The sequence below is a fragment of the Sorex araneus genome, chromosome 6 (genome assembly GCF_027595985.1).
Source record: "Sorex araneus isolate mSorAra2 chromosome 6, mSorAra2.pri, whole genome shotgun sequence".
NCBI classification, from domain to species: domain Eukaryota; kingdom Metazoa; phylum Chordata; class Mammalia; order Eulipotyphla; family Soricidae; genus Sorex; species Sorex araneus.
This window is the reverse complement of record NC_073307.1, coordinates 151,467,534-151,539,622: the sequence shown is the minus strand read 5'-3', so window position 1 is coordinate 151,539,622 and position 72,089 is coordinate 151,467,534. Positions and strand designations below refer to the sequence as shown.

Below are 72,089 nucleotides of genomic sequence, written 5' to 3'. Positions count from 1 at the left end.
GCACGATACTCTCAGTAGCTTGCCAGGCTCACCGAGGGGGGCAGAGGAATTGAACACGGGTCAGCCGCGTGAAAGGAGAACATCCTACCGCTATGCTATCGCTCCAGCCCTGTGATATTGTAAACTTCCTAAATTTACATCAATTAAATACTTAAAAATAATTCTTAGAATTAAATGTGTCCACTCAAATATAGACATTTCATTCACCTTCCCCATCTTGAATAGACCAACCAGAAATTAACCAGTAGATCAATTTCAAAATTAAATCCTGACTTATATTTCCTCTCCTTTTTTTCTTATAATAAAGCACTTGTTACCTGTTATGTTCTAAGGTCCCATTTCTTTCACACACCTCTTTTACTTTGAATAGAGAAACTAAATCGAAATTTGTAGTCAGTTACCTCAAATTTCTGAAATCATATTCCAAAACCTTAAAACATGGATCTATGGGAATTCAAGGACAATAATTCTACAAGTATGAAAAATCAAACTTGTATTAAGGACTACTGTGAATAGGATAATAACTAAATTGTTTCACTCATATGTGAAAACATGATGGATTTCCTCTTCAGATTTATATTCCTTGGGTGTATCTTATGGTAGTGGATGACTCTTGATCTCAGAGATCCCTTCAATACACAAATATCAGAGTAATTTTGGCATTGCTTTATTTTACTGTAATGTAAACTCAAAAAAGTAAAAGGGCTTATGAATTGAGTTCTATGAATCAAGAGAACATCTCAACCTATGAAATATGATTAAGTCCGTGCTTTATTTTTCATTTGAATAGTCCTTCTTATTCTAATATGTGTTTACTGTATTTTGATGGACTGCTTAAGGTAAGATAAAAAGTTTGAATATTATATAAAAACCTCAACATATTTTTATTCACTAAATTGTGAGGATTAACAAAATGTTTGCCAGCAATAGACATTTCTTTAGCTTTGTGTTACTCAGAACTTGGAGTTTTTCAAAAAATGGCAGATTTTTCCATGCTGCACAATAACAATGAACATTTGCTTATATATTCCTAAAATACCAATAAATGTTTTTAAAACATGTTTAATATTTAGTTAAAGTATTTAATTCTCTAGAATTTTGTGTATATTTTTTCAGTCTTATTCATTATATCTGGGTACAGAATTAATAGTGTGTAGATTTCATATTTGAACTCTACATGTTCATATGATGAATAAGGATGTACAAGATCAAACTGATTTTTTTATGGAATTAATAAGAGTGTCCACTGAGTTGCCTTACTGTAGAAAAACTCACTTATAGTTCATGTATTACAGAACATAAATGTGTAAGGTTTTGGTGCTCTACATGAAAATAGTAGCTATTAGCAGTTTACTCTAAAACTTTAGTGTCTTCTATCAACCGTTTGTAGTGCATGACACACCAGAACTGTTGCCATCAGTCAAGTACAAAGGCAGTCAAGTACAAAGGTTGATTATAGTCATTTCAAAATTTATAACTAGAATAATTACATTGCATTTTTCTAGAGACATGATTTGCTCATTGAAATTGTTCAATTATACAACTTGAAGTGTTTGGGGCATTGCTATGTTTCATTGCAATTTAAACTCAAAGAACAAGAAAAGAAAATGGAAGTGCTTGGTTCCTCTAACTATTAGAGTTTGCTCAGTGAGGATACCTGTATCTAAGAGCACATCATCTGTCAAACTACAGTGTTTACAATTTGCCATGATGAAAAGGCTATCAGACCCACTGTAACTGTATATGGAAAACAGAATGTTTACGGTGTTAGGCGAATTCTAGAATGTCGGAGCCCAGAGGAGCCAGAGATGGTCTGATCCACTCTAAACAAACTCATAAAAGTACAGGAACCCGAACAGGGTTGAGGAGGAATAGAAAAGGAGAATAAATAAGAGTGAGGAGACTTGTCACTTCAAGGTGTGGGCTATGTGACATAGTAGGTCCTTACCCCCCACTACCTCCAGTGTTTGTTGACATGTTGACATGAGCAGTAGTTCTGCGAAGAGCTGAGACACCAACCCTTCATTTCCCTTCCAGCTGTTTGTCTCGGCACCACACTCTCCTCATGGCATTTTTCATGTCTGTGTTTCTCAGTGTGTAGATGAGGGGGTTGAACATGGGAGCGATCATGGTGTAAAAGAGGGCAAAGACCTTGTCATTGCTGATAGAATCCGCCATGGGGACATAGGTGAAGATGAGGGGCAAAAAAAACATGAAGACCACAGTGATGTGCGATCCGCAGGTGGAGAGGGCTTTGCGGCAGCTCTGGGAGGAGTGTGACCTCAAGCTGGACAGGATGATGATGTAAGAAATGACTAAGGAGACAAAGGTCAGGATGGACAACACTCCTGTGGTGGTGATGAACACAATCACCAGCACGCTGGTATCCGTGCAGGCCAGCTTCAACAAGGGAAATATGTCGCAGAAATAGTGGTCTATCTGATTGGGACCGCAGAAGGGAAGTTCAATAATAATCAGGACTTGCATAATTGAGTGGACAAATGCTCCAATGATGGAAACCATTAAAAGGACATAGCACATGTGTCTGCTCATGAGGTACATGTAATGGAGTGGCTTGCAGATGGCCGCATAACGGTCATAGGCCATGGCCACCAAGATAAAGATTTCAGAGGCACCGAAGAAATGGGCATAAAACATCTGGGCCATGCAGCTGTTGTAGGAGATGGTCTTCTTCTGGGCCAGTAGGTCTGTGATCAGTTTGGGAGCTACCGTGGAGGTGAAGCAGACGTCCATGAAGGACAAGTAACTGAGGAAAAAGTACATGGGCTGTTCACTGAGGCGACTTCCTCTGATGGTGAGGAGGATGAGCAGGTTTCCAGAGAGAATTGCAAAGTAGCAAAGCGAGAACAGCACAAAGCAGGTGACCTCCACATCCTGGTCACTAAAAAGTCCCAGGAGGATAAATTCAGTGACATTTGCATGTTCCATTGTTTCTGTGTGTTTGATCATTGAGATGGGGCTATTAATATTCTGAATCACTCAGCTTTCCAAAGCATTGATCTATTTAAAGTCATTCACTTACTCAATACCTATGTCTTTATTGTTTATGAAAATTAAAATAATAATTGGTGCTAAATATGCGGCAAGAATTCAATGTACTGGGCACATAAATGAAGTATCCTAACTTAAGCTTGTATGTAGTTGCAGTAATTATAGCACGACTATTGCAATTGTGATAAACACCACTGATGAACACTTACCATGAACAAAGGTTAGATGATAGATATTTTTGAAATGCAATGTACTTTTTTGGCCATTTTAAATACCATTTTCAAGCTACTGTGTTTATGGCTTGTGTGTACATGGCAGCATTAAGCTTTCTTCAAGAGCATTAAATTACAATACTCAATCCTTCTCAGCAAATCTGTGCTAAGTTCTCAAAATTGTCTAGTGTCATTAGATTTCAGTCAGCATATAGCTGTAAATATTGAATCTATGAGTCACAATTTCACCAAGTGTCTTTCATCCTTTCCACTAACCTTAAATTTCAGAAAGTGTTGTTCCGTTGCATGATCCCTTTCGTTAACAACTTCTTAGAATTTACCTTATTTTAGGGTTCACTGACTACTCTGGACTTCTCTGCATATTTTGGTTTTGGTCACAGTCTTTTGCATTTCTTTCAGAACAGTACCCTTGGAGAGACCAATTGTCTTCAGAAAATCTTATTATCCAATCTGCTTTACCATATATCTCTTTAAATAGAAACACTTCCAGACTTTTCCAGGCTCATTGTACATTCAGAGGGCCAATGTTGGTATCTAAGTTTAAAAAAATAAGTATTTTTGGGGTGCAAAATACTATACCACAGACACATGTGCTGCCTCTCCGTTGCTGAATGCCCATGATCCCTGAGGTCATCTAATTGCCTTTGGCACCAGCAGCTTCCTGAAGAAATGCCTCCAGACTGTGAACTAAGCCACAGCTCCATGCCTCCCAAAGAGAGGAAAGGTTTTTCTCTCTTGGCTTTTCCTTTCCAGGGGTCCCAGCGTGGCAACATCCATCTTATAAGGCCCACTAAAGAGAGGTACAAGCTTGCAATGATGCAATTTTTGGCAGAAGTTTCCCTGGAATTAGTTACTATATAAAATACATAAATCCAAAACCGCATATCTCTTCATTGTCAGCAAGGTAAAACAAATTATCAAATGCTGCCTTTTCAGCAGGTTTAATTTTTGGGGTAAAATTCCAAATAATAATAGTGAGTTTTTTGTTGAAATACTGAATGTAATCAAAGTCAAGAGAAAGTAAAGTGAAAATTATCAGCTACACGGGTGGGGAGGGGGATGGGGGGAGGCATACTGGGGTTCTTGGTGGTGGAACATGGGCACCAGTGAAGGGATGGTTGTTTGAGCATTGTATCACTGAGACCTAAGCCTGAAATCTTTGTACTTTACACATGGTGATTCAATAAAAAAATAAAAAAGAATACTATACCACATCTTGTAATTTCCACTATATGATGTATAACAATATTAGTAAGCACAAAAAGCACATTTTCATAAAAAAATATGTTATGTGTACATGAAAGTTGTCAGCCTATTGGAAAGGTTTTTACTGAAATTTATCACTGATCTGTACTCTATGTAAGCCTAAGATTATTTTACAAATATACCCACTTTTCATGCAAAAAATATGCTTACTAATATTTTAGTGAGTTCTTGAATTTATAATGTTCAAAATTTCTATACCCAGAGTAACAAGCAGTGATTTCTGTCTTGAAAGATTCTGAAAGTATCACTCTTACAAGCAAAATTCCAATTTCGTTGAAGGTGTGATGTGATATTTTTAATTTTAAAACTTAAAGGTTATTTTAGCTGTGAGTTTTTCATCCTTGAAATATAATTCCCATTTTGAAAATAAAATTCAAAGAAATATAAAAGACCAAAACAATTAAAAACATACAGCATATTTATATTTAGAAAAGATTAATATAAAAACCATAAATTCTTACCAAACTTATCCTCACATTGGATAATGAAAGAAGACTTTTAATAAAATTTGAAGAGGTTTTTCTAAGCTTAATGTTCAGCATATTCAAGCTAAGTTTTAAATAAGAATTGGAAAGAATAAGCATACATTCTCAATTTGAAATTTGTTATAAATATATGTCAATGAAAGGAATGAGTAAAAACCAATTACTGAAAAGGAAAATTAATGGAAATACAATATATAGGAATGTATTCTTTTGAAGTTGATAGGAAAGTTGAACATCAAATTACCTAACTGTTGGTGGACTACATCGATCTTTGGTAAAAACAAAAAAAAAAATAAATACATAATAAAGTTATAATTCTTTACTGAAAGATACATATAAAATGAAATTAGAAAAATCATGTTATAACTTTCATCACTGTATCACCGTATAACTTTCATATAAAAATAAATAAAACTACAGAAAACCATGTAATTTCTGTTGTACTCTGTTTTATTTTGCTTTGTTTTGTTTGGGGGCCATATGCAGCAGTGCTCAGTGCTCACTTCTGACTCTGTGCTCATGGATTACTCCTGGCAGTGTTCAGGGGACCAAGTGGGTACCAAGGATTGAATCCAGATCAGCCACTTGCAAGGCAAACACCCTGTCCATGGTACTATCTCTCAGTCACTCTCTGGGTTTCATTTTCACAACAGCATTAAAAACTTTAGTGTACTTTTGTTATGCTGTTGGATTTAATTTACTTCAAGATGATCTGATCACTTCAATAACCAATTCAGCTGAGGATTCGTTTATAGATTTCTCTCTTTCAGGGCTTCTTGGTTTTGCTGATTAGCATTGATGCTTATTAAATTTTAGTAGAAATAAATAATAAACCCGTAACAGATGTTGGGAAAAACTTTGAGAGTGAAATTATAGTGAAAGGCCAACAGACTGTGATATGCATGGATTTAATAGCATGGCACAATCTCTCAACTTTCTGATGGTTAAAAATAACCATCTCTGCCTCAACAAGTTCATTTGGAAAATATACTTTGGACAGAACCATAAAAGGAATATTGACAGGGCTGGAGCGATAGCACAGTGGATAGGGCGTTTGCCTTGCACGCAGCCAACCCGGGTTCCATTCCCAGCATCCCATATGGTCTCCTGAGCACCACCGGGATGATTTCTGAGTGCAGAGCCAGGAGTAGCCCCTGAGCATCGCTGGGTGTGACCCAAAAAGCAAAAAAAAAAAAAAAAAAAAGGAATATCAAGGGCTGTAAGTGTTACCTAGCCTTAAGAAAAGCTAACAAAATTATGGGGGACAATATTCCAGGATTATAAACCAGGAGCAAAAACATTAAAACTATTGTAAACCATGCATCTCAATAATAATGCAATATTAAAAAGAAAAATAATTTGAAAAGATGCCACACATACTTACCTTGCTCCCCACACCCAACACACACACACACACACACACACAAACACACACACACACCTGAATCCTACATCTTAGATCATTTTGGTTTCCTGAGTCCCACAGGAAAAATTTTTTAGGAAACAAAGCAAACTAGTTTTCAGTTCCTCAAACTGCAAGGCTTTCTATTTACTCTTAATATAGTGACAAAGGCTTGTTTTCATGAATTCTTACATTTGCTTAGAATTATTACTGCTATAATAATGTTATTGGGGGGAGAGGTATTCATGACAGTACTCTGAGATTACCCTGAGGTGTATGTGTGTGTTACTATTCCTGGAAGTATGTATTCTATGCAATTCTCAGGACTGAATTTAGCCCTCTTGCATGCCAACCATATGGTACAGTCTATTGTTCTTTCTCCAGATCCAAATAATTAACTTTAAATCAAGTCATATAATAATCATAAAGCATTTGATACATCAAAATTATCAATTACTGTTTATATACTCGTACTATTTTTATTGTGTTTTTCACTTGCTAAATCTCAATAATTTTTTTCTTCAAAACTTTTATAGCTTTTTCATGTTATTTCCCTCTGATGATGAGTAGAATACTCCTCAATTTTTTCTTAGCTCCCATCCAGAAATCTAATAGCATCTCCATTACCTATTTTTCACTGAAACAGAATTAAAGCTGTTGGAAAACTGTAAACTATCAAAATGCTAAATTGTAAAATGAATTAGAATACTATGAAGTATATAAAATAAATATATCAGATGCCCATTTATTTGTGGATAAATACCCTTGAGGACAATTCTCACAGAAAATAAGATAAATAGAAATAATTCTGTGCATCTGCAGAAAGATCATTTTATATAGAGTTTACTCAAGAACACAAAAGTTAAAAAGGAATAATGATTTAAAGAAAAGGAAAGAACTCACATATTTAGCACCAATTCATTGCAACCAATATATGAGGGAATCCTCTTGTTTTCTTGAATTCATGACAATAATAAAGATTATATTTTGAATAAAAATAATTATTTGATCTACTCAAGAAAAACTGAAAAAAAGTCCAGTGGTTTCTGTCTCTCATGTTATATTTTTAGGCTTATATTACAAACTAACTTGACATGAACTTAACTCGGAAATGAAAATGATATCCCAGAACTTCAAGAAAGATTTTCAATACACCTCAAGTCTTTTCTGTATCCTTCCCTTTCATGTTATAATAAGTAGAAGAGTAGAGTTGCTTAAAAGCATGGGGCTAGGAGAACCTGCAGACTGTTTAAATGAGCTGAGAAAAGTATTTAAAGGTGCTGGAAGAACTTGGATGCAAGCCTAATGATAATCCCTAAGGTAATTCTTGGGCAAAACTAAAGTAAGATGATTTCAATTCAAAACTGCTTTGACTTTTCAGGTATGCTTTTAAATGTGTGTTTGTATTCTTTTTAATTGTTTTAAATAAATAAGTCCTTAGCATAGGTTTTATGATTTATGACCTTGATGCCTTCTATGCAAGAAAAAATTCTAATATGTTCATTGTTTATATTGAATTTCTTCCTCTGCTTCCATTACCATGTTGAAGTTTTATTCTTATCAGTTATTCAGCTTTGTCTTAGAATACTTAAGGTAAAATTAAATGTTCTGATTTATACAAAGTTTTTGCTTTCTCTTGATAGTGTCTTTCCTACTTATTGGAACAAAGGGGAATAAACAGAGAAAGATTGCCTAGCATATAATTTTCTCAATATCCTAACCCTTGTTTTACCAAAGCACCTGCTTTAAGCTCAATGAGAAATGATTATACAACCCCCTTGGTCAAAAGAACAGAAAACCCAAATATACGCCCTCCCATTCCTCCCCCGCACTTGAGTGGCCAATGATCTTCACTTTATTCTCTCTTTACTTTGGATACATTCAATATTTCAACAGAGAACTGACAGTTATTATTTGGAATTTTCCCCCAACAATCAAACCTGCAAAAAAGAAACCATTAGAGAGTTTGTATTCCACTGCTGATAATGAATATTATAGGATCTTGCGCGGTCTTAATAACGGCCTCAATTCTTTTCTTGATGCCTCGAGGCTTTGGATTTCTGTTGTTTTAACTCAGTTTACAGTCTGGATGCATTTTTATAAGTCTTGGGTGCCATAATGTGTTAGTAGAACTTCCATACAGTAGCCTTTAAGGAGCAAAGGGGCCGTGTCGTGTTGGCTGCTCTGGATCTCATCTGGGCCAAGGGCATGCCGGTAACACCCCCATCCCATGATCTCTTGCGTGTGTGCACGTCACTACAAGGTCGCTCGTACCTCTGGGTAGTGAGTCCTAGAAACTGGAGGACGCCACGTGGGTGCTGCTGCTGTCATTGCTGCCATCTTCCTCGTAGAAAGAAAGCGTTGAAAGAGAAAATTTTTCCCCCTCCCCGGGTGGCAGGGGGTCTTAGCTCAGTTCACAGTCTGGATGCATTTCTATAAGTCTCTGGGTGCCAAAATGGGTTAGTAGAGCTCCCAGATCATAGTCTTTAAGGAGCAGAGGGTGCACATGTATTTCAAATGTCAGGTGTTCTCTGGTCTCCATAGACTGGTAAGTGGTGAAATCAGTTTACTCTTATCTTGTGTTAAATATTTTTTTAATTTTTTCTTCACTGTCACTGTCACTGTCATCCTGTTGCTCATCGATTTGTTCGAGCAGGCACCAGTAATGTGTCTCATTGTGAGACTTATTGTTACTGTTTTTGGCACATCCAATACACACAGGTAGCTTGCCAGCTCTGCCGTGCGGGCTTTATACTCTCAGTAGCTTGCCGGGCTCTCCGAGAGGGGCGGAGGAATCAAACAAGGGTTGGCCGCATGAAAGGTGAAAGCCCAACCGCTGTGCTATTGCTCCAGCTGATAACATACTTCAAATATTATCCACCTTGAAACGTTATCTTCAAGATATTTTATTTAGAATTCTCTAAAATAAGTCAGGTTTAAATTGTTTCTAACAACTGTAAAGTTGCATAGACTTTTGTAATTTTATACATAGGATGAAACAAAATATATTTGCTCTAGTATTCATATATTTATAAGATATGATTTGGAGTTATTTTTTGCAAGTCTTTCTGGTAGTATACTGTTAAGAAAACAGTATGTTAATAATGATGTAGGTCTATAAAAATGCCCTGTTAGAATGAGTATCAATTTTAGACTTCTGTTCTACATTGACACTTGCAAAATCTACTCCCACAATTAAGAGCTATTCTTGTACATATTATTGAAGTTTCATAAATCCCTTTGGTATATAATGTCTTTTCTTTAATGTGTTTTTTCTATTAGGAATCACCGTGAGGGCACAGTCACAGATTTACATATTTTCGTGCTCGTGTTTCAGTAATACAATGCTCACGTACCCATCCCTCCACCATTGCCCATTCTCCACCACCGATGATCCCAGTATGCCTCTCAGACTCCCACTTCGTCAGGCTTCCGAAGTCCTGCAGCCCCCCTGACCCGCTCCCTCGACCATGCCACAAAGATATTGGGAGCGTGTCCTGTATCTCAGTGGGTGTGGTCTCAAAGGGGCGTAGCCTCCTCTCGAGCGGCCGCAGTTATTATTTTTTACCTTAGCATAATAGGTATTGTCTATTTCTTTGAAAATCACTTTAACCATCTCAATCACTTATACAAAATAGCTCATTAACTTAGTGTAACTTTATAAAATCTATCAGTGAATAAGGGAAGCATAACAAAACCTTCCTAAAGAGAGCAGAGCTTTAAGCTTTCATTAGAGACCCCACATCAATCACGAATAGCGACTGAGTATAAGGAAGATCTCTAGAATAGGAACAAGGCTGCCATCAGCAACAACACAAACAGACCTCCTCCTTTCTCAAAAAAGAGGGATACATAATTACAAAGTTCCAACTCTACACTTCTGTAACAATATGAAGAAGCAACGAAAATCCCCTCCACGAAAGAGTGAGGGAGAAGAAAAGATTCCAGAAACACCAACAGGGGCTACTCACATCTACGACCTCTCACATAAACAATTCAGAGAGGAAATCTGGAGGAGAGTCGACGTACTCCAAGCAACCACGGAACAGACATCCAATAAATTAAGGGAGGATATGAATGAAGCACTGGAATGGTCTACAAAAAAAATGCAGGAAGAAATGAGAGCAGAAATTTCAAAGCTACGAATGGAAGTCACACAAATAAAGGAATTGGTAGATGAATTAAAAATCACACTAGATGCCCTCAACAGTAGAATGACTACAGCCAAAGACAGAATCAGCAAGCTCGAAGATGAGCTGCACAAAGCTTGCAGGCAACAACAAATAATGGCAAAAGACCTCAAAATGGCCCTCAAGCAAATCAGAGTCCTAGGGGATGACCTCAAGAGGAACAATATAAGAATCATTGGAGTACCAGAAGCACAGGGAAGTAACCCCAATGAAAAAAATACAGTCAAAGACATCATTGCTAAGAAATTCCAAGAGGTGGAGGAGGCAGGTATACAGATCCAAGGAGTCTGAAGAGTACCAGCAAAAAGAGACCCCCCAAAAAAAAGACTCCAAGGCATATCATAGTCAGAATGATGGATGCTATGGATAGAGACAAAATTCTGCAGGCAGCAAGGTCAAAGAAGGAAATCACATACAAAGGAGCACCTCTCAGATTTACAACAGACCTGTCAGAGGAAACCCTCTGAGCCCGAAGACAATGGTGGGACATAGTGAAAAAACTCAACGAAATGAATGCCTCACCAAGAATACTTTATCTGGCTAAACTCTCACTCAAACTAGAAGGAACCATACACTATTTCTTGGATAAACAACAGCTCAGGAACTTCATAGAATCAAAACCAAACTTGAAAGAAGGTCTAAAGTGGCTACTGTAAGACAAGGAGGAGCCCCATAAGAACAACAAACCCCAGAGAAAGATGACAAAAAAGCCAGCACAATAATTTCTTTCAATGTCAACGGCCTAAACGCACCTATCAAGAGATACAGAATGGCAAAATGGATCCGGAAATTAAACCCAACATTCTGCTGCCTGCAAGAAACACACCTGAACAAACAGAATAAACATAGACTAAAAGTCAAAGGATGGAAAACAATCCTGCAAGCAAACAACTCTCTTAAAAAAGCTGGAGTGGCCATCCTGGTATACGACAACAAAGATTTCAAGTTGAAAAAGACTAAAAGGGACAGTGAAGGTCATTTTATATTTATCAAGGGATATGTAAAACAGGAGAATATCACACTCTTAAACATATATGTTCCTAATGAACGACCGGCTAAATATTTAAAACAACTCCTCACAGACTTCAAAGAGGACATCACTAACAGCACAATAGTAGTGGGAGACTTCAATACCGCCTTATCACCTCTGGATAGATTGACAAGAACAAAACTCAGCAAGGAAAAACTCACTCTGAAAGAAGAAATTGTAGAGAAAGACCTAATAGACCTATGCAGGGCTTTACACCCCCTCCAAAAAAATAATACATATTTTTTTCCAGTGCACATGGAACATTTTCTAAAATAGACCATGTACTGGGCCCCAGAACGTACCTCAATACAATCAGAAAAATACAAATTGTATCAACCATCTTTAAAGACCACGATGCGCTGAAGATAGAAGCTAACCACTCACTGACACAGAGAACCAAATCAAACACCTGGAAATTAAACAACTCTACGTTGAACAATGAGTGGGTCAGGAAGGAAATCAAGGAAGAAATCAAATGATACTTAGAAACAGATGAGAATGCAGACATGAGCTGCCAAAACCTATGGGACGTGGCTAAAGCCGTGTTAAGGGGAAAATGTATAGCTCTCCAAGCATTCCTCAGGAAGGAAGAAAAGGCCCACATAGATAGCTTGACTTCATGGCTCAAGACCTTAAAAAAGGACCAGAAAATGAAACCCAAACAGGACCAAAGGAAAGAAATAATAAAAATTAGAGCAGAAATTAATTACATCAAAACCAAAAAAAAATCCGAAAGATCAATGAAACAAAGAGCTGGTTCTTCGAGTAAATAAATAAGAACGATAAACCGCTAGCAAGACTCACAAAGAAAGAGAGAGAGAGAACCCTAACAAATGGAATCAGAAATGAAAAGGGGGGCATCATAACAGAAACCAGTGAGATTCAAAAGATCATTAGAGACTACTTTGAAGGTCTATACGCCACAAAACAAGAGAACCTAAAAGAAATGGATGAATTCCTTGATTCCTACAATCTCCCAAGACTGAACAAAGAAGACTTGGAATACCTGAATAGACCCATTAATGTTAAGGAAATTAAAACTGTAATAAAAAATCTTCCCCAAAACAAAAGCCAAGGCCCAGATGTTTTCACTGGTGAATTCTTCCAAACATTTAAAGAAGACCTGTTGCCAGTTCTCCTCAAGCTTTCCCAGGAAATTGAAGAAATAGGAACTCTCCCAAACAGTTTCTATGAAGCATACATCTCCCTAATACCAAAAGCAAACAAAGATACCACTAAGAAAGAAAATTATAGACCAATATCCCTGATGAACACCGATGTGAAGATCCTCAACAAAATATTAGCAAATAGGATCCAACAACTCATCAAAAAGATCATACATCATGACCAAGTGGGATTCTTCCCGGGGATGCAAGGATGGTTTTACATTTGGAAATCAATCAACATAATCCATCATATCAACAAAAGTAAAGATAAAGGTGCACCCCCAGTTCCCACGCGGCCACCGGGACATCGGACCCTTGCCGCCGCCACTTCCCACGTCCCACCGCCCCAGCTTTCCCGTCCGTCTGGATCCCTCCAACCCGGCCGTTTCCCAGGTGACCCACATCCCAGGAGCCCCTGCAAGGAAGAAACAGGGGCGTGGCCTGCATCTTAGGGGCGTGGCCTGAAAGGGGCGTGGCCTCCTGCCAGAGCGGCAGCCACTAACACGGCCGCAGTTATTATTTCCTACCTTAGCACATTAGGTATAGTCTTTTTGCTTTGAAAATCGCTTTAACATATCTCAATCACTTATGCGAACTAGCCTATCAGCTCTAAGTTTAGAAAAATTATCAGTGAATAAGAGAAGCTTAGCAAAGCCTTTGTAAAGAGAACTCAGCCTAAAATCTTCATTAAAGCCCCCACATCAAACAGAAAGAAAAGGCTGAGTGTAAGGAAGAACTCTAGGATAGGAATAAAGCTGCCATCAGCAATAGCACAGAGCCCCTCCTTCTCTCAGCAAGAGGTAGTAGGAATAAACACCTACAAAGTTCCAATCCTATGCTTCCATAACAATATGAAGAAGCAGCAAAAATCCCCTCCAGGAAGAGAGGGAGAAGAAAAGATACTAGAAACCACAAAAGAGGCTCCCAACATCTACGACCTCTCAGATAAACAATTCAGAGAGGAAATCTGGAGGAGAGTTGACCTACTCCAAGCAGCCATGGAACAGACGTCCAATAAATTAAGGGAGGAGATGAATGAATCACTGGAACGATCTACCAAAGAAATGCAGAAAGAAATGAGAGCAGAAATTTCAAACCTACGAACGGAAGTCACACAAATAAAGGAAACGGTAGATGAATTAAAAATCACAGTAGATGCCCTCAACAGTAGAATGACTACAGCCGAAGACAGAATCAGTGATCTGGAAGATGAGCTGCAGAAAGCTTACAGACAACAACAAATAATGGCGAAAGACCTCAAAATGGCTATAGAGCGAATCAGAGCCCTGGGGGATGACTGCAAGAGGAACAACATAAGAATAATTGGAGTACCAGAACCACAGGGAAGTAACCCCAATGAAAAAAACATAGTCAAAGACATCATTACTAAGAAATTCCCAGAGCTGGAGAAGGCAGGCGTCCAGATACAAGAAGTCCGAAGAGTGCCAGCAAAAAGAGACCCAAATAAAAAGACTCCAGGCATATCATAGTCAGAATGGCGGATACTGTAGATAGAGACACAATTCTACAAGCAGCTAGGTCAAAGAGGGAAATCACATACAAAGGAGTACCCCTCAGATTTACAGCAGACCTGTCAGAGGAAACTCTCCGAGCCCGAAGACAATGGTGGGACATAGTGAAAAAACTCAACGAAATGAATGCCTCACCAAGAATACTTTATCCTGCTAAACTCTCACTCAAACTCAAAGGAACCATACACTATTTCTCAGATAAACAACAGCTCAGGAACTTCATAGACTCAAAACCAAACTTGAAAGAAGGTCTAAAGGGGCTACTGTAAGCTAAGGAGGAACCCCATAAGAACAACTAACCCCACAGAAAGATGACACAAAACCCCATCACAATAATCTCAATGTCAATGGCCTAAATGCACCTATCAAGAGACACAGAGTGGCATAATGGATCCAGAAATTAAACCCAACATTCTGCTGTTTACAAGAAACACCTGAACAAACAGAGTAAACACAGACTCAAAGTCAAAGGATGGAAAACAATCATGCAAGCAAACAACTCCCTTAAAAAAGCTGGAGTGGCCATCCTAGTATCCGACAATATAGATTTCAGGTTGAAAAAGATTAGAAGGGACAGCGAAGGCCACTTTCTATTCATCAAGGGATATGTACAACAGGACGAAATCACACTCTTAAACATATACGCACCCAATGAACGACCGGCTAAATACTTAAAACAACTCCTTACAGACCTCAAAGAGGACATCACTAACAGCACAATAGTAGTTGGAGACTTCAATATCCCCCTATCACCTCTGGATAGATCAACAAGAACAAAACTCAGCAAGGAAACACTGACTCTGAAAGAAGAAATGGAAGAGAGAGGCCTAATAGACCTATACAGGGCTTTATACCCCCAAAAGAAAGAATACACATTCTTTTCCAGTGCACACGGAACATTTTCCAAAATAGACCATGTACTGGGCCCCAGAACATACCTCAATAGAATCAGAAAAATAGAAATTGTATCAACCATCTTTTCAGACCACGAAGCGCTGAAGATAGAAGCCAACCACACACCGACACGGAGAACCAAATCAAACATCTGGAAACTAAACAACTCAATGCTGAACAATGAGTGGGTCAGAAAGGAAATCAAAGAAGAAATCAAGAAAAAGTTAGAAACAAATGAAAATGAGGACACGAGTTATCAAAACCTATGGGACGCAGCTAAAGCCGTGTTAAGAGGAAAATTTATAGCTCTCCAAGCATTCCTCAGGAGGGAAGAAAGGGCCCACATAGAGAATTTGACTTCACAGCTGAAGACCTTAGAAAAGGACCAGAAAAAGGAACCCAAACCAGACCGAAGGAAAGAAATAATAAAAATTAAAGCCGAAATTAATGACATCGAAACCAAAAAGACAATCCGAAAGATCAATGAAACAAAGAGCTGGTTCTTCGAGAAAATAAATAAGATTGATAAACCGCTAGCAAGACTAACAAAGAAAGAGAGAGAGAGAACCCTAATAAATCGAATCAGAAATGAAAAGGGGGACATCATAACAGAAACCAGTGAGATTCAAAAGATCATTAGAGACTACTTTGAAGGACTATACGCCACAAAACAAGAGAACCTAAAAGAAATGGATTAATTCCTTGACTCCTACAATCTCCCAAGTCTGAACAAAGAAGACTTGGAATACTTGAAAAGACCCATTAATATTAAGGAAATTGAAACTGTAATAAAAAATCTCCCCAAAAGCAAAAGCCCAGGCCCAGATGGATTCACTGGTGAATTCTTTCAAACATTCCAAGAAGACCTGTTGCCAATTTTCCTCAAGCTTTTCCAGGAAATTGAAAAAACAGGAACTCTCCCAAACAGTTTCTATGAAGCACACATCACCCTAATACCAAAAGCAAACAAAGACACCACTAGGAAAGAAAATTATAGACCAACATCCCTGATGAACACCGATGTGAAGATCCTCAACAAAATACTAGCAAATAGGATCCAACAACTCATCAAGAAGATCATACACCATGACCAAGTGGGATTCATCCCGGGGATGGAGGGATGTTTTAACATCCGGAAATCAATCAACATAATTCATCATATCAACAAAAGTAAAGATAAAAACCATATGATCATATCAATAGATGCAGAGAAAGCATTCGACAAGATTCAACATCCGTTTATGATGAAAACTCTCACCAAAATGGGTTTTGGAGGAACTTTCCTCAAGATAGTCGAAGCCATCTACCACAAGCCTACGGCAAGCATTATCATCAATGGAGAAAAACTAAGGGCCTTTCCTCTTAGATCAGGCACAAGACAAGGATGCCCACTCTCACCACTCCTCTTCAATATAGTACTGGAAGTACTTGTGATAGCTATTAGACAGGAAAAAGAGATTAAGGCCATACAGATAGGAAAGGAAGAAATCAAACTCTCACTATTTGCAGATGATATGATACTATATCTAGAGAAGCCTAAAGCCTCTACTAAGAAACTCTTAGAAACAATAGACTTATACAGAAAAGTTGCAGGCTACAATATCAATACCAAAAATTCCTGGCTTTCCTATATACAAACAATGAGGCAGAGGAAAGGAACATGAAAAAAAGCTATCCCATTCATAATTGTGCCCCAGAAAATCAAGTACCTCGGAATCAGCTTAACCAAGGAAGTAAAAGACCTCTACAGAGAAATCTATTAAATGCTACTCCATGAAATAAAAGAGGACATGAGGAAATGGAAACATATACCCTGCTCGTGGATAGGGAGAATCAATACTGTCAAAATGGCAATACTTCCCAAAGCATTGTACAGATTCAACGTGATCCCTATAAGTATACCCATGACATTCTTCAAAGAAATGGATCAAGCAATCCTAAAATTCATATGGAACAACAAACGCCCACAGATAGCTAAAACAATTCTTGGGAAAAAGATGATGGGAGGCATCACCCTCCCCAACCTCAAACTTTACTACAAAGCAATAACATTTAAAACACCATGGTACTAGAACAAAGGCAGAGCCATAGACCAATGGAACAGGGTGGAATATCCCTACACACAACCCCAAATGTATGATAATCTAATCTTTGATAAGGGAGCAAGAGATGTGAAGTGGAACAAGGAAAGTCTCTTCAACAAATGGTGCTGGAACAACTGGACAACCACATGCAAAAAAATGGGCTTAGACCTTGACCTGACACCATGCACAAAAGTCAGATCAAAATGGATCAAAGACCTCAACATTTGACCACAAACCATAAGGTACATTGAGACAAGATCGGCAAAACCCTCCACGATATTGAAGATAAAGGTATCTTCAAAGGTGACACAGAACTAAGCAATCTAGTAAAAACAGAGATCAACAAATGGGACTACATTAAACTAAAAAGCTTTTGCACCGCAAAAGATACAGTGACCAGAATCCAAAGACTATCCACAGAATGAGAAAGGATATTTACACAATACCCATCAGATAAGGGGTTGATATCAATGGTATATAAAGCACTGGTTGAACTCTACAAGAAGAAAACATCCAACCCCATCAAAAAATGGGGCGAAAAAATGAACAGAAACTTTACCAAGGAAGAAATACGAATGGCCAAAAGGCACATGAAAAAGTGCTCTACATCACTAATCATCAGAGAGATGCAGATCAAAACAACCATGAGATACCACCTCACACCACAGAGACTAGCACACATCCAAAAGAACAAAAGCAACCGCTGTTGGAGAGGATCTGGGGAGAAAGGGACCCTTCTACACTGCTGGTGGGAATGCCGACTGGTTCAGCCCTTCTGGAAAACAATATGGACGATTCTCAAAAAATTAGAGGTTGAGCTCCCATTTGACCCAGCAATACCACTGCTGGGAATATATCCCAGAGAGGCAAAAAAGTATAATCGAAACAACATCTGCACATGTATGTTCATCGCAGCACTGTTTCCAATAGCCAGAATCTGGAAAAAACCAGAATGCCCTAGAACGGATGACTGGTTGAGGAAACTTTGGTACATCTATACAATGGAATACTATGCAGCTGTTAGAAAAAAAGGAGGTCATGAATTTTTTATTTAAGTGGATGGGCATGAAAAGTTTCATGCTGAGTGAAATGAGTCAGAAAGAGAGAGACAGACATAGAAAGATTGCACTCATCTAGGGTATATAGAATAACAGAGTGGGAGACTAACACCCAAGAATTGTAGAAATAAGTACTAGGAGGTTGACTCCATGGCTTGAAGCCTGGCCTCACATTCTGGGGAAAGGGCAACTCAGAGAAGGGATCACCAACTATACTGTAGTCTAAGGCCATGTGGGGGAAGGGAGTTGCGGGCTGAATGAGGGCTAGAGACTGAGCACAGTGGCCACTCAGCACCTTTATTGCAAACCACAACAGCTAATTAGAGAGAGAGACCAGAAGGGAATGCCCTGCCACAGTGGCAGTGTGGGGTGGGGGGAGATGGGATTGGGGAGGGTGGGAGGGATGCTGGGTTTACTGGTGGTGGAGAATGGGCACTGGTGAAAGGATGGTTTCTCGAACTTTGTATGAGGGAAGCATAAGCACAAAAGTGTATAAATCTGTAAATGTGCCCTCATGGTGATTCACTAATTAAAAATAAAAAATAAATAAATTAATTAAAAAATAAAATTTGCAAAAATAAAAAAAAAGTAAAGGTAAAAACCATATGATCATATCAATAGATGCAGAGAAAGCATTTGACAAGATCCAACATCCTTTCATGATGAAAACCCTCGCCAAAACGGGATTTGGAGGAACTTTCCTCAAGATATTCAAAGCCATCTATCACAAGCCTACGGCAAGCATTATCATCAATGGAGAAAAACTAAGAGCCTTTCCTCTGAGATCAGGCACAAGACAAGGATGCCCACTCTCACCACTCCTCTTCAATATAGTACTGGAAGTACTTGTGATAGCTATTAGACAAGAAAAAGAGATTAAGGCCATCCAGATAGGAAAGGAAGAAATCAAACTCTCACTATTTGCAGATGATATGATACTATATCTAGAGAAGCCTAAAGCCTCTACTAAGAAACTCTTAGAAACAATAGACTTATACAGAGAAGTTGCAGGCTACAAAATCAATACCAAAAATTCCTGGCTTTCCTATATACAAACAATGAGGCAGAGGAAAGGAACATGAAAAAAAGCTATCCCATTCATAATTGTGCCCCAGAAAATCAAGTACCTCGGAATCAGCTTAACCAAGGAAGTAAAAGACCTCTACAAAGAAATCTATTAAATGCTACTCCATGAAATAAAAGAGGACATGAGGAAATGGAAACATATACCCTGCTCGTGGATAGGGAGAATCAATACTGTCAAAATGGCAATACTTCCCAAAGCATTATACAAATTCAATGTGATCCCTATAAGGATACCCACAACATTCTCAAAGAAATGGATCAAGCAATCCTAAAATTAATATGGTACAACAAACACCCATGGATAGCTAAAACAATTCTTGGGGAAAAGATGATGGGAGGCATCACCCTCCCCAACCTCAAACTTTACTACAAAGCGGTAACAATTAAAACAGCATGGTACTAGAACAAAGGCAGAGCCCCAGATCAATGGAACAGGGTGGAATATCCCTACACACAACCCCAAATGTTTGATCATCTAATCTTTGATAAGGGAGCAAGAGATGTGAAATGGAACAAGGAAAGCCTCTTTAACAAATGGTGCTGGAACAACTGGACAACCACATGCAAAAGAATGGGCTTAGACCTCGACCTGACACCATGCACAAAAATCAGATCAAAATGGATTTAAGAGCTCAACATCAGACCACAAACCATAAGGTATATTGAAGACAAGTTTGGCAAAATCTTCCACAACATTGAAGATAAAGGTATCTGCAACGATGACATGCAACTGGCCAACCAAGTGGAAACAGAGATCAACAAATGGGACTACATTAAACTGAAAAGCTTCTGCATCGCAAAAGATAAATGACTGGAATACAAAGACTATCTACAGAATGGGAAATGACATTTACACAATACCCATCAGATAAGGGGTTGATATCAATGGTATATAAAGCACTGGTTGAACTCTACAAGAAGAAAACATCCAACCCCATCAAAAAATGGGGTGAAGAAATGAACAGACATTTTCCCAAGGAAGAGATATGAATGGCCAAAAGCCACATGAAATAGAGCTCTACATCACTAATCATCAGGGAGATGCAGATCAAAACAACCATGAGATACCACCTCACACCACAGAGACTAGCACACATCCAAAAAACAAAATCAACCACTGTTGGAGAGGATGTGGAGAGAAAGGGACCCTTCTACACTGCTGGTGGGAATGCCTACTGGTTCAACCCATTTGGTAAACAATATGGACGATTCTCAAAAATTTAGAAATTGAGCTCCCATTTGACCCAGCAATACCACTGCTGGGAATATATCCCAGAGAAGCAAAAAAGCATAGTCGAAATGATATCTGCACTTATATGTTCATCGCACAACTGTTTAGAATAGCCAGAATTTGGAAAAAAACCGAGTGCCCTAGAACAGATGACTGGTTGAAGAAACTTTGGTACATCTATACAATGGAATACTATGCAGCTGTTAGAAAAAATGAGGTCATGAGTTTTGCATATAAGTAGATCAGCATGGAAAGTATCATGCTAAGTGAAATGAGTCAGAGAGAGACAGACATAGAAATATCGCACTCATCTGTGGAATATGGAATAACAGAGTAGGAGACAAACACCCAAGATTAGTAGAAATAAGTACCAGGAGGTTGACTTCATGGCTTGGAAGCTGGCCTCAAATTCTGGGGAGAGGGCACCTCAGATAGAGACTGGAACACCAAGTAAAATGTGGTAGGAGACCATGCGGGGGAAGGGTGATGCGTGCAGAATGTAGACTAGAGACTGAACACAATGGCCACTCAACACCTTTATTGCAAGCCACAACACCTAATTAGAGAGAGAAAACAAAAGGTAATACCCTGCCACAGTGGCAGGGTGGAGTGGGGGAGTGTGGGGGGAGCTGGGATTGGGGAGAGTGGGAGGGATGCTGGGTTTATTTGTGGTGGAGAATGGGCACTGGTGAAGGGATGGGTTCTTGAACTTTGTATGAGGGAAACATGAGCACAAAAATGTATAAATCTGTAACTGTACCCTCATGGTGATTCACTAATTGAAAATAAATAAATTTAAAAAAATAAAATTAAATAAAAAATGTCATAAAGTAAAAAAAAATCATTGTAACAGTATAACATCCATATATGTGTATATATACATATATACACGTGTATATATATGTATATATAATCTAGCTACAGAAACATGGCAAAAGATGCCATGGAGACTCGATATTAAAAATCTGTTCATTAGACATATATATTAGGTAGAATGTATCTCTGGAGGCACCTAAATTGACTCCAATGTACCCCCATCTTCATATTGGCCTTGTCTTAAAACAAAAACATTTCAACTAAAGCTGTTACATACAATGTCCAACAAGAAAAACCTTGCAAGAGCAAGAATGAAAGTGTTAGAAATTATTCTTAAAATTCACAAACTGAAAAAACTATATATTTGCACTGAAATTTAATATAGAATTTGAGGATTTACATTTTCACAAGAAGCACTGTAGCACTATCTGAAGAGGAGGGCAGGTTAAGGGTTAAATTTGCCTTTGTAACTGCTTGGCTGCTTTGAAAGATGTTTTCGAGACCTTCTGCGGGCAGGAAACTGTCACCAAATGGGCCAACAAACTGCTCTAGGAACTGTAAGCAAACATTTTTGAGGAAACAATTAACAGTCACAGAATGTTGAGATTAGCAAATTAAGTGGCATAGGTGTAATTCCCTTTGATCCAATATGTGTGATTCCCTTTGATCCAATAGGTGCGATTTCCCCCGATTTTTTCCAAAATGGTACAAAATCTGTTTGAGTTTTTGGGTTCGGGCCCTCAGCTTTGCATCTGTAGGGTCCCAGCATGTTGGCTTGAATAAACCTCGTTAGTTTGCAGAAAGTGTTTCCTTGGTCTTATTCCTCCCTTCTCGCCTCTTTGGGTAGAGATCTGCTCAAGGTCTGTTCGACCTTAACATATCGTCTCGTTGTTCATTGATTGGCTTGAGCGGGCACCAGTAACGTCTCCATGGTGAGACTTGATACTGTTTATGGCATTTTGAATACACCACAGATAGCTTGTCAGGCTGTGCCTTGGGGGCAGGATACTGTCGGTAACATGCCAGGCTCTCCTAAATGGGTGGAGAAATCGAACCCCGGTCGACCAGGTGCAAGGTGCAAAGATAGCATACATTCTGTTCTATCACTCCAGCCCATTATAGAACAGTATTTTTTAAAAAGTTGAATGTAGTTGAATTCAACTGGGCCATAAGGAAAGATGAAATCATACCTCTGTAAGGAACATGAGTGGAACTGGTAGGGAGGACTTCATGCTAAATTAAGTAAGCCAAAATAATGAAGATAAATTCTGGGTGATCTGATTGGTATGTGGGGTGTAAAGAAGCAAACCAAGACAGAACACAAAGTCAAATAAAAACACACTCTTGAGATCTGCCCACAAAAAATAGTTGGTGCCACGTGGGTAAGAGAACAGAGATATAATCTGGGTACAGTGGACTGTGGACAATTCTGGTAGATTTTTGTACTTTGATGGTGAGTGTGATATGGTAACATATTTTGAAGAGGGGTAAAATTGAACCCATAAAACATATATTCATGAATTGTGTTCCCAATGCAATTTTTCAAAGAAAATATTATTTATTAAACATTTTAGGATCATTTCAGAAGCAACATGTATTTTTATTAAAACTGTAATATACATATATGTAAAAACCTAAAGCACGCCGATAGGCGTGTACACTCGAGGGCTGTCCGGGTGGCACATATATATGTATAAAACATTTCAATTTCTAAGTAGTAATTTCTCACTGTGCTATATCTATTGAGATGTATACAGAAAAATATACAAAATAAATTTGAAGTACAACCACTCAAAACAGATACTAGATTGCCTAAATCATATATTACACCTCAAAACAAGACATTCTAAAATTCTTGAAACTGGTACTTTCTTTTTGGGGGGGAGGGGGGAGTGATTTCATACCTGGAAATGCGTAGGGGTTACACATGGCTCTGTTATTGTCAGAAATTATATCAGAAAGTACTACTGGCAGTGCTTGGGGTCATAGATGATGCTGGAGATAGAACTGGGGTCTGCTCTACGCAAGACAAATGCCTACCTACCTGCTGAACTATCACGCTGGCCCCAAATTGCTACTTTCTGATGAGGCTAGAAAACAGCAAAGTTGAAGTTCCATAGTCAAACATTTTAAGATTTAGGCATTTTATACATGATGTTTATTTGGTGGGGCAAATTCCAGATTCTGAATTTAAGCATGTGAAAGCATAAGTATAAACAGATAACAAAGAAATCCTTGTGAATAAGGGCTTGGAGGCACTTGACAAAAGTCACAGAAACACTAGACAGGCGAGAAAAGCAGAGGCACTGCTGTGAACAACATATAAGACAATGTTCCTTACAAGGCTATTTGTACCTAGTCCTGTCCTTTCTATGAAAAAGTGACTCACCACTCAGAGCTCTGCTTGTTTCCATTGTCCATTTTCCTATCACAGGGGACCTTCATGCTGTGTAAGCATTCTACTTAACTTCACAGCAAAGAAAAATCATATTCCCTATAAAATTCTGTGTAATCACAAAAAGGGGCAGGAGGCAGCTGTGCTCATTGTCTCCCGCTGCTTCCCCCACCCAGGGCAGGTCAATGGCCTTGGGCAGGTAAAGGAATGAGGACCAAGCTGGTTGCTGATTAGTTACCATTTATTCAATCTTTCCTCTCTCATCTCTCCCACTCTTCCTTCCTAGCTCCTCATTTCTCCATCCTGCTCTCTGGATTCTGCTCTCCCTTCACAAGTCTCTCCCCCTACTTGTCTCGCTCCACTTTGCCCTCTAGGCTACACACAGTCTGGTAGCAAAATCAGCATAAGAAAGCCCTTCCTGAGGGCCCAGCAGGTTCAAAGGAAACACCACCTAGAGGCATTCCAAAGCCCTTCCTGACTGCCAGAAGGCAAAATACCTCTTAAGGTGTTTTTTCTTCTTTCCTCAGTCCAAAAACTCATTAACATCTTAATACTAGTTATATTTATATGGACACAATAAAAGATACATTGAGGCTTGTAGGGCAGCTATCCTGGGAACATCTTGCCACAGATTCAGACTACAGCACTCAGGCCAGATAAATCATTCCTAACTCTAGCAGGGTCCAAATCTAGTTATTACTTTTTGGATCATGACAGCATTTGTCCATGGCCAAGCTCTTAACTTATAGTTAAGCATTAGGCGCTTTGGCCAGGCCCATCTCTATAACAGAGTAACACATAACTCACTGCTTGCCCTGGGTCCTTCCTGTTTTTTGGAGGTGCTAGGAAGTAAGGGGAGCTGAGGCTTAGATTGAGAGAACAGATGCCCAGGACAAAAATATCATGTAGAGTCAAATGACTCCTAGGGTACAAAAGCCTAAAATTTGCTACAAGTCTTCCTGTGTCCATACAAAAGGACATGGCTCTGAATAAACTATACAAAGGACTCAAGGAGAAGAGAAAAACAATATTTACAAGTCAACAGAACACAAAGAAAGAAGGTACAAATAAACTCAGAGGAATGGCAGCACTGTGATGGGAACAACCCAGATAAACCTAAACTACCTGAGGCTATGTTATCCTACAAAATCCTAAGGTACATCCAAACAGACTTTTACAGAAATCACCATTTGTTATCTGAGACTAATTTCTTGTTCCATAATTTCCTCATGGCATTTTGCACTTCAGCATTTCTCAGTGTATAAATCAGAGGGTTGACCAAAGGGGTTCCTATTGTGTAGAATACAGATATCATCTTATCCATGGAGTAAGTTGTTGCAGGTCGAGTGTATATAAAAATGCATGGACCAAAAAACAAAACAACCACCATGATATGGGAGATGCAGGTGGACAGAGCCTTTCTCTTCGCCTCACCACTGTGCTTTCTTAAGGAATATAAAATGACAACATAGGAGCACATCAGCAGGACAAAACTCACTGTACAAATGGCCCCACTATTGGACACCAAGAGTACATTGACCATATATGTGTCAGCACAGGCAAGATTCAACAAGGGCTGTAAGTCACATACAAAGTGATCAATCACGTTAGGACCACAGAAAGGCAAGCTCAAGGCCAGAAAAATCTGAGCTAGAGAATGCACACAGGAGCCCACCCAGGCCACCGCCACCAGTGTTTTACACACTTGTCTATTCATGATGGTCATGTAGTGCAGGGGCTTACAGATGGCCACATAGCGGTCAAGAGCCATGATGATTAGGATGAAGATTTCCAGGCAGCCAAAGAAATGCAGTGAAAAGACTTGAAGTATGCACTCATTGAAAGAGATAGTGGCATTCTTCCGAAGTGAATCCACAATCATTCTGGGGGCTATGGAAGTAGAGAAGCAGGTGTCAGATAAGGACAAGTAGAAGAGGAAGAAGTACATGGGACTCCCAAGTGCTCTGCTGGTCTTGATGGTAGCTATAATCAGAAAGTTTCCCAGCAAAGTTCCCAAATAGAAAAATAAGAAAGTGACAAAAACTATTTTCTTTTTAACAGGATCCTGGGTCAAACCAAGCAGAATAAATTCAGTCACATTATTCTTCAATATCATGATTTCATAAATAATAAGATGTATTATGCAGTGGATTGCCTGCAAAAACAGAAATCATTTCATATTAGCAGTTGTGATTTCATGAACTTTCTTTAGAAAATTAAGTATTGTTCATTACAAATATTTTAATTTTTTTCTTTTGTTGGGGAGGCTCTTGTGCAGTTTTTGGAGATACAGGAGGCACTTTATGTAGTTCTCAGTCAACCGGTTTCTGGGGTTGATAAAACGACACTGCAGTGCCCAAGACCACCAGATCACTCTGGTGGTAGGCGGAGTTCACCATGCAATGGAACTTGTGACCCTCTAAGATGCCTATAATTTAATCAATAGTCACCTTTATTTATCAAAGAGATTTGCTTTTCTAAGAGATTCTTTTTTAGATCCCCTAAAACTTCCTTTGTAACTCACACTTAAATTCTTTCTTTATAGTATCCCTCTAATTATTGTATTTTACCCAAACTTGCCATTCTTTGTAGAACGTGTTCTAAGTTTTCCCAAGTTTCTTTTTAAAATTATTTTTCTTCGACATGAATGGTAGCTTTTAACTTACCTGAGTTTAGCATCCACATTGCCTTAATTCTTCTGAACTTGATACAAGAAGTTATTTAGCTTTTACTCAATTTTTATGTAGTCATGGAATGTCCAGAATCTACTGGATCCCTGAACTATCTCCCCAAGTACATAGTTTCTTAATAATTCACTTCAATATCCATTGAAGGGTTTTTAATGGCCACCCTGTGGTCACTGACTTTCACATCAACAGGTGAATAGCACAGTTCTTATATACTTCAATTTACATCCTTTGGAGCTTAGCAGAGTTTTGATTACTCTTACAATTTAATAAATACTAACATACATTTCCTCTTTAATAATATTAACTTAGTAACTTTACATATTCAACAAATCCTGGGTCTACTTTTGGAAGGTTTATCACTTGACACTTTAGATACAATGATATAATTGTCTGTTTACTATATAAACTAAAAATTACACCCCAGGCATATCTTGATTAATAACTTAACTCAATATATTACCATTATATCATTTATTGAAAATTATAATTTTGTGACTATATGATATGATCCAGTTCACAGAGTCCTACTCCAAATGCTTCTCAGAAAATATAAATATTTTTGTCATTACTTTTTGTTTGCTTGTTTGTTTTTTTTTGGAGGGATATGCTTTGTATAGTGTTTTCTCCTAACTCTGAATTCAGAAATAACTCTTGGTGGGGTTCAGAGAACCATAAGGAGTGCTGAGGATAGAACCATGCCAGCCATGCACAAGGTAAGCACTTACCCGCTGTACTATCACTCTGGTCCAATATAACATTACTTTGAAGTACACAGGATATTTAGTTTTTAATACATACCAATGAACATATGTGAATATGCTCTGGTAGAATATCTTAAATAACCTTATTTGCATTATTTTTCCCAGTTCTTTATTTTTTTTTTGGGGGGGGATGAGGGCAGGGGACTGAAGCAATGTAAGTTTTACTGAAATTTATATAGAAAGATAAGAGGGATTGTATATTTAAGAGAGAACACAAGCTTCTCTAGATTGGAAATAGGCAAAAGAAACATTGAGACAAACAAGTGAGCTCTGTGTTCAAGGGAGAACAGGGGCTTGAAAGAATAGCACTATTAGTTCCTTTTCTGAAAATTAAAGGACACCTTCTATTTGTAATTAGATGAAATAGGATATTGTTACTCTATAGTTTAGGCTTTTACAATTCAGAAGTTTAGCTTAAACATTCAGATATGAGACTATTTGGGGAGTAAATACCAGGTTTTGCATAAGACTAGAATATAATATCAATACCTTGTAGAGTATTAATATCTATTTAGCCCTCTCTCTTACTAAACTAGAAATTCAGACAGAATAATTATCCATAGAATATTTAATGTATAATTTAATCAATGGTCACCTTTATTTCATCAAGGAGATTTGCTTTTCTAAAAGATTCTTTCTTAGGTCCCCTAAACCTACCTTCCTAACTCACTCTTAACTTTTTTCTTTTAGTATCCCTCTAGTTATTGTGTTTTACCCAAACATGCCATACTTTGTAGAAGTTGTCCTAAGTTTTCCCAAGTTTCTTTTTAAACTTATTTTTCTTTGACATGAATGGTAGCTTTTAACTTACATGAGTTTAGCATCCACATTGCCTTGATTCTTCTAACTTGATACAAAAAGTTATTTAGCTTTTACTCAAATCTCAGACATGACTAACTGTAATTTATACTTTCCTGTCATTTTAGGTTTATGAAAACTAATAACCTATACTGTGATAAGTAGTGCATTAAAGCTGATACTTGAAGATGAAAAAGCTGACATACATCAGAAATTCATCTCAGTAGGTATTCTTACCTTTATTAGCCTTTTCTATATTTTCTACATTTTAATACCCATAGTTAGGACTTATTTTGTTTTGCTACTTTCTATGAAAAGCATTTGTGAACTTTTCCATTTTGCCATCTAAAGCAACTATAATACCCTTAGTACAATAAGTAAAGTATAATGTGTAATAAAATGCATCCTACTGTCACATAATAAAAATCACTTTAAAATATATTAAAACAGTTGAGTTCAAATGATTGCTTTACTTGACATGCATGCTAGCAGATTTTGTTCCAGTGTGTTACAAAGCAGGCAAACCAGAAACCCATAACTTTAAAGCCATGGTATTTCAATAATGTTTCAAGGTTTGAACTTTCTCTTTTCCTATTCTGCATATTTGTAAAGTCCAACTCTCCTCAACTTTTTGTTTTATCTTAATGCCTACACACAAACAAAGCAAGAAGAGACTCTTAGGACAAAAAGAAAGTAATACTGTCAAAAAGGTAAAAAAAAAAAAAAGATTCTACTTTACTTAAAAATTAGGGTGACATGTAATTTAATTTTCTTCTTACAGACATTTGCTTAAGCTATGTTTTGGGGCTCTTTTCATTCACTTCTGACCTGATCTCACTTGTAGATATGGGTAAGAAATACCTATTACTTTAATTATTAGTGGTAGCTTTTCAAAGTATGGAGATATATTCTATCATAGCACTGTAGCACTGTCATCCCGTTGTTCATCAATTTGCTCAAGCCGGCACCGGTAACATCTTCATTGTGGGACTTGTTACTGTTTTTGGCATATCGAATATGCCACGGGCAGCTTGCCAGTCTCTGCTATGCGGGCTGGATACTCTTGGTAGCTTGCTGGGCTCTCAGAGAGGAACAGAAGAATCAAACCTGGGTCGGCCGTGTGCAAGGCCAACGCTCTACCCGCTGTGCTATCGCTCCAGTCTATTCTATCTTCAGAGAAATTATTCAGTATGTCAGAATTTAATCTGCACAACTCCAGAAGAAAATTAGTCTTAAATTTTTTGCTTCAGTTGAGAAACTAGAAGGTAAGTCAAATGTCTTTTTCGCTAATCATTTCTCATTCCTAACCTACAAAAATAATCTTTATATTGCATTCCAATAAGTTCACATAAATCTAGCAAAATACATTCTAAATGCTTACAATGTGACAACACTGTGTAAAACTGAAAATATAGAGATGGCTAAGACAAAAATCCATAGATTCATTTGATTCATTCTACACAATTTTGTGCAGAATTTAGTAAAAAAGGAAAAGAATGAAAAACAGACTAAATTTACCAACAATTCAATTTTGTCTAAGATTGGTATGATATCAAATTAAACTACAAGCTGAAAAAATATTCACAATTAATGAATGTTCTATATACATGAGAGAAAATAATGAACATGCTTACTTTTCTCATAAAAATAATTTGATATTGAAAATATATAGCACGAAAATGATAGAAATAAGTTTTATGAACACATGCAAAGATTATTTCAATGGATTTTAAATAGTAAATAGTATATAATAATTTTTAAAAAGTACTCATTTCTTCCTATCTTAGAGAAAATGAGAAAAAAATTAGCAGCATATATTTAAATACATATTTGAATTATATTGGATTTTTCTGTAATAATACTTTTCTTTAAAATATATATATATATATCTTACCTGTTTGAGAACTTCAAGTTAGTGATAAGTCTTTGCATACCCTTTTAAAGCACTCATCCCATAGAATAACAGGAGGGTGGATCTGTTTTCCTATTGCTATAGGAACTTTTTCAAACATTATGATGTAAGATGCTAGTATCCCAGGGAACATTATTCCCAAAAGCTTATTTTCCATTGCTAATTAATCACAAATATCCTACATAGTATAATGAGTTGGATACTTACCCTAAGTATTTTAAGCTTCATCAGTAAATTGACTCTTTCCTCACCCCAAAGAAGCTTACAGTGCTCTTACAAGCACCCCTAATTGCCAAAGTTTATCTTTAATATTTTCTTTGTGCTTTAAGTCTCCTTTTCGCTACTGAATTCTCCAATCAGGCTGGGCATACTGACAAAGTCCAACCTTCTGGTAACTCTAGACTTTGCATTTGTAGTGAATTACTTGCTTTTCTCTTTCCCCTATAACCTTTGCATATATTACTATGGAGCAATGTTCTTTGCCTAAATTCAAAAAGACTTTACTGCTAAGCTCCTAATATCTGGGACCTCTGGATGAACCAAAGATAAGCAACAAAGCTATCCTGGCTAAAATGGACAGTCTAGAAAGCATACAACACAGTCCTGACCGTAATAACCTGTAGGACAGGACCCAGATGATAGGAAAGCTTAACCCGACAGAGGACTTAATCTGGGGTTTATGGTAAAAGCCCAGCCTGCTTTGCCCCTGGAGGCCAGAGAACTTAGTTTGGGAAACTATATTTCTTACTGTGTTTATCCAAATAACTACAAATAATAATAAGAAGTAAACTTGATTGTTTTAATATATATTAGCAGCAAGAGAAAGACAAAAAGCAACATAGCTACCTTATGCCTCCTAAGTGAATTTCTCAGTGTAGTCACAGACAGAGCATCTCCTGGAGTTAATCTCCCCATAAGAGCTGCCTCTGTCAAATTGGTTTACCTCTGTAAATGATCAATCACACCTACGCTCATTCCTCCACCTCAAACTACCTCAGATTTTGTATAAAGGCTATTCGGTTCTGAAATTAAACGGTGTGTATGACCATCAATTTGTGGTTCCCCCATCTCTTTGCTCCTATGCATGGGGAGGCAACTTGGCCAACCAAGTGTCTACCAAGGAACCCCGACCCCATCCTGACCACATTTTTACTCACAATGATTCATTTAAAATTCAATTTGTTCTTTTAGCCCACATGTAATAAGTTAATCCTCCTCAAACTTAGTCATCAAATAATAATAGAGTTTGGGAGCAACGAGTGCCTCAGGTTGACATGCATATACACATGAGAGCATGGATGGATGAAGTTGAGAGGGAGATGGAGAACAAGAAGAAGGAAAGAGTGTTTGGTGAAAGAAGTAACCGCTAAGAAATAACCAGGACCCATTCAGCACTCTTAGGTCTCTCTTCATTTGTTAGGAGACAAATGTTTGTAGTTATTGCAATTTATTTATAATTGCAATCTGGGAAAGATAGTATCATGTCTTGAAACCAGAAGAACACCCCCACCAAGAAAAAAAAGAAAAAGATTCACAGCAAATTATCTTAGAATTGGAATTTATACATATATAGATGTAAAAAATGTGTCTATGTGTATATATGGATACATATCCGTATATATATCATATTTTGAAAAATTCATTATTGTTTTTCTAATTCATATTAGAAAGAAAACCCTTAATAAGTAGTATATTTTGTAAACAACTTTGCTTCACCAAATATGTTGAATTCCTGCTATATACTAGGAGTTTATCATACTATTTAAGTTTTATTGTTTGCAGGTATGTCACAAAGTAGGAATTACCAGTAATTATTTCCTGTGAAAGAAAATAATATCTTGTGGAAGTTAGGTAAAGTACACAGCAAGGAAAAATTGAAAATTCTATATGGAGATCTATTCTTGTGGGGGTCCGTCCTGTCCAGCAGGGAGGACCCTTTGTGGGGTTGAGGAGGGGACGCAGCCGAATGAACAGACGCAGAGCCAGAGAGCAGCAAGAAGGAGGAGAGAGCTTTATTCCACTGGCAGCAACAGCATTTATACTTGTCTGCTGGGAGGCAGTGGTATGGTATACATGCCCAGACCCCCATACAAGCAGTAGTCAATCATAGATTGTGACATGTCCATTTATCATGTCAGGCACAGGTATCGATTAGTGTAAACAATGGCAGAACAGTAAGGTCAGTAAGGTCAGTAATGGCAACCTTGTTATGGGAATTTTAAGTAAGCCCCTGTTTGAGAAGAGCCAGACTGTCTTACTTGAAGATAAGAGCCAGGATTGTAAAATGGCTCCCTACATATTCTAATGACTCTTTTTTCATGGTTTGTCTGATTCCACTTTCCTGGCAGTATTCTAAATTTCACATTTTGTTGTGATAGAAAGGGAAGATGTTGAAACCAAGGTCCAAAGGTTAGCCATGGTATCTTAGATTGAAAGGAGTATAATTAATAGTAAAGAGTTGAGGACAGGTTGGAATTCTAGTAGCCACAAAACATTAAAGTAAACATATTAGGCAATTGGATGTAAGGTATGTTGGGTTTCAAGTCAGAGATATAAGCTAGACTTGTAACAATTACTATTAATGATAGTTTGCATAAAGATATTGTGTAAGATCATTTGGTTGATAATTTGGAAAATTGAACAGTAAAATTTAGACCTATGTAATATTTAAAAATCCCTAAAAACTCATGGAGCATGCTCAATATTCGAGAGTAAAATATCTAAAGGAGAATAATAGAAACCCCAGTAGTAGAATTTCAGCAAGAAGTTAGTATGCAAGAAGGCCTGGAACATACAAGTCTTGATTGAAATAACGAAAAAGAAGTGAAAAATTATAAAATTTTGCAAAAGAACCAGAAACTGGAAAATAGCTACTATGTCTTCTTCAATTCTTAAAAAGTTATATAAATGATGAAAACTCCCTGAATGTAGGGATTATGAATATCTGTTCTTTGATATTCTATACCATGGTATTAATAAGCAATAGTTCTTAAGCTGCATTATCAATCCTTGACTGATAAATCAAAAAAGTAAATTTTTTTTTAAGAATTTGAGACACATTTTATAACTATTTTTCTTAGAAAACGAAACCAATTGAGGAAATTTCTTTACTAAAAGAAGTACTTCTTTCTCAGAGTGAAAAAATAAGGTCAGATCTTGGAACACAGCAGTAGTGGGAGTCAAGTACAATAAGATTTTTATTAGATTGGATTATTATCATATAGGATGTGAGTTTTTATATGACACAGCATGGAATTATTTTTCAAAAATAGAGTTAACGCCTTTGTGCCGCCACGCGAGATCGACCCCAAAGGCAACTGAACCACTTTGGACACGAGCGGCGCCCCCCAAATGCTTCCAAACTGTGTGCTCAGAGCTACTGGCCCAGGCACTGCCAGCGGGGTATGGTCTTTTCTCTCTCAACTCTTTCTTTTTGAATGCAGCGAGGCAACAGCCGGTTTTTAGACTATGCAGGAAGCCCAGGAAAGCAGATGGGGCGGGACTTCCGGATCCGCCCTGTGCCGGCCGACATTTAAGCACAGAGCCATGTGGGGACGCTCTTTTGTGCCGCCATGCGAGTGATGCAATTACCAAAAGAATTTTCCCTGGACTTCATATAGAAATCCAAAAGCACACGGCTGCTATTGCAGCCGCGCGACCTAATATCTCTTGATTGCCTGCAACGTGTAAATGTTCCTTTTTAGCAGGCTTACCGTGGGGGGAAACTCCAAACAATAGTACTGAGTTTTTTGTTGAAGGGTAAAAGACTGTAGCAATAGAAATTTAGGCAGAATTTTCCCTGGACTTTATATAGAAACCCAAAACCTAATGTCATCTAATCATCAGCAATATGAAATGGTTTCTTTGTAATGGGTTGGACTTTGGGGGGACCATAATAGGGTTAAAGTTTGTAGAGAGTACTGAGTTTTTTGTTGAAGGGTAAAAGATTGTAGCAATAGAATTTTAGGCAGAATTTTCCCTGGACTTTATATAGAAACCCAAAACCTAATGTCATCTAATCATCAGCAATATGAAATGGTTCCTTTGTAATGGGTTGGACTTTGGGGGGACCATAATAGGGTTAAAGTTTGTAGTGACGTGTAATTTCTGGCTGTACTTTCCCTGGACTTTATACAGAAATTCAAAGCTGCGAGGCCGCTGCCATGGCCACGCGACCTAATGTCATTTAATCATAACCAATATGAAATGGTTCCTTTTTAACGGGTTGGACTTTGGTGGGAAATCCTAACAAGAATAATGAGTCTTTTGCTGAAATATTGAAGGCAATCAAAATGGTAGCCATCTCTATAGACTGAACTAAGCCATATCCCCATGTCGGCTGAGAAGAAATATCCTTCTTTCTCGGGAGGAAACGCGGCATGGCGTTAACCATAGTATGATGTCCATTAAGCTGACACGGACCTGGTGGCATGGGAATGGGATACAAGGGAATAAATTATTATGTACTTGGAACAGCGGGATGCTGGTGGAATCTTGATCCAGGGCCAATACCAGCGTATTACTTTTGGTTCCAGAAACTGCTGGCAGACATTCTACCAGACTATCAACTAAGCCAGAGCCCCACGCCGGCTGATGATGTGAAATAACCATCTTTTTCGGTTTTTTTTTTCCCTTTGTCAGGCAGCGTGGTGATTACTAAACAGGCGTGAACTCGGTGGCGCGGGATGAGGCAGGGGGGGGGGGGGGAAATAGAAAAGTTATGTAACAAACAGCGGGACTTAATATCTCTACATTCTCAGCAATGGAGAGCTATCAAATGCTTCCTTGACAGTGGGACTGTCTTTTCTTTTTTTGGGGGAAACCCTAACAACAATAGTGAGTTATGTGTTGAAACATGGAATGTAACCAAGATAAAGCGTAAACAAAGTGAAATTTATCACTTTCAAGGGCGGGGACTGGGGAGGCGGAAGGGGGCGGGAGGTATAATGGGGTGGTTGGTGATGGAATATGGGCACTGGTGAAGGGAAGGGTGTTTGAATATTGTATAACTGACATAATCCTGAGAACTATGTAACCCTCCACATGGCGACTCAATAAAATTTAAAAAAAAAGAAAATAAAAAAAATAAAAATAGAGTTAACCTTTGGTAAATATTTGCCATTTCTCTTGTGTTTATCCAAAGCATTCATTCTAAACACTGAAAGCTGGCAGTGCTCAGGAGCTACTACTGTCTCTGCACTCAGGAGTTCCTCAACACCAGCTCTGGAAACCAAACGGAAAGATTTATGCAGATGAATCCTATTTGCCTCATGAAAATGCTAAAATGAGTCACACAACTTCACCTACCGGGCCCTTATTCTATTGTTGTTGCATGTGGGAGTTCGTTGTTCTTTATTTTAACAGTGAACTTTGCTTTTTGGCTGAGCAGGAACAATTCCTCCATTCAAAATATATGAGATTGAAGTAGTGAGCATATGGCTCCTAGGTGATCAAAAACCACTTATCCTAGGTTGCCACGAATGGATAAATGACCTCATAGCAAATGGGATACAAAAAAAAATACTTTATTTGAATACTAAGAAAAATATTTTCCCCAAAAATAGCCTGTCTTGATGATAAACTTTTTTTTTTTTTTTTTTTTTTTTTTTGCTTTTTGGGTCACACCTGGCAATGCACAGAGGTTACTCCTGGCTCTGCACTCAGGAATTACCCCTGGCTGTGCTCAGGGGGCCATATGGGATGCTGGGATTTGAACCTGGGTCGGCCACGTGCAAGGCAAGCGCCCTACCCGCTGTGCTATCTCTCCAGCCCCGTTGATGATAAACTTAACGGTCCAGTCTATAATATCTATAATCTTGTTTCAAGTAGACAGAAGCCCCCCAAAATTAGAGATGACATAAGAAGAGAAAACAGAGCCAAGATACAAGCAGAAGAAATTCATCCTTTGAATAAAAGCTAATTCTACTCTAGACTTTATCCATTTTACACTGCCTTACCTTCCTTTATTTGTTTTATATTCTCATTTTTTAATAATTTTATTCAAATAATAAATAGTTGTAAACTTATGCATAACCACCTCCTCTCCTAAAGAAAAAAAACTGTTACCTTGTATCACATGTTATCCTATTGATCTTCAATTTGCTGGAGCGGGCTCCAGTAATATCTCTATTTCCCCCTGTTGTGCTAGTGAAGCCCAATGGTATCTGCTAGCTGCAGGAACAGGAAGACCCTCAAACTGTTCATTCAGGGTTTTGATGCAGAAGTCTGACCATCTTATAGGTGGGCGGTCATGCAGTATTTTGACATCCCATGGAATCCAGTTGGTAACAGCTCTTTTCAGTGGTTGTCTCTGAATCGCATTACGTGTCCGGCCCATCTTATTTTTATTCCTTGGCAAATGAGACAGCGTCCCTGACCATTGACGGAGGTCAGAACTCCAATTCCTTCTCTCACTTGAGTGAAACGTGATACTCCAAGCATAGCTCTTTCAATTCATTATTGGGATACCCGAATAGCATTCTCATCCTGTTTTCATAGGGCCCAGGTCTCTGAGGTGTATGGTAGTGCAGGGATAATGGTGGAGTCAAAAAATGTGCCCAGAAGAGAGTTTCTTTGTCCTCTTAACCACCTCTTTGATGCTCTTGAAGGTGTTGCATGCTGCTCTCTTCCTCCTGTACAGTTCTGGCGTCAAGTCATTCCTCCTGTTGAGTTCTCGACCCAGGTACACATAGCTGCTGCATTCAAGATGTTCATTTTGTTGAGAGCAAATGGAACATCAGGGACTAGTTTGTTTTTCATGAGCATTGCTTTGGTGAGATTCAGCTACAGTCTGGCCTTTCCACAGTACCGGTCAAAGTTGACTAGCATTTGTGCCGTTTGGCTAATATTTGGTGTTGTAAGAACCATGTCCTAGAAAATGGTGGACACCACGTGGGCACTGGTGCTGCTGCCGCTGCTATCTTCCCTGTAGAAAGAAAGCGCTGGGAGAGAAAATCCTTCCCCATCCCTGGGCGGTATGCGGTCGTAACTCAGCTCATAGTCTAGATGCATTTGTATAAGTCTCTGGGTGCCAAAATGGGTTAGTAGACCTCCCGGATCATAGTCTTTAAACCTTTAAGGAGCAGAGGGGCCGTGTCATCTGCGGCTGTTCTGGATCTCATCTGGGCCGAGGGCGTGAACTCACAACCCAGAGGTACTCGCTTTGTAGTGACATGGTGCGTAAGAGATCATGGGATGGGGGTGTTACCGGCATGCCCTTAGTAGACATCCAGGAGGTCTACTAACCCATTTTGGCACCCAGAGACTTATACAAATGCATCTTGACTGTAAACTGAGCTAAAAGAACAGAAATCCAAAACCGCGAGGCCCTATAATCTTCATTCTCAGCCACAGAAAACAAACTATCAAATGATGCCTTTTTAGCAGGTTTGATTGTTGGGGGAAAATTCCAAATAATAATAGCTCTCTGTGAAATATTAAATGTATCCAAAGTATAGAGAGAATAAAGTGAAGATCACTGGCCACTCAGTTGCGGGGGGATGGAGGGGGATATATTGGGGTTCTTGTTGGGGGAGCAGGGGCACTGGTGGAGGGATGGGAGTTTGATCATTATATGACCGAGACTTAAACCTTAAAGCTTTGTAACTTTTGTCACGGTGATTCAATAAAATGAAATTAAAAAAAAAAAGAACCATATCATCAGCAAAGTGCAGGTAGTGTAGTTGCCGACCGTCTATCTTCATTCCCATTCCTTCTCATTCCAGGTATCACATGACGTTCTCGAGGGTGACACTGAAGAGTTTTGGGGAAATGATATCACCCTGCCGAGCCCCTCTCTTTACATCAATGATCACTTCATTGTAGAATGGTGAGATCCTGGTGGTGAATCCATAATACAGCTCGCAGAGGATCTTGATGTACTTAGTTCGAATGCCCTGTTTGACTAAGGCTTTGATGACTGCTTCAGTCTCAACAGAATCAAAGGACTTCTTTAAATCAATGAATATTAGACAGAGCATCATTTCAAACTCTCGGAAATTCAATGAGCTTGGTCACTGTATGGATATGATTGATCATGCTGAGTCCTTTTCGGAACCCAGCTTGCTCACATCGTTGTCCTTTGTCTAATGTGCTGCCTATTCTATTCAGGATGACTCGAGTGAACAATTTGTAGATGATGGACAAGAGGCAGATTGGGAGATAGTTGCCAATGTTGTGGATGTCTCCCTTCTTGTACAACAGAATGGTCCTGCTGGTTTTCCATTGGGATGGAACCTTGCATTCAGACAGATAGCATGTGAAGTACCGAGCCAGCGTATTGATGAGTACTGGTGGCAGATTCCTCAGGTGATGAGTACTTGTGCAGACCAGGTGTTGTATGTGTCTTTACTGATGAAGTGATGTGTCGGATTTCGGAAAGGAGGAGGTTGGGAACGACATCTTCATCCTTCAGAATTTGGTATGAGGGCAGGTATTGAAGAGATCTGACTATAAGTCATCAATAATCCTCTCCATTGCCCTTCTGGAAGATGTGATAGATCCACCAGGATGTCGGAGGGCAATCATTTTGGTTTTATAGTTGGCAAAGGACAGGCGAGTGTTGTGAATACTTTTCCCAGCTTCTGCCGTATGGAACAACATTGCTGTTCCTCTCGCATTGAGGTCTTCTTTTATCAATTCTCTGCACAGCTTTGTGAGCTCAGACATTATCTTGTGGTTGTCTGAGTTTCGTGCCAAGCCACTTTGGTGAATGAGCTGGAGAGTTTCTGAAGATAGGCATATGTTTGTGGCTTTCCCACACTTGGCATTCTTCGAGCAGTCATGGAGGTGCTGAACCAGTCGATCGTATTTCTCATCGATTTTTTTTCTTATTTTTTTTTTAGTCTTTTCATATACTGATCAAACCCCATCCCTTCACCAGTGCACATGTTCCACCACCAAGAACCCCAATATACCCTCCTTCCTACACACACCCCCACCTGAGTGGCTAATGATCTTCACTTTATTCTCTCTACACTTTGAATACATTCAATATTTCAACAGAGAACTCACAATTATTATTTGCACTTTTCCCTCAACAATCCAACCTGCTGAAAAGGCATCATTCTATAATTTGTTTTCCATTGCTGAGAATAAAGATTATATGAGCTCGCATGGCCGCGACAGCACGATTTTGGATTTTGAATATTTTAGCTCAGTTCACAGTCTAGATGCATTTCTAAAAAAAGCTGCTGGGTGCCAAAATCGGTTTGTAGACCTCACGGATCATAGTCTTTAGGAAGCAGGGGGCCATTTCATGTGCGGCTGCTCCGGATCTCATCTGGGCAGCTCTTCATCGATGTTGTCAGAACATAGTCTCCTGAGCACCGCTGGCAGTGATCACTAAGCACGAGCTGGGAGCTGGGAGTAGCACTCAAGCACCACCGGATATACCTCAAAACCAAAACCAACCCTGTAGGATACCATTGGTTTGTCCTTTCTCCCTTACCACGGGGAGCTTAAGTTTATCAGGTTACACCCATCACAGTGCTCCCAAGTCAGTCCCTTTCCTTTGCTTATCTGTAAACTCTTCTCCGTGCTCTCTTCCCCAATCAGTCTATCACTTTTTCCCCCTAATCAGACTCTGTTAACTTGTAAGGTCAGATCCTTCTAAGGACACTTGGCTTGTATTTATGAGTGAAATATTGCCTTTCTCCTCTCCTTATGTCTTTTTGCATAGTTTACTTTAAAACAATGTCCTATTTGTATAGACACAGGGAGACAGTTAATATTATGCATTTGTAACTGGGAGTTAATTGACTTTGAATACTATTCACTCCTGGGTATCTGTTTTCTCAACTTAAGCCTCAGTTGCACTTAGTTCATAGCACCCCAAAAGCAGGGTCCCTATGTGGGACTGGATGGACCCAGGGAAAGCTGCGAACTACCCTGACATCAAAATGGGCCAGGCAAAAGCATCACAATACTTAACTATAAGTTACGAGCATGGGCATGGATAAATTCTGTCATGCTACAAAAAGTAACGGCAACATTAGGACCCTCCTAGGGTTAGGAAAGACTAATCTGGCCTGAGCACTGTAGTCTGGTATCTATAGCGAGATGGCCCCAGGAGAGCAATCCTATAAGCTTAATGTATCTCTTACTGTGTCCATACAAGATGCCTAATATTGTGAATGTATGTTTGTTGGACTAAGAAAAGGAGAAACACATATATAGATGAAATTTCACTCTGGGGAGGGTCAACTTCCTGAATGAGAATTTCTCCTAGAAGCAGCTTCCCCTGAGGGAAGGACTGTACCTCTGTTGATTGGATGACCAAACCTATGTGTAATTGTTACCCCAACCCCTCATGATTGGGGATTTAACTAAGGCTGTGAGAGAGGTCTGGGGAGGAAGAAGCAGAAGGAGAAATACCAAGGAGCAAGATCCAAGAGGAGGGGGATCAGGGAAGGGGGATCCAAGGAGGAAGAGATTAGAGATGGGAATGGAATAAACTGTCACTGACACCAACCAGCCTGGCCCTTATTCCCTCCTTTGTTCACCCATCACCATTGGCCACCCCTGGGTCAGGGAAGCAGTACAAGATCACCGTACACAGATGGTGAGACAGAGAGAGCTGCCAAGGCACTTCTTAATTTATTTTTTGATTACACAGAAAACAAACCAAAAATTATCTGATGTTGGTATATTCACAGAGTTAATAATAGTAAAGATCAGGGGCAGCATGATTCTTCAGTTAGGAATTGTAATTAGGAAAATGTTGGGCTAGAATCACCCAAGTTTATGCTTCTTATATCCAAAAAAAACCAAAAACAAAAACAAAAAAACATGGACTTCCATTCACAAATGTTCCCTGGCTCTCCATTTGCTCAAACTAACATTTCTCCAACTAGGCTTATCATTTGAAATCACAAGTTCGGAAATTTTTAGCAGAGAACATTATAGTTTGTATTTCAGACTCTAACAACCAGGGTTTAAGAGTGTACCCAAAAATAGGTGTTTTCAACATAGATTAGTAATTTTTAGACAGTGTCTCCAGGGTCATAGATTTGGATATACTGTTATCAATGATATTTGATGTTGTAAGAATGAAAGATATATATGAGTCAGTGGAATCTACAGAGTGCTGACTTTGGATATATCTACCCATCTCATGTCCCTTGGATTTGTTAATCAATACAAAGAGATATAAATTAAAAGTTAATTTTTAAAGCTATAGAAATAAATAGCATCTATTTTATTGCTTTTCTGCTTTTCTCCACATCAATCTTTCCTATATATATATATATATATGTATATATATATATATATATATATTTATATTTGCTTTTTGGGTCGCAATGCACAGGGGTAACTCCTGGATCTGCACTCAGAAATCACCCCTGTCAGTGCTCAGGGGACGACATGAGATGCTGGGAATCGAACCCGGGTCATCCGCATGCAAGGCAAATGCCCTATCCGCTGTCCTATTGCTCCAGCCCCTTCTTTATATATTTTCACTAATTTCTTGACCAGGAGGGATGAGTAAAGCCCTGAAATCCCTAAAAATACAAAAACTTATGAACTCATTAATCTTTAAGGTTAAAGAGTAGAATATACGAAATAGTATAAATGGTCTATCTATAAAAGTTCCGCAAAGTCAAATTCAGTAAGAGGTGTTCATAGTAACTTCTCTTGGTTCCTTTAAAAGAGGTAACCAAAAATAATGAAAACTCAAACTCCCCCAGTTTCCATGGCTATTACTTTGGGACATTCAAGTTTTTATTCCATGTACATAAGGCTACAATTCTGCCTGTCCCCTTTATAGTTTGATAATGGTGCTGTTACAAGATGACAATGTGATATTGTAAACTTCCTAAATATACATCAATTAAAGAGTTAAAAAATAATTCTTAGAATTAAATGTGTCCATTCAATTATAGACATTTCATTCACCTTCCCCATCTTGAATAGACCAACCAGAAATTAACCAGTAGATCAATTTCAAAATTAAATCCTGACTTAATATTCCTCTTCTTTTCATTTTTTATAATAAAGCACTTGTTACCTGTTATGTTCTGAGGTCTCATTTCTTTCACACACCTCTATTTTCTTTGAAGAGAGAAACTAATATCAAAATTTATATTCAGTTATCTCAAATTTCTGAAAATATATTCCAAAACCTTAAAACATGGATCTATGTGAATTCAAGGGACAATAATTCTACAAGTATGAAAAATCAATCTTGTACTAAGGACTACTGTGAATAGGATAATAACTAAATTGTTTCACTCATATGTAAAATATAATGGATTTTCCTTGGGTGTATCTTAGTCTAGTGGATGACTCTTGATCTCAGAGACCCCTTCAATACACAAATCTCAGAGTAATTTTGGCATTGCTTTATTTTATTGTAATGTAAATTCAAGAAAATAAAAGGGCTTATGAATTGAGTTCTATGAATCAAGAGAATATCTCAACCTATGAAATATGATTAATTCCATGCCTCATTTTTCATTTGAGTAGTCCCTCTTATTCTTATATGTGTTTACTGTATTTTGATGGACTGCTTAAGGTAAGATTAAAAAGTTTGAATATTATATAAAAGCCTCAACATATTTTTATACACTGAACTGTGAGGATTAATAAAATGTTGGCAAGCAATAGACATCTCTTTAGCTTTGTGTTATTCAGAACTTGGAGTTTTTCAAAATGGCAGATTTTTCCATGCTGTACAATTACAATGAAAATTTGCATATATATTCCTAAAATACCAATACATGTTTTTAAAATATGTTTAATATTCAGTTAAAATACTTAATTCTCTGGAATTTTGGGTATATTTTTTCAGTCTTATTCATTATATCTGGGTACAGAATCAACATTGTCTAGATTTCATATTTGAACTCTACATGTTCATATGATGAATTAGGATGTACATGATCAGACTGATTATTTTTATGGAATTAATAAAGGTCTCCACTGAGTTGCCTTACTGTAGAAATATGCACTTATAGTTCATGTATTACAGAACATAAATGTGTAAAGTTTTGATGTTCTTCTACATGATAATAGCAGCTATTAGCAATTTACTCTAAAACTTTAGTCTCTTCTATTGACCGTTTGTAGTGTATGACACACCAGAATAGTTGCCTTTAGTCGAGTACAAAGGCTGATTATAGTCATTTCAAAGCTTATAACTAGAATAATTACATTGCATTTTTCTAGAGACATGATTTGCTCATTGAAATTGATCAATTATACAACTTGAAGTGTTTGGGGCATTGCTTTCTTTTATTGCAATTTAAACTCAAAGAACAAGAAAAGAAAATGGAAGTGCTTGGTTCCTCTAACTATAAGAGTTTGCTCAGTGAACATACCTGTATTTAAGAGCACATCATCTGTCAAACTACAGTGTTTACAATTTGCCATGATGAAAAGGCTATCAGACCCACTGTAACTGTATATGGAAAACAGAATGTTTAGGGTGTTAGGCGAGTTCTAGAATGTCGGAGCCCAGAGGAGCCAGAGATGGTCTGATCCACTCTAAACAATCTCAGAAAAGTACAGGAACCAAAACAGGGTTGAGGAGGAATAGAAAAGGAGAATGAATAAGAGTGAGGAGCCTTGTCATTTCAAGGTGTGGGCTATGTGACATAGCAGGTCCTTACCCCCCACTACCTTAGTGTTCGTTGACATGTTGACATGAATAGTTCTGTGATAAGATCAAGTTCTGTGAAGAGCTGAGACACCGGCCCTTCATTTCCCTTCCAGCTGTTTGTCTCGGCACCACACTCTCCTCATGGCATTTTTCATGTCTGTGTTTCTCAGTGTGTAGATGAGGGGGTTGAACATGGGAGCGATCATGGTGTAAAAGAGCGCAAAGACCTTGTCATTGCTGACAGAATCCGCTGTGGGGACATAGGTGAAGATGAGGGGCAAAAAAAACATGAAGACCACAGTGATGTGCGATCCGCAGGTGGAGAGGGCTTTGCGGCAGCTCTGGGAGGAGTGTGACCTCAAGCTGGACAGGATGATGATGTAAGAAATGACTAAGGCGATAAAGGTCAGGATGGACGACACTCCTGTGGTGGTGATGAACACAATCACCAGCACACTGGTATCCGTGCAGGCCAGCTTCAACAAGGGATATATGTCGCAGAAATAGTGGTCTATCTGATTGGGACCGCAGAAGGGAAGTTCAATAATAATCAGGACTTGCATAATTGAGTGGACAAATGCTCCAATGATGGAAACCATTAAAAGGACATAGCACATGTGTCTGCTCATGAGGTACATGTAATGGAGTGGCTTGCAGATGGCCGCATAACGGTCATAGGCCATGGCCACCAATATAAAGATTTCAGAGGCACCGAAGAAATGGGCATAAAACATCTGGGCCATGCAGCTGTTGTAGGAGATGGTCTTCTTCTGGGCCAGTAGGTCTGTGATCAGTTTGGGAGCTACCGTGGAGGTGAAGCAGACGTCCATGAAGGACAAGTAACTGAGGAAAAAGTACATGGGCTGTTCACTGAGGCGACTTCCTCTGATGGTGAGGAGGATGAGCAGGTTTCCAGAGAGAATTGCAAAGTAGCAAAGCGAGAACAGCACAAAGCAGGCGACCTCCACATCCTGGTCACTAAAAAGTCCCAGGAGGATAAATTCAGTGACATTTGCATGTTCCATTGTTTCTGTGTGTTTGATCATTGAGATGGGGCTATTAATATTCTGAATCACTCAGCTTTCCAAAGCATTGATCTATTTAAAGTCATTCACTTACTCAATACCTATATCTTTATTGTTTATAAAAATTAAAATAATAATTGGTGCTAAATATACGGCAAGAATTCAATGTACTGGGCACACAAATGAAGTATCCTTACTTCAGCTTGTATGTAGTTGCAGTAATTATAGTATGATTATTGCAATTGTGATAAACACCACTGATGAACACTTACCATGAACACAGGATAGATGATAGATGTTTTTGAAATGCAATGTACTTTTCTGGCCATTTTAAATACCATTTTCAAGCTACTGTGTTTATGGCTTGCGTGTACATGGCAGCATTAAGCTTTCTTCAAGAGCATTAAATTATAATTCTCAATCCTTGTTAGCAAATCTGTGCTAAGTTCTCAAAATTCTCTAGTGTCATTAGATTTCAGTCAGCATATAGCTGTAAATATCGAATCTCTGAGTCACAATTTCACCAAGTGTCTTTCGTCCTTTCCATTAACCTTATATAGCAGAAAATGTTGCTCTATTGCATGATCCCTTCCGTTAACAACTTTTAAGAATTTACCTTATTTTAGGGTTCTCTGACTACTCTGGACTTCTCTGCATATTTTGGTTTTGGTCACAGTCTTTTGCATTTCCTTCAGAACAGTACTCTTGGAGAGACCAATTGTCTTCAGAAAATCTTATTATCCAATCTGCTTTACCATATGTCTTTTTAAATAGAAACACTTCCAGACTTTTCCAAGCTCATTGTACATTCAGAGGGCCAATTCTGGTATCTAAGTTTAAAAAAAAAATAAGTATTTTTGGGGTGCAAAATACTATACCACAGGCACATGTGTGGCCTCTCCGTTGCTGAATGCCCATGATCCCAGAGGCCATCTAATTGCCTTTGGCACCAGCAGCTTCTTACACAAATGTCTCCAGACTATGAAATAAGCCATTGTCCCATGCTGCCCCAGGAGGGGAAAGGTTTTTCTCTCTTGGCTTTTCCTTTCCAGGGGTCCCAGTGTGGCAACATCCGTCTTATAAGGCCCACTAAAGAGAGGTACGCGCTTGCAATGATGAAATTTTTGGCAGAAATTTCCCTGTAATTACTAAAGTACATAAATCCAAAACTGTATATCTCTTAATTCTCAGCAAGGGAAAACAAATTTCAATTTTGGGGGGAGAATTCTAAATAATTATGGCGAGTTTTATGTAGAAATTCTGAATGTAATCAAAGTAAAGAGAAAGTAAAGTGAAAATTATCTGCTACACAGGAGGGAGGTGGGGGTGGGATGGGAGGTATACTGGGGTTCTTGGTGGTGGAACATGGGCACTGGTGAAGGGATAAGTGTTTGAACATTGTATCACTGAGACTAAAGACTGAAATCTTTATAAATTTTCACATGGTGATTCAGTAAAAAATTAAAAAAGAATACTATGTCACATCTTGTAATTTCCACTATATGATGTGTAACAATATTAGTAAACACGAAAAGCTCATTTTCATAAAAAAATGTTATGTGTACATAAAAGCTGTCAGCCTATTGAAAAGGTTTTTACTGAAATTGATCACTGATATATACTGTATGTAAGCCTAAGATTATTTTACATATATACCCACTTTTCACACAAAAAATATGCTTACTAATATTTTAGTGAGTTCTTGAATTTATAATTTTTAAAATTTCTATACCCTGAGTAACAAGTGGTGATTCACGTCTTGAAAGATTCTGAAAGTATCACTCTTATAAGCAAAATTCCAATTTCATTGAAGGTGTGATGTAATATTTTTAATTTAAAAAGTTAAAGGTTATTTTAGCTGTGTGTTTTTCATCCTTAAACTATAATTCCCATTTTGAAAATAAAATTCAAAGAAATATAAAAGACCAAAACAATGATAAACATATAGCATATTTATATTTAGAAAAGATAAATATATAAACCATAAATTCTCAGCAAACTTATCCTTACATTAGATAATGAAAGAAGACTTTTAATAAAATTTGAAGAGTTTATTCTAAGTTTAATATTCAGAATATTTAAGATAAGATTTTAATAAGAATAGGAAAGAATAAGAATATATTCTCAATTTGAAATTTGTATAAATATATGTCAATGAAAGGAATGAGTAAAAACCAATTACTGAAAAGGATAATCAATGGAAATACAATATATACGAATGTATTGTTTTGAAGTTGATAGGAAAGTTGAACATCAAATTACCTAACTGTTGGTGGACTACATCTGTCTTTGGAAAAAACAAATGATCATATGTCACAAATTGATAATCTCTCTGTGAAAAATAAATACATAATAAAGTTATAATTCTTTACTGAAAGATACAAATAAACAAAATGAAATTAGAAAAATCACGTTGTAACTTTCATCACTGTATCACTGTATAACTTTCATATAAAAATAAATAAAACTACAGAAAACCATGTAATTTCTGTATATACTGTTTTATTTTGCTTTGTTTTGTTTGGGGGCCACATGCAGCAGTGCTCAGTGCTCAATTGGACTACTCCTGGCAGTGTTCAGGGGGCCAAGTGGGTACCAAGGATTGAATCCAGATCAGCCACTTGTAAGGCAAACAACCCATCCATGGTACTATCTCTCAGTCACTATCTGGGTTTCATTTTCACAGCAGCATTAAAAACTTTAGTATACGTTTTTTATACTTTTGGATTTAATTTACTTCAAGATGATCTGGTCACTTCAATAACCAATTCAGCTGAGGATTCGTTTATAGATTTCTCTCTTTCAGGGCTTCTTGGTTTTGCTGATTAGCATTGATGCTTATTAAATTTTAGTAGAAAGAAATAATAAACCCGTAACAGATATTGGCAAAAACTTTGAGAGTGAAATTATAGTGAAAGGCCAACAGACTGTGATATGCATGGATTTAATAGCATGGCACAATCTCTAACTTTCTGATGGTTAAAAATAACCATCTCTGCCTCAGCAAGTCCATTTGGAAAATATACTTTGGACAGAACCATAAAAGGAATATTGAGGGCTGTAAGAGTTACCTAGCCTTAAGAAAAGCTAACCAAATTATGGGGTACAATGTTCCAGAATTATAAACCAGCAGTACAAACATTAAAACTATTGTAAACCATGCATCTCAATAATAATGCAATATTAAAAAAATAATTTGAAAAGATGCACACATACTTACCTTGCTCCACACTACACAAACACACACACGCTCGCGCGCGCACACACACACACACACACACACACACACACACACACATATACACAGGAATCCTACATCCTACATTATTGTTTCCTGAGTCCCATAGGAAAATTTTTTAGGAAACAAAGCAAACTGGTTTTTAATTCCTCAAACTGTAAGGCTTTCTATTTACTCTTAATATAATGACAAAGGCTAGTTTTCATAAATTCTTATATTTGCTTAGAATTATTACTGCTATAATAACGTTATAGGGGGGAGAGTTATTCCTGACAGTACCCTGAGATTAACCCTGAGTCTGTATGTAGGTGTTACTATTCCTGGTAGTATGTATTCTATACAATTCTCAGGACTGAATTTAGCCCTCTTGCATGCCAACCATATGGTACAGTCTATTGTTCTTTCTCCAGATCCAAATAATTGACTTTAAATCAAGTCATATAATAATCATAAAGCATTTGATACATAAAAATTATTAATTACTGTTTATATACTCATACTATTTTAATTCTGGTTTTTACTTGCTAAATCTCAATAATTTTTTTCTTCAAAACTTATATAGCTTTTTCATCTTATTTCCCTCTGATGATGAGTAGAATACTCCTCAATTTTTCTTAGCTTCCATCCAGACATCTAATAGCATCTCCATTACCTATTTTTCACTGAAACAGAATTAAAGCTGTTGAAAAACTGTAAACTATCAAAATGCTAAATTGTAAAATGAATTAGAATACTACAAAGTATATAAAATAAATATTTCAGATGCCCATTTATTGTGGATAAATACCCTTGAGGAAAATTCTCACAGAAAACAAGATAAAGAGAAATAATTCCGTGCATCTGCAGAAAGATAATTTTATATAGAGTTTACTCAAGAACACAAAAGTTAAAAAGGAATAATTATTTAAAGAAAAGGAAAGAACTCACATATTTAGCACCAGTTCATTGCAACCAATATATGAGGGAATTTCCTTGTTTTCTTGAATTCATGACAATAATAAATATTATATTCTCAATAAGAATAAGTATTTGAGCTACTCAGGAAAAACTGAAAAAAAGTTCAGTGATTTCTGTCTCTCATATTATATTTTTAAGCTTATGTTACAAACTAACTTGACATGAACTTAACTCGGAAATGGAAATGATATTCCAGAACTTCAAAAAAAATGTTCAATACACCTCAAGTCTTTTCTTTGTCCTTCCCTTTCATGTTACAATAAGTAGAAGAGTAGAGTTGCTTAAACGCATGGGGCTAGGAGAACCTGCAGACTGTTTAAGTGAGCTGTGAGGAGTATTTAAATGTGCCGGAAGTACTTGGATGCAAGCCTAATGATAATCCCTAAGGTAATTCTTGAGCAAAAATAAAATCAGACTATTTTAATTCAAAACTGCTTTGACTTTTCAGGTATTCTTTTAAATATTTGTGCATTCTTTTTAATTGTTTTAAATAAATAAGTCCTTAGCATAGGTTTTATGATCTGTGACCTTTATACCTTCTATGCAAAATAAATTCTAATATGTTCATTGTTTATATTGAATTTCTTCCTCTGCTTCCATTACCATGATGAAGTTTTATTCTTATCAAAGTTATTCTGCTTTGTCTTAGAATACTTAAGGTAAAATTAAATGTTCTGATTTATACAAAGTTTTTGCTTTCTCTTGAGAGTGTCTTTCCTACTTATTGGAACAAAGGGGAATAAACAGAGAAAGATTGCCTAGCATATAATTTTCTCAATATCCTAACCCTTGTTTTACCAAAGCACCTGCTTTAAGCTCAATGAGAAATGATTATACAACCCCCTTGGTCAAAAGAACAGAAAACCCAAATATACTCCCTCCCATTCCTCCCCCGCACTTGAGTGGCCAATGATCTTCACTTTATTCTCTCTATACTTTGGATACATTCAATATTTCAACAGAGAACTGATTGTTATTATTTGGAATTTCCCCCCAACAATCAAACCTGCAAAAAAGAAACCATTAGATAGTTTGTATTCCACAGCTAAAAATGAATATTATAGGATCTTGCATGGCCACAGTACTGGCCGTGAGGCTTTGGATTTCTGTTTTTTAGCTCAGTTTACAGTCTGGATGCATTTTTATAAGTCTTGGGTGCCATAATGGGTTAGTAGAACTTCCATACAGTAGTCTTTAAGGAGCAGAGGGGCCGTGTCGTGCGCGGCTGCTCTGGATCTCATCTGGGCCAAGGGCATGTCGGTAACACCACCATCCCATGATCTCTGGCGTGGGTTCACGTCTCTACAAGCTCACTCATATCTCTGGGTAGTGAGTCCTAGAAACTGGTGGACGCCACGTGGGTTCTGCTGCTGTTGCCGCCGCCATCTTTCCTGTAGAAAGAAAGCAGTGGGAGAGAAAGTCTTTCTCCCTCCCCAGGTGGCATGGGGTCGTAGCTCAACTCACAGTCTGGATGCATTTCTATAAGTCTCTGGGTTAGTAGAGCTCCCAGATCATAGTCCTTAAGGAGCAGAGGGTGCACATGTATTTTAAATGTCAGGTGTTCTCTGGTCTCCATAGACTGGTAAGTGGTGAAATTAGTTTACTCTTATTTTGTGTTAAATATTTTTTTTAATTTTTTTTAATTTCTTTTTTTCACTGTCATTGTCACTATCATCCCATTGCTCATTGATTTGTTTCAGCGGGCACCAGTAACATCTCTCATTGAGAGACTTATTGTTACTGTTTTTGGCATATCCAATAATTCAAATATTATCCACCTTGAAACATTATCTTCAAGATATTTTATTTAGAATTCTCTAAAATAAGTCAGGTTCAAATTGTTTCTAACAACTGGGTAGTGAGTCAGTTGTTGCATATGCAATTCTATGCAATTGCATAAATTGCAATTGCATAGATGCAAATGCAAAGTCAGTTCTATGCAATTACTAAAGTTGCATAGACTTTCGTAATTTTATACATAGGATGAAACAAAATATATTTGCTCTAGTATTCATATATTTATAAGATATGAATTGGAGTTATTTTATGCAAGTCTTCCTGGTAGTATACTGTTAAGAAAACAGTATGTTAATAATGACGTAGGTCTATAAAAATGCCCTGTTAGAATGAATATCAATTTTAGACTTCTGTTCTACATTGACACTTGCAAAATCTACTCCAATTAAGAGCTATTCTTGTACATATTATTGAAGTTTCATAAATCCCTTTAGTATACCATTTTTAAAATTTGTTATTTTTTTATTAGTGAATCACTGTGAGGGTACAGCTACAGATTTACATATTTTCGTGCTTGTGTTTCAGTCATACAATGCTCAAGTACCCATCCCTCCACCAGTGCCCTTCTCCACCACGGATGATCGCAGTATTGCTCTCACACTCACACTCCATCCCCCACAACTCAGATACATATCATTTCTTCCAAAAAACATATTGTATTTTCTTGGTTATATTTTTTTCCTTTTTGAGACACACCCAACTATGCTAAGGGCTTACTCCTGGCTCTGTGCACGGGCATCACCCACACAGGCCATGTGTGGTAATGGGGATTGAACCCACATGCAAGGCAAATACTCTCTCACTGCTCTCTCTCTCCAGCTCCGCTTAGTTGTATGTTTATATGACTTGCTCCTATTTGGAAATAGTAAGATTTATGGAGGAAAAAATGAGAGAAAGTACTGTGGCATGATAATGTTTTTAATAAAGTCAGTTGCACAGGTTAGGTTCGGGAAATGTACTTCTTTTTTTTTTTTTTTTTTTTTTTTTTTTTTGCTTTTTATGTCACACCTGGCAATGCACAGGGGCTAGTCCTGCCTCTTCACTCAGGAATTACTCCTGGTGGTACTCGGGGGATTATGAGATGCTGGTAATCACACTTGGGTTGGTCGCATGCAAGGCAAATGCCCTACCCACTGTGCTATTACTCCAGCCCCATAGGGGAAATGTTCTTTAACTCAAGAGAGAAGATAGTTATGACAACCAACAAATATAAAATAATTTGTGAGTTCATGATTCACAATCTTCGGACAGAAATTTGTCTATTGTACAGGCAAAATTCCACTCTTTTCCTATCAGAACATTGACTTCAACAGCAACAAAAATAAAACATTAATAGTATTACACATTCAAAATCATTGTAACAGTATAACATCCATATATGTATATGTATATATACATATATACGTATATATAAATATATATAAATATAAAATCTAGTAATAGAAAACTTGGCAAAAGATGCCATGGATACTCTATATTAAAAATCTGTTCATTAGACATATATATTAGGTAGAATATACCTCTGGAGACACCTAAATTGACTCCAATGTACACCCATCTTCATATTGGTCTTGTCTTAAAACAAAAACATTTCAACTAAACCTGCTACATACAATGTCCAACAAGAAAATCCTTGCAAGAGCAGAATGAAAGTGTTAGGAATTAGTCTTAAAATTCACAGACTGAAAACCTATATATTTGTACTGAAATTTAATATAGAATTTGAGGGTTTACATTTTCACAAGAAGCACTGTAGCGGGGCTGGAGAGATAGCACAGCGGGTAGGGCGTTTGCCTTGCACGCGGCCGACCCGGGTTCAAATCCCAGCATCCCATATGGTCCCCTGAGAACGGCCAGGGGTAATTCCTGAGTGCAGAGCCAGGAGTAGCCCCTGTGCATCGCCAGGTGTGACCCGAAAAGCAAAAAAAAAAAAAAAAAAAAAAAAAGCACTGTAGCACTATAATCCCATTGTTCATTGATTTGCTTGAGTGGGCACCAGTAACATCTCCATGATGAAACTTGTTATTGTTTTGGGCATTTCGAAAATGCCAGAGGTAGTTCGTCAAGCTATGTTGTGCGGGCAGGATACTCTCGGAAACTTGCCAGGCTCTCCTCAAAGCGTGGATGAATCGAACCCCAGTCGACCTGGTACAAGGAAAATGCCCTACGTGCTGTGCTATCACTACAGCCCATTATAAAACAATATTTTTAAAAAGTTGAAAGTAGTTGGTATGACTGTGAGTAGAATTCAACTGGGCCATAAGGAAAGATGGAAATCATACCTTTGTAAGGAACATGAGTGGAAATGGTAGAGAGGACTTCATGCTAAATTAAGTAAGCCAAAATAATGAAGATAAATCCTGGGTGATATGATTTTGGTATGTGGGGTGTAAAGAAGCAAACCAAGACAGAAAACAAAGTTAAATAAAAACACACTTGAGATATGACCACAAAATTGGGTTGGTGCCATGTGGATAGGAGAACAGAGATATAATCTGAGTATAGTGGACTGTGAACAATTCTGGATTTTTGTACTTTGATGGTGAGTTTGATACGGTAACATATTTTGAAGAGGGATAAAATTGCACTCATAAAACATATATTTATGAATTGGTGTTCACAATGCAATTTTTCAAAGAAAATATTATTTATTAAACATTATAGGATCATTTCAGAAGCAACATGTATTTTATTAAAACTATAATATACATATATATATAAAACATTTCAATTTCTAAGTAGTAATTTCTCACTAATTTATATCTATTGAGGAGTATACAGAAAAATATATGAAATAAATTCTAAGTACAACCACTCAAAATAAAAGCTACATTGCCTAAATTGTATATTATTCCTCAAAATATGACATTCTAAAATTCTTGAAACTGGTACTTTCTTTTTTGGGGTGGAAGAGGGAGTGATTTCATACCTGGAAATGCTTAGGGGTTACTCCTGGTTCTGTTATTGTCAGAAATTATATCAGAAATTACTCCTGCCAGTGTTTGGGGGCATAGATGATGCTGGATATAGAACTGGGGGCTGCTCTATGCAAGACAAATGCCTACCTACCTGCTGAACTATCACGCTGGCCCCAAATTGCTACTTTCTGATGAGGCTAGAAAACAGCAAAGTTGAAGTTCCATAGTCAAATATTTTGAGATTTAGGCATCTTATACATGATGTTTATTTGGTGGGGCAAATTCCAGATTCTGAATTTAAGCATGTGAAAGCATAAGTATAAACAGATAACACAAGAAATCCTTGTGAATAAGGGCTTGGAAGGCACTTGACAAAAGTCACAGAAACACTAGACAGGCGAGAAAAGCAGAGGCACTGCTGTGAACAAAATATAAGACAATGTTCCTTACAAGGCTATTTGTACCTAGTCCTGTCCTTTCTATGAAAAAGTGACTCACCACTCAGAGCTCTGCGTGTTTACATTGTCCATTTTCCTATCACAGGGGACCCTCACGCTGTGTAAGCATTCTACTTAACTTCACAGCAAAGAAAAATCATATTCCCTATAAAATTCTGTGTAATCACAAAAAGGGGCAGGAGACAGCTCTGCTCAATGTCTCCCGCTGCTTCCCCCACCCAGGACAGGTCAATGGCCTTGGGCAGGTAAAGGAATGAGGACCAAGCTGATTGCTGATTAGTTACCATTTATTCAATCTTTCCTCTCTCATCTCTCCCACTCTTCCTTCCTAGCTCCTCATGTCTCCATCCTGCTCTCTGGATTCTGCTCTCCCTTCACTAGTCTCTCCCTCTGCTTGTCCCTTTTCACTTTGCCCTCTAGGCTACACACTGTCTGCTAACAAAATCAACATAAGAAAGCCCTTCCTGAGGGCCCACCAGGTTCAAAGGAAACACCACCTAGAGGCATTCCAAAGCTCTTCCTGACTGCCAACAGGAAAATACCTCTTAAGGTATTTTTTCTTCTTTCCTTAGTCCAAAAACTCATTAACATCTTAATACTAGTTGTTTTTATATGGACAGGATAAGAAATACATTGTGGCTTGTAGGGCAGCTCTCCTGGGAACATCTTGCCACAGATTCAGACTACAGCACTCAGGCCAGATAAATCATTCCTAACTCTAGCAGGGTCCAAATCTAGTTATTACTTTTTGGATCATGACAGCATTTGTCCATGGCCAAGTTCTTAACTCATAGTTAAGCATTAGGCGCTTTGGCCAGGCCCATCTGGATACCAGGGTAGCACATAACTCACTGCTTGCCCTGGGTCCTTCCTGTCCCTTGTCGGGACCCTGCTTTTGGGGGTGCTATGAAGTAAGGGCAGCTGAGACTTAGGTTGAGAGAACAGATGCCCAGGAAGAAAATATCATGTAGAGTCAAATGACGCCTAGGTTACAAAAGCATAGCATTTGCTACAAGTCTTCCTGTGTCCATACAAAAGGACATGGCTCTGAATAAACTATACAAAGGACTCAAGGAGAAGAGAAAAACAATATTTACAAGTCAACAGAACACAAAGAAAGAAGTTACAAATAAACTCAGAGGAATGGGAGCACTGTGATGGGAACATCCCAAAGAAACCTAAACTACCTGAGGCTATGTTATCCTACAAAATCCCAAGGCACATCCAAACAGACCTTTACAGGAATCATCTTTTGTTATCTGAGACTAATTTCTTGCTCCATAATTTCCTCATGGCATTTTGCACTTCAGCATTTCTCAGTGTATAAATCAGAGGGTTGATCAAAGGGGTTCCTATTGTGTAGAATACAGATATCATCTTATCCATGGAGTAAGTTGTTGCAGGTCGAGTGTATATAAAAATGCATGGACCAAAAAACAAAACAACCACCATGATATGGGAGATGCAGGTGGACAGAGCCTTTCTCTTCGCCTCACCACTGTGCTTTCTTAAGGAATATAAAATGACAACATAGGAGCACATCAGCAGGACAAAACTCACTGTACAAATGGCCCCACTGTTGGACACCAAGAGTACATTGACCGTATAGGTGTTGGCACAGGCAAGATTCAATAAGGGCTGTAAGTCACATACAAAGTGATCAATCACATTAGGACCACAGAAAGGCAAGCTCAAGGCCAGAAAAATCTGAGCTAGAGAATGCACACAGGAGCCCACCCAGGCCACCGCCACCAATGTTTTACACACTTGTCGATTCATGATGGTCATGTAATGCAGGGGCTTACAGATGGCCACATAGCGGTCAAGAGCCATGATGATTAGAATGAAGATTTCCAGGCAGCCAAAGAAATGCAATGAAAAGACTTGAAGTATGCACTCATTGAAAGTGATAGTGGCATTCTTCCGAAGTGTATCCACAATCATTCTGGGGGCTATGCATGTAGAGAAGCAGGTGTCAGAGAAGGACAAGTAGAAGAGGAAGAAGTACATGGGACTCCCAAGTGCTCTGCTGGTCTTGATGGTAGCTATAATCAGAAAGTTTCCCAGCAAAGTTCCCATATAGCATAACAAGAAAGCAACAAAAATTATTTCCTTTTTAATGGGATCCTGAGTTAAACCAAGCAGAATAAATTCAGTCACATTATTCTTCACTGTCATGATTTCATGAATGATAAGATGTGTTATGTAGTGGATTACCTGCAAAAACAGAAATCATTTCATATTGGCAGTTGTGATTTTATGAACTTTCTTTAGAGAACTAAGTATTCTTCATTACAAATGTCTTAATTTTTTTCTTTTGTTGTGGAGGCTCTTGTGCAGATTTTGGGGAGACAGGGGACACTTTATGTAGTTCTCAGTCAACTGGTTTCTGGGGTTGATAAAAGGACACTGCAGTGCCCAAGACCACCAGATCACTCTGGTGGTAGGCGGAGTTCACCATGCAATGGAACTTGTGACCCTCTAAGATGCACCTCTCAATTTTTATGTAGTCATGGAATGCCCAGAATCTCCTGGATCCCTGAACTATCTCTCCAAGTACATAGTTTCTTAATTCACTTCAATATCCATTGCAGGTTTTGTAATGGCGACCGTGTGGTCACTGACTTTCACATCAACTGGTGAATAGCACAATTCTTATATACTTCATATGATGCCCTTCGGAGCTTAGCAGGGTTTTGATTACTCTCACAATTTAACAAATACTAACTTATGTGTCCTATTTGATATTAACTTAGTAATCTTTACATGTACAACAAATCCTGGGTCTACTTTGGAAGGTTTATCACTTGTCAATTTAGATATAATAATACAATTGACTGCTTACTATATAAACTAAAAATCACACCCCAGGTATATTCATGATTAATACCTTAACTCAATATATTACCATTGTATCACTTATTGAAAAGTATGTTTTTGCAACTATATAATCTGATTCAGTTCACAGACTACTACTCCAAATGCTTCTCAGAAAATATAATTATTTTTTGTCATTATTTTTTGTTTGCTTGTTTGTTTTTTGGAGGGGTATGCTTTGAACAGGGTTTTGTCTTAACTCTGAATTCAGGAATAACTCTTGTTGGGGTTCAGAGAATCATAAGGAGAGCTGAAGATAGAATCCATGTCAGCCACACACAAGGTAAGCACTTTACCTGCTGTCCTAATACTCTGATCCAATATAACATTACTTTGAAGTAGCAGGATATTTAGTGTTTAATATACACCAATGAACATATAGTTCTTGTACCTTAGTTATTTCAAATCACGAGCTTTCTAACTTTAACAATTCCACAATACAAACATGCTTTCAGACACAGAAAGTGTCCTTTTTTCTTTGTTTTAACTAAACTTTGATAATAGCATAGAAAAACACTTGGACTGTCAATGTTTATGGAAACATAAGAAAAGTTTATTTTGATGGCTTCTGTACCTCTGTTTGTAAGCTCGCTAAATTCCTCATTAAGATTGGCTGAGTCTTGTAAGATAAAGCCTTGTATCCTCTGAACTCTTTATTTCACTTTAGTTTTAGGCGCTACTTCTGCAGCTCTTCCTAGATAGTACAGATTCTGAATTTCAGAATTACAACTGTTAATAGCCATTAATGTTCTTACAATAAGAAATCTAGATTGAGAATTTTGCTTTCTCAACATTCTGATAAGAAATCTTTGTTTAAACCTGGTCTAACAGTTTCCAAAAACACCTCAACCTTTTAAATTGCTGGACTACATATCACTTTGATCTCTTGTGGTGATCCTGCTTTCCCAGGTCTAATTTTTACTACTGATTTTCACTCTGGCTCCAACACTCGAGTATTCCACATAGAGGCAGACAGACAAACAATGACCTGACTAACAAAAACACCACTCCACCACATGTGCATATGTCTGCATTTGATCGATCGATCTGACCCTTCAAAAAAAACCTTCAAAGAAGGTTTAGTCACGTTTCATAAAAATTGATGGTTTTAAAAAATTGATGGTCTTATGCTGTTGTGTCAATGTACATATGCATCTGCACTGGATTATTAGAATGTGAGCTGAAGTAATTGTGGAAAAAACAGGTTCAAAGAGTGATGGTTTAGTTAAAACATAAGTTTCTAGAGTTATGAATTTGGTAGCAGAACTTATCCTACTGGTATTTTATTTGATCTCTGAGACTTTTGGTAACTAAAATTTTTAGAGATACTTAGCAAAGAATTATAATCGATTAATCTCAGGTGTCAGTCTGATAGTCTGAAGCTATAGCATTGTGCTTTGGCAAAAGTTTGAGATAAGAATGGAGAATTTCATGGAAAATGTGGGAAATTTTACTGACTATTGTTAAATTGTTATCCATTGTGCCACTGGCCCTGGCTGGAGCGATAGCACAGTGATTGGGCATTCGCCTTTCACGAGGCCAACCCGAGTTCGATTCCTCCGCCCCTCTCAGAGAGCCCAGAAAGCTACTGAGAGTATTGAGCCCGTGCAGCAAAGCCTGGCAAGCTACCCGTGCGTATTGGATATGCCAAAAACAGTAACAATAAGTCTTTCAATGAGAGACATTACTGGTGCCCGCTGGAACAAATCAATGAGCAAGGGGATGACAGTGACAGTGACAATGAACATATATCAATATGCTCTGATAGAATATCCTAAATAACCTTATTTGCATTATTCTTCACAGTTCTTTCTTTTTTTTGGTGGGGGAGGGCAGGGAACTGAAGCAATATAAGTTTCACTAAGATTTATATAGAAAGATAAGAGGGAGTGTATGTTTGAGAGAGAACACAGGCTTCTCTAGAGTGGAAATAGGCAAAAGAAACGTTGAGACAAGCAAGTGAGTTCTGTGTTCCAAGAATAACATGGGCTTGAAAGCAAACCTCTATTAGTTCCTTTTCTGAAAATTAAAGGACACCTTCTGTTTGTAATTAGATGAAACAGGATATTGTTACTCTATAGTTTAGGCTTTTATAATTCAGAAGTTTAGCTGAAGCATTTTAGATATGAGGCTATTTGTGGAGTAGCTACCAGGTTTTTCACAAGACTAGAACATAGTATCAATACTTCATAGAGTTTTAATATCCATTTAGCCCTCTGTCTTACTAAACTAGAGATTCAGAGAGAATAATTATCCATAGAATATTTAATGTATAATTGAATCAATAGTCACCTTGATTTCATCAAGGAGACTTATTTTTCTAAAAGATTCTTTATTAGATCCCCTAAACCTACCTTCCTAACTCACTCTTAACTTTTTTCTTGGTAGTATCCCTCTAATTATTGTATTTTACCCAAACATGCCATTCTTTGTAGAAGTTGTCCTAAGTTTTCCCAAGTTTCTTTTTAAACTTATTTTTCTTTGACATGAATGGTAGCTTTAAACTTACGAGTTTAGTATCTACACTGCCTTGTTTCTTCTGAACTTGCTACAAGAAGTTATTTAGCTTCTAACTCAAATCTCAGGCATGTTTAACTGTAATTTATACTTTCCTATCATTTTAGGTTTATGAATACTAATAATATATACTGTGCTAAGTAGTGCATTAAAGTTTATACTTGAAGATGAAAAAGCTGATATTCATTAAAAATCCACCATAAGGTAGATATTATTACCTTTATTAGCCTTTTCTATAATTTCTAGGTAACCACAATTTTCTACATTTTTAGTATCCATAGTTAAAAACTTATCCTGTTTTGGAGCTGGAGCAATAGCACAGCAGGTAGGGCATTTGCCTTGCACATGGCCAAACCGGGTTCGATTCTCAGCATCCCACATGGTCCCCTGAGCAGTGCCAGGGGTAATTCCTGAGTGCATGAGCCAGGAGTAAGCCCTGTGCATCACCGAATGTGAGCAAAGAAGCAAAAAAAATAAAAATAAAAATAAAAAATAAAAAACTGATCCTGATTTGCTACTTTCTTTGAATAGTATTTCTGAACTTTTCCATTTTGCCACTTAAAGCAACTATAAAACCCTTAGTACAATAAGTAAAGTATAATGCATAATAAAATGCATCCTATTGTCACATTATAGAAATCACTTTAAAATATATTAAAATAATTTCTTAAGTTCAAATGATTGCTTTACTTGACATGCATGCTAACAGATTTTGTTCCTTGTGTTACAAAAGCAGACAAACCTGGAATCCATAACTTTAAAGCCATGCAATTTAAATACTGTTTTAAGGTTTGAACTTTGTCTTTTCTTATTCTGTATATTAGGAAAGTCCAAATGTGCTCTACCTTTTGTTTGATCTTAATGCCTATACAAAAACAAAGCAAGAAGAGACTATTAGGAAAGAAAGAAATACTGTGAAAAAAGTCAAAAAAGAATAGATTCCATTTTACCTAAAAATTAGGGTGACATGTAATTTAATTTTCTTCTTACCAACATTTGCTTAAGCTCTGTTTTGGAGCTCTTTTCATTCACTTCTGATCTGATATCACTTATAGCTTATGGTTAAGAAATACCTACTAATTTAATCACTAGCGGTAGCTTTTCAAAGTATGGAGATATATTCTATCATAGCACTGTAGCACTTTCATCCCATTGTTCATCAATTTGCTCAAGTGGGCACCAGTAACGTCTCCACCATGAGATTGTTGTTACTATTTTTAGCCTATTGAATATTCCATGGGTAGTTTGCCAGGCTCTGCCGTGCAGGTGGGATACTCTTGGTAGCTTGCCAGGCTCCCCAAGAGGAATGGAGGAATTGAACCCGGGTAGGCTATGTGTAAGGCAAACACCCTACCCGCTGTGCTATTGCTCCAGTCTATTCTATCTTCAGAGAAATTATTCAGTATGTCAGTATTTAATCTGCACAACTCCAGAAGAAAATTAGTTTTAAATTTTTTGCTTCAGCCAAGAAACTAGAAGGTAAGACAAATGTCTGAGTTCTCGCTAGTAATTTCTCATTCCTAACCAAGGAAAATAATCTTTCTATTCCTTTCCAATAAATTCACATAAATTTAGCAAAATACATTCTAAATGCTTACAATGTGACAATACTGTGTAAAACTGAAAATACAGAAATGGCTAAGACAAAAATCCATAGCTTCATTTGAATCATTCTACACAATTTTGTAGAGAATTTAGTAAAGAAGGAAAAGAATGGAAAACAGACTAAATTTACCTACAATCCAATTTTGTCTAAGATTGGTATGTTATAATCAAATTAAACTAACAAGTTAAAACAATATTCACAATTAATGAGTGTTCTATATATATGAGAGAAAATAATGAACATTCTTTCTTTTGTCTTAAAATTAATCTGATATTGAAAATATATAGTATGCAAATGATAGAAAGAAATCTTATGAACACATGCAAAGATTATTTAATTTCAATGGCTTTTTGAATAGTAAACAGTATATAATAATAATAATGTTTAAAAAGTACTCATTTATTTCTTTCTTCCTATCTTAGAGGAAATGAGAAAAATATTCTAAATATATATTTAAAATACACATTTGATTATATTGGATTATTCTGTAATAATACATTTCTGGTTAAAATATATATATACATATATATATCTTACCTGTTTGATAACTTTAAGTTAGTGATCAGTCTTTGCATACCCTTTTAAAGCAGTCATCCCATAGAATAATAGAAGGGTGGATCTGTTTTCCAATTGCTATCGGAACGTTTTCAAACATTATGATGTAAGATGCTAGTATCCCAGGGAACATTATTCCCAAAAGCTTATTTTCCATTGCTAATTAATCACAAATATCCTACATAGTATAATGTGTTGGATACTTACCCTAAGTATTTTAAGCTTCATCAGTAAATTGCCTCTTTCCTCACCCCAAAGAAGCTTACAGTGCTCTTACAAGCACCCCTAATTGCCAAAGTTTATCTTTAACCTTTTCTATGTCCTTTAAGTCTCCTTTTCGCTACTGAATTCACCAATCAGGCTGGGCATCCTGACAAAATCCAACCTTCTGGTAACTCTAGACTTTGCATTTGTAGTGAATTGCTTGCTTTTCTCTTTCCCCTATAACTTTTGCGTATATTACTATGGAACAATGTTCTTTGCCTAAATACAAAAAGACTGTTACTGCTATGCTCCTAATATCTGGGACCTCTGGATGAACAAATCTATCCTGGCTTAAATGGACAGTCTAGAAAGCATACAACACAGTCCTGACCGTAATAACCTGTAGGAAAGGACCCAGTTGGGTAAGAAAGCTTAACCGGACAGATAACTTAGTCTGGGATCTTCGGTAAAAGCTCAGCCTGCTTTGCCCCTGGAGGCCAGAGAACTAAGTTTGGGAAACTATATTTCTTACTGTGTTTATCCAAATAACTACAAATAATAAGAAGAAGTAAATTTGATTGTTTTAATATGTATTAGCAGCAAGGGAAAGACAAAAAGCAATATAGATGCCTTGCACTCCCTAAGCGAATTTCTCAGTGTAGTCTCAGACAGAGCATCTCCTGGAGTTAATCTCCCCATAAGAGCTGCCTCTGTCAAATTGCTTTACCTCTGTAAATGATCAATCACATCTACGTGCAGTCCTCTACCTCAAACTACCTTGTATTTTGTATAAAGGTTATTTGGCTCTGAAATTAAACGGTCCATTTGACCATCAATTTGTGGTTCCCCCATCTCTCTGCTCCTATGCATGGGGAGACAACTTGGTCAACCAAGTGTCTACCAAGGAACCCCGACCCCATCCTGACCACATTTTTATTCACAATGATTCATTTAAAATTTAATTTAAAATGAAATAAAATTTAATTCATTTAAAATTAAATTAGCCCACATGTAATAAGTTAATCCTCCTCAAACTTAGTCATCAAATAATAATAGAGTTTGGGAGCAACGAGTGTCTAGGCTGACATACATGTACACATGAGAGCATGGATGGATGAAGTTGAGAGGGAGATGGAGAACAAGAAGAAGGAAAGAGTGTTTGGTGAAAGAAGTAATCACTAAGAAATAACCAGGACCCATTCAGCACTCTTAGGTCTCTCTTCATTTGTTAGGAGACAAATGTTTGTAGCTATTGCAATTTATTTATAATTGCAATCTGGGCAGATGAGGCCCATTGTTGTTACTATTTTTGGCATATCAAATATGCCATGGGTAGATTGCCAGGCTCTACCGTGCGGGCAGGGTACTCTCAGTAGCTTGCCGGGCTGTCTGAGAGCAGTGTAGGCTTATAGGGCAGTCTCTAAACGCCCTTATGTGTGTCCCCATGGTTCAAACCATATATGGACCCCATCAAATATGGTGTGAAAATTATGAAATATGAGTATTGTGTCTTATGGTGTGTCCCGAAAGTGGCCTGGAGCATGGCAGTGGCTGGGTAGTGGAGGTCATGGAGGCCTGCAGGTGAAGTATTTATCTGGCTCCGATAGGGTGTGATGTCTGGGTTTGAACCCTGGAGCCCTGGAGATTGAAGGAGGCCGAAAGAGGATCTTGTTCCAAGTCTCATTAAGCCTGGAGTCCTAGGTCGCAATGTTCTGCTTTACCTGGTTCTGTGGGGCTTCACCCATGCTTGAGGTTTGGCCGGAGTGTCCGGAAAGTGACCGGAAGTGTGGCGGTGGCTGGGTATTGGAGTTTACTAACCACTAAATATATTTAATTTTTTCCTAACCTGACCCCTCCCTTTCTTAAAGATGACCAATATTCTGATTTTGTTGTTATTGTTATTTTTTTTTCTTTAGTTTTAGGGCCATACAGAAGCTGTGCTTAGGTCTTACTCCTGGATCCTTGCTTGGGGATCTCTAGTGTAGGGCTCTGGGGACCTAGTAGTGCTGGGACAGAACATGGGTCAGCTGCATGTGAGACCAGCACCTTACCCACCATACTATCTGTCCAGCTTCACATTCGACTTTTTTTTGGCTTTTTTGTTTGTTTGTTTTTTGGGTCACACCCAGCAATGCTCAGGGGTTACTCCTGGCTCTGCAATCAGAAATTACTTCTGACAGTGCTCAGGAAACCATATGAGATGCTTCGGATTGAGCCTGGTTGGCCCCATGCAAGATGCAAGGCAAACATCCTACCCACTGTACTCTCTCTCTCTAGCGAAAGAGTTTTCTTTTTTAATGTATCAATGCATATTTATCTTGTTTCCAAAATACAAAACAATTTTAGCTGTGTATTTTATTTTTTCCTGACTGAATTTTAAACTAAAAACTATATTTAGATTCCTATGAAAAGCTTCAATGTTTTCAATGTTATATTGCTAAGTATTATGTTGTTTTGAATTTTGTGCAATAATTTTCATTTATAGGTCAGAGAAAAGTCCCTATTCTCTGCTGAGTTGCAACACTAATCACTGGGCTCAGGCCTGGGTTGAGGTGTTGGGAGAAAAGCCTCTTTTGGTCTGCTATGAAGTGAAGCCTGTTGCAATATATATATATATATATATATATATATATATATATACACACACACACACACACACACATATATATATGTATATATATATATATATATATATATATATATATATATATCTCACAGCTCAATGTTACCTGGGGACAGTTATCTGGGGATGTTATCTAGGGATGTGTGAGTGACAAAAAGATAGCCCTATCCATAGAGCTATGAAAAAACACATGCCTCTTCTAACCACTGTGACTACATGACCTTTTTGCATGTCTTCCCTGTTTGCCCAAGCCTATATAAAGCTATGAGATAGCAGTGCGGCGGGTAGGGTGTTCATCATGCACGCGACTGACCCGGGTTCTATTTCTCCGTCCCTCTCAGAGAGCCGGGCAAACTACCGAGAGTATGTCGCCCACACAGCAGAGCCTGGCAAGCTACCTGTGGCATATCCGATGTGCCAAAAACCAGTAACAAATCTCACAATGGGGACATTACTGGTGCCCACTGGAGCAAATCGATAAGCAATGGGATGACAGTGACAGGGATAGTGATGTGCTTAATAAATCAGAACTGATTTACAGGACCCCCGCTGTGCTCGTATGTGCATTTCTTGGTGAAGGCAGCAGCATAGACTTGTCCTTTCCTTGGACCCCTCTCTTTGCAGGGAGGGAAGCTCGGCCCTGTCCTCAGGACTCTGAACTGGACGAGGGAGGGCACTGAGCTGAGGCCAGGAGAAGACCCCAACCGAATTGAGGCAATTTTGTGGGAAAGGCATGTGTTAATCCAAGAGATGGGAGTCAGGCCTCCTTAAAGATGACCTGACTATGCCCTGGATCCTTCCCCGCAGAAAGTCAGTGCAGGTGACTGAGGAAGTGGCATGTGTTCGTTCAAGGGAGAACGCTAATAACAAAAAAGATACTAATAGGCAGGTAAAAAGTGTGTCACTAAGGCAGCCTATCCCTGTGTCTGATAAGAAAATACTGACTCCTTGCCTCAGAACTCGCTTTGACCAAGAAAGAAAAATGATAGCATCTGACAACCTTAGGTTTCAACAACTTGGTCATAGCTAATTTTACTTGCTTATTATCATCAAAAGCACTTTCTTGACCCATTTTTTTTAACAAGCAGGAAGCTGGCTGGTCAGATTGGAAAACAGGGGCAGGGGGAGGGTCCCACGGCTGATGGGACTAACTTTGTCTTGGGGAATGTCCCTTTCTTTCTCAGTCTATCACTTTTCTCTCTGCCATTTTTGAAGGGTCGATCAATCGACTGCATACATGTGCACATGTACGTGTGGTATTTTTAGTTAGTTCATTGTCTGTCTGTCTGTGTGGAACACTCACATGTTAAAGCCAGGTTGAAATAAGTAATAGAAATTCTTACACCTGGGCCAGCAAACTCATCGAAAGAGGTCAGAGTGATATGAAGCCCAGCAATTTAAAAGGTCTAGTTCCAATTTTTGGAACTTGTTAGACTAGGTTTAAACAAAGATTTCTAATCAGAATGTGATGCTTACAGAGAAATTAAAATTCTCAATCTAAACTTTCTAATTGGAAAAGCATTAATGATTATTGACAGTTGAAATTATTTTGAACTTCAGGAGCTGTACTATCTAAGAAAATCTGCAGAACCAGATCCTGAAAATAAAGTGAGTTCAGAGAATGCAAGGCTTTATCTTACAAGCCTCAGCAAACTTTAATGAGAAATTAAGGCCACTTCACAAACAATAGAGGTTCAGAAGCCATAAAAATAAATGTTTCCATAAATAGTGGCAGTTGAAATATTTTCTTATTCTGATACCTAAACATTTAGTAAGAATCAGAGACCCTTTTCTGTGTCTGAAAGCATGTTTGCATTCTTCTGGAATTGTTAAAAGTATCTGGTGTAGAAAGCTCATGATTTGAAATAACTAAGGTACAAGAACTTAGTTATTTGAAATTAAGTCAAGAAGTTTTTCTCATGTTTCATAAAAATTAATGGTTCAAAGGTCTTATGCTGTTATGTCAATGTGTATATTTGTATCTGCATTGGATTATTAGGATATTTGACCCAAAAAATCTTGTGAGTTGAAATATTTGTGGTACATGAAAACAGGTTCAAAAAGTAATACTTTAGTTTAAAATATGATTTTTCTAGAGTTGCAAAATTTATCTTATCAGTGTTTTATTTGATCTCTGAGACTTCTGGTAACAAAAATTTTTAGAGCTACTTAGCAAATGTCTATAATGGGTTGACAGTCTGAAGTCATAGCATTATGCTTTGGTAAAAGTTTGAGATGACATATTTTTCTGCTGGAGTGTCAGACCAGCTTCAGAACTAAAAAAATCAGTAAATAAAAGTTAAAAATCAGGGTGGGGGAAGTGGGTCATTTTAAGAACCAAGCAAGTGGCTAGGAACAGTCCCGAGTCCCTGAGAATGGAGAACTGCATGGAAAATGTGGGAACTTTTACTGACTGCTGTTAATCAGTCTGTTCAGTTCGTGAAAATGCATGTTAATATTGTGATAACTTTATTTCATACAAAGCCTTGTCACCAGATATTAACCTAGTCCTGATCTTCAGAGAACTTTGTATACAAGTGTGAAATCCTTACTGTCTCATGGAAATCTATGAGCGTTTTAATCTTTATATCTGTGTTTTTCTAGAAATCAGAATTCTCAAGATGTCTCCTGGTTTACTTCTAATGTGAAGTGAACTTTTGTCCAGTGAATATATGTTGTAAGAACTTTAGTCGTGAGCATCTTTAAAACTTTTGAATATCTATAGAACCAATGTAATGCTTTTGAAATGGTACTGCAGAATAGTTTTGTCATGTTAAATGAGATGATTGTGTCCAAATCATCTTGTGTCCAAACTTGTGAGATCATGTTTTACCAAGTTCAGTGAGTTTAAACTTGTGGGATGACTATAAGGAATATAGATGTATGTCTTAAGTCAGAAAAACAATGGATGGAGGTATCATCAGTGGGAGAAAAGGAAGGAACTGATAAAACTGTATTGCTAAGAAACTCTTTTAATTACATTTGCAGAATCATTCTAGTAACTTTTTGTAAGATATGTGGAAAATATATTGGACAGATTATTCGGACTCCTGTTATAGTGCTCTTAGATAATGGAATTCTTCAAAAAGTTGCAGGAAATCAAGATTTTTCAACATGGGATTAAAAGAATTAAACATGTTAAACTGCACACTGGGCTCATGATACAGTACTCTTGACAATGGGAAGTCAAGGCTTTCAACATAGGATTGAATGTAATAAACACAATGTTAAACTGTATGTTTTATCTCTACAGATTTTAGCTTCTTTTGACTAGGACCCATAACAAACGGGTGTATTACATCTCATTGTGGGTGAAGTGAAATGCTTACTTTTCTCTTCTTTGGACCTTCGGTTTGTCTGATGCTCACAGCACTATGTTGGTTTGCATAAATCCATATAAAAGTATTTTCTCTCAGTAATAAGGTTTATCCCTCATGCAAACAAGAAAATCAGCTATGTGACAATCCCTCTTCAGGGAAAGTCGAGGGATTGGTCTAAATGACAGGAGCAGGTACTCTTTCAAGTACCCTAAAAACTTCAGGGGGACCCTAGAGGTAGGTCAGCTCATGGAAAGACTGAAAATCATCACTGCTATGGAAAATGAGGAATCTGGGAATCTGCAATGACTGACTTAGCCTGGACCTACTCACAGCTGTAAGAAAAAAATGGGAACCACGATCTTTCCGAGCCCTGAAGAAGGGATGGGATGGACTCCTTTCTGCCAGAACACCTCTATGGAAAATGAAGCTCAGAGCTACATCCAGATCCACCTGAATGCTTGAGGCCACCGCCAATTCATCATGGGACTTGATCTTCGCATCTTATGGCCAGACCTGGGTAACTCTGATACCCAGTTTTTACCCAGATAAAAACTAAATGTCGTCATTGGTATGTCTCCTGTCTTTAGCCAACACCCAGGACTTCTCATTAAATAACGGGTACCCCAAATGGAGAGTTCTCTGATATTGCTGCATTTATGCAAAATAATAAGCCAGGTTTGTTAAGTCATCTGGCAAATTTTAAAATGAAGGTGGAGAAAAATTGTGCGTCTGTAACACGCTTTTTGTAAGAATCAGATTCCAATTCTACAGGGGTGATTGAATAAATGTGTTCTTATCTTGGTTTAAAAGGCATCTCCTTTGGGTAATTCAGATAAAACTTGTTTTACTGACTGTAAAGTAGGAAGCCTAGTCTTTGGGACTCAATGTTATACATGCTCTCACTAGTCTGACCAGGGCATTGGAAGCCAGAGCTTTACTAGGCAATGGGGGGAGGGGTAACCTAAGTTGAATTTAGATTCAAGTGGATTCTAAATACATCTGCTTATATTGGAGAATGAAATTTCTTAAAGGATAAGCAAGTTGAATAGAGAAAAGCACTGATTGATAAGAAAGACCCGGACCCCCATGCTCTGGGACCTGAGGCTGTGGAGCAGCCTTTGTGGTCCCACCTCATATAAAACAAAAAGGGGGAGATGTTGGGATAAAAGCCCCTTTTGGTCTGCTTTGAAGTGAAACCTGTTGCGATGTATATCACAGCTCAATGTTACCTGGGGACAGGATGTATCTGGCGATGTGCAGGTGGTAGGAAGGTAACCCTATCTATAGAACTGTGAAAAAACATGTATCTGTTCTAAACACAGTGACTACGTGACCTTTTTGCAGATCGTCCCCTTTTGCCCAAGCCTATATGAAGCTATGCTATGTGTTTAATAAATGGAAACCGCTTTACAGGATCCCTGCTGTGCTTGTGGGCTCACTTCTTGGTGGAGGTGGCAGCATAGGTTTCCTCCGTTCCCCAGACCCCTCTCTTTGCAGGGAAGGAAGATTGGCCCTGTCCAAGGTGGCCTCTTGCTGGACAAGGGAGCACATTGAACAGAGGCCAGGAGAAGACCCCAACACCTAACTGCCAACCACAAATACTATGCAAAATAAAAATTAGGCGTATAACATTAAGCAACATTATTTAAAAATAATAAAAACAGCTCTTACATAGGAAATTATACACATTTTTTCTTTTCTCCACATTCCTCAATACTACCTTACATTTTTCTAAGTTTGACGCAAAATTTATATTCAAGATAGTTTATTTAATGTAATCCGTTTTTTTTTTATTGAACTGGTAGAAAGGACTTCATGGTAAATTAAAAAAGTCAAAATAATGAAGACAAATTCTGGGTGATCTGATTGGTATGTGAGGTGTAAAGAAGTAAACCAAGACAGAACCCAAAGTCAAATAAATACACACCTGAGATCTGACCACAAAAGTGACTTGGTGCCATGTGGGTGGCAGAACAGAGATATAACCTGGGTACAGTGGGCTGTGAAGTATTCTGGTAGGATTTTTGTATTTTTGATGGTGAGTGTGATATGGTAACATATTTTGAAGAGGGGTAAAACTGCAGCCATACAACATATAAGTTTTACAATTTTTCAAAGAAAGTATTACTTCTTAAAAATTTTAGGATCATTTTAGAAGCAAAATGTAGTTTTTATCAAAACTCTGTAGCACTGTAGCACTGTTGTACCATTGTTCATTGATTTGCTCAAGTGGGCACCAGTAACATCTCCAATGTGAGACTTGTTGTTACTGTTTTGGCATATCGAATATGCCACAGGTAGCTTGCCAGGCTCTGCCGTGCAGGCGTGAAACTCTCAGTAGCTTGCCGAGCTCTCCTAAAGGGATGGAGAAATCAAACCCAGGTTGGCCTCATGCAAGGCAAACGCCCTACCCACTGTGCTATTGCTCTGGTTCTATCAAAACTCTAATATACATATATTTGTATAAAACATTTCAGGTTTTTTTTTTTTGCTTTTTTGGGTCACATCTAGCAATGCACAGGGGTCACTCCTGGCTCATGCACTCAGGAATCACCCCTGGTGGTGCTCAGTGGACCATATGGGATGCTGGGATTTGAACCCGGGTAGGCTGCGTGCAAGGCAAATGCTCTACCCGCTGTGCTATCACTCCAGCCTTAAAACATTTCAATTTCTAAGTAGTGATTTCTCACTATGTTATATCAATTGAGGAGTATACAAAAAATATATGAAATATATTTGAACTACAACCACTCAGAACAGAAGCTAGATTGCCTAAATTGTATATTGTTCCCCAAAACATGAATTTCTACAATTCTTGAAACTGGTATTTTTCTTTTTCATTATTTGGGGGGAATCTCACCTGAAGATGCTTAGGAGACTTCTGGCTCTGTTCTAAGAAATTGCTCCTGGCAGTGCTTGATGACATATGGAATGCTGGGGATAAAACTGGGGTCATCTCCCTTCTACACTGATGGTGGGAATGCCGACTGGTTCAGCCCTTTTGGTAAACAATATGGACGATTCTCAAAAAATTAGAAATTGAGCTCCCATTTGACCCAGCAATACCACTGCCGGGAATATATCCCAGAGAAGCAAAAAAGCATAGTTGAAATGATATCTGCACTTATAATCTTCATCACAGCACTATTTACAATTGACAGAATCTGGAAAAAAACCGAGTGCCCTACAACAGATGACTGAAGAAACTTTGGTACATCTATACAATGGAATACTATGCAGCTGTTAGAAAAAATGAGGTCATGAAGTTTGCATATAAGTGGATCAGCATGGAAAGTATCATGCTAAATGAAATGAGTCAGAAAGAGAGAGACAGACACAGAAAGATTGGACTCATCTGTGGAATATAAAATAACAGAGTAGGAGACTAACACCCAAGAAGAATAGAAATAAGTACAGGAGGTTGACTCCATGGCTTGGAAGCTGGCCTTACATTCTGGGGAGAGTGCAGTCAGATAGAGAAGGGAACACCAAGTGAAATGTGGTTGGAGGCCACTTGGGGGAAGGGTGATGCGTGCTGAATGTAGACTAGAGACTGAACACAATGGCCACTCAACACCCCAATTGCAAACCACAACACCTAATTAGTGAGAGAGTACAAAAAGGAATACCCTGCCACAGTGGCAGGGTGGGGTGGAGGGAAATGGGATTGGGGGGGTGGGAGGGATGCTGGGTTTATTTGTGGTGGAGAATGGGCACTGGTGAAGGGATAGGTTCTCGAACATTGTATGAGGGAAACATGAGCACGAAAATGTATAAATCTGTAAATGTACCCTCACAGTGATTCACTAATTAAAAAATAAATAAATTTAAAAAATTAAAAAATTACCAATGAAACTAGAAAATGCATAAAGGAATCTATAAAGCAAATATGTTGACTTCATTGTTATTTAAAAATGTCAAATAAATTAGAACCATCTAGGTGATCACAAAAGCAAACAAACAAACAAACTGGTGTCATCTGTATGCAAGACAAATTCCCTACCTACCTGCTGTACTATCACTCTGGCCCAAAAACTGGTGCTTTTTGATGAGATGGAAGAACAACCAAGTTGAAGTTTCAAAGTCAAATATTTTGAGATTTAGGCATCTAATAAATGAGCTTTACTGGGAAGGGGTAAATTCCAGATTCTGAATTGAAGCATGTGAAAGCATAAGTATAAATAGATAGCACAATAAATCCTTGTGAATAAGGGCAGGGGAAGAACTAGTCAAAAGTCACAGAAACACTAGACAGGCAAGAAAAGCAGAGGCACTGCTGTGAACAACATATAAGACAATGTTCCTTACAAGGCTATTTGTACCTAGTCCTGTCCTTTCTATGTAAAACTGACT

General features: G+C 37.9%; 4 protein-coding genes across 4 annotated transcripts; all 4 read right to left on the bottom strand.

Annotated features, from left to right (window-relative positions):
• Positions 1 to 2,022: 2,022 nt before the first annotated feature.
• LOC101544755 (olfactory receptor 4P4-like) lies at positions 2,023 to 2,949 on the bottom strand. Its single transcript, XM_004621612.2, has one exon. It carries the CDS (start codon positions 2,947 to 2,949, stop codon positions 2,023 to 2,025), a length of 927 nt encoding a protein of 308 aa, XP_004621669.2.
• A 22,114-nt stretch (positions 2,950 to 25,063) lies between these two features.
• LOC101544486 (olfactory receptor 4C11-like) lies at positions 25,064 to 25,996 on the bottom strand. The gene has a single exon (XM_004621611.2). It carries the CDS (start codon positions 25,994 to 25,996, stop codon positions 25,064 to 25,066), a length of 933 nt encoding a protein of 310 aa, XP_004621668.2.
• A 17,743-nt stretch (positions 25,997 to 43,739) lies between these two features.
• LOC101544225 (olfactory receptor 4P4-like) lies at positions 43,740 to 44,666 on the bottom strand. The gene has a single exon (XM_004621610.2). The coding sequence runs from the start codon at positions 44,664 to 44,666 to the stop codon at positions 43,740 to 43,742; it is 927 nt and encodes a 308-aa protein (XP_004621667.2).
• A 10,613-nt stretch (positions 44,667 to 55,279) lies between these two features.
• On the bottom strand, positions 55,280 to 56,212 carry LOC101541312 (olfactory receptor 4C11-like). The gene has a single exon (XM_004621600.2). The coding sequence runs from the start codon at positions 56,210 to 56,212 to the stop codon at positions 55,280 to 55,282; it is 933 nt and encodes a 310-aa protein (XP_004621657.2).
• Positions 56,213 to 72,089: the final 15,877 nt, after the last annotated feature.

Coding starts and splice junctions, on each gene's coding strand:
- LOC101544486 (XM_004621611.2), bottom strand. CDS start 25,996: ATGATATTGAAGAATAATGTGACTGAATTTATTCTGCTTGGTTTGACC.
- LOC101541312 (XM_004621600.2), bottom strand. CDS start 56,212: ATGACAGTGAAGAATAATGTGACTGAATTTATTCTGCTTGGTTTAACT.
- LOC101544755 (XM_004621612.2), bottom strand. CDS start 2,949: ATGGAACATGCAAATGTCACTGAATTTATCCTCCTGGGACTTTTTAGT.
- LOC101544225 (XM_004621610.2), bottom strand. CDS start 44,666: ATGGAACATGCAAATGTCACTGAATTTATCCTCCTGGGACTTTTTAGT.